The sequence below is a fragment of the Suricata suricatta genome, chromosome 12 (genome assembly GCF_006229205.1).
Source record: "Suricata suricatta isolate VVHF042 chromosome 12, meerkat_22Aug2017_6uvM2_HiC, whole genome shotgun sequence".
In the NCBI taxonomy this organism is placed as follows: Eukaryota; Metazoa; Chordata; class Mammalia; order Carnivora; family Herpestidae; genus Suricata; species Suricata suricatta.
In genome coordinates this window covers 49,455,350-49,516,297 of record NC_043711.1, presented here as the reverse complement: position 1 = coordinate 49,516,297, position 60,948 = coordinate 49,455,350, and the positions used below count along the sequence as shown (strand labels likewise).

Below are 60,948 nucleotides of genomic sequence, written 5' to 3'. Positions count from 1 at the left end.
CAAAGCCCCAGAAGCCAGGGCTCCACCAAAGTCAGGGCTCCATAAGGCAGGGACTGCTAGTCACCTGTACCAGGACTGTGCTGCCCGCAGACCATGTTAAAAGTGAAGGCTCCCCCACCCCTACCCATTCCTAGCTAACTGAAGATCTCAGCGACCCCATCTAAATCCCTCTAGTACTTGGGGAATCTGTGTGAATAGGCTTCCTACAGGACTAGGGTCCACTGATGCCTGAGAATCACTACTCCCACTTTAACCACCTGTGACTACATCTCATCTCACAGAGCTTATCATGGCTCGGAGTTAAGAGGCACAACCCTGCCTTCAGTTGTCATTCTGCTTTTTCTGCCACCCCCACCCCAACCCCCTTCTAGCACAAGAACACTAAGAACCTTCCAAAGAACTCCACAAAGACAGCAATCAAATGAGAATGCAAGAGCTGTTCAAAAAGATTTTATTTTGTGATCTGTGTCAAACTGCCTCATTCTCAGTGCAGGTGATCCCTCCTCTGCAGGAAAATAAGAATGCAGAGAGGGAAGTCTTTTGTGAGGTCCCAGCCTTCACAAGGCCCCAGGGAACCCCCCTACAGTTCTGAGAGTTGATGGGAATCCCAACAAAGACTAGGGTGGGTGAAAGGCAGTGACAAGAGGGACGGTGATCACCAGTCAGGAAGCTGGGGGTTGGAGAACCCTGTCCTTGGCCCTGCTTGGCTTTGGGGCTGCCATGTGCATGAAGGAGAAGGAGTGAGATTTCCCCATATCTTGAAGCACCCCTTCCTTGTCTGGGCATGGCTTTGATTCTGCTCAGGGCTCAGGTGAGAGCAGTAGGAGATTGTTGTGGGCTGGCTACTTCATAAGGTGCTGCTGCTGGTGCCCCGGAGTCCAACACCACGGACAAACTGCTCCAGCAGGCCTCCGATGGCACCAGAGGGACTGGGGGCTGCTGCTCGAAGCCCCACCGTGCTGCTGTATGCGGCCAAGAAAGCTGAGCGTACTTCCTGCAGCCGACTCTCCCGCTCACTCAGGGCTGCAAGCCTACGGGGAGGGAGGGAAGGAGGGAGAGTGAGTGACCCTGGGGAAGGGGCCAACATCCTCATGTTTATACCACACCACCTATCCTTCTGCATTTGAAAGTACAAGGCCAGCATCTGTCCTGTGGCCATACTACCTCTGTGGTTCAGGCCACAAATATTTGGCCCCGTTCCCCTCAGCTCTCAGGCTACTGTTCCTACCTAGAAGCAGCATGCTTTATTGGTGCCCTGGGGAGGAGGGAAAGATAGGCAAGAGGGAGTTAGCCCCAACTGTTGGCTTCTGTTCCTCAGTAAGAATAATGTGAGGCAGAAGCAGGATCAGGCATCAGGCCTTAACTGACCAAAGGCCTCAGACTTCTTGAGGCCAAGACTTGGAGCATCCTGAGAGAAAGCTCTTGGCAGTGTCCTGGAGAGGCCCTCAACTGAAAACCCCTGAGGCTCTTGTCCCCAGGCAAACTGCTAGAGGGTGCTGGCTTTTCTAGCAGGATTCCTGTTCTGCTTCTATCTGCTTTTCTTTCCTCTATAAACAATGATCACAGGTGGAATACAGGAAGCCCCTCTTCTCTCCTTGCCCTGTAACTGAAGGAGAACAAGTTTTAAAAAAAAAACATGAAGGGGGACAAGTGCATGAGAACTCAGGCTTATCAAAGAATGAGGCTACTTGACACTTTGAGAGGTCTTTAATAGAAGAGGAGAAGAGTACCAGCCACACCCAACCTATGGACTAAAAGGTATGCAGTCTAGGGGTGAGAGGGACATGGAATCAGAGGAAAGGTCAGGAACTCACATGGTGTTCACTCTGTGTCCTGGAGTCACCAGGAGTCACAGACTTAATATGACATGAGCCCTCTAGAAGCCACAACTACCCCTGACCACTCCCTTATACCAAAATTTCCCCAGAAGACCAATCCCTGCATAATCCGGCCCAGGAATTTGTCAGAAGTAGTAGACATTGAAAATGTCTCCAATTCTCAAGCCCAAATGACTTGCACCCCAGGGCCTGGGGGAAACAGATGGAGGTATGAAGATAAATGACAGTCCTGGGGTAGGTATGGGGAGAACAGGCCTACAGCAAGTACACTGGTGGGAGTGGTATATATGAGTGGGTCAGTGAGTGAGTGTGAGAGAGAGACCGACAAAGAAGCAGCAGGTTCTAGGGTGAAGGAAAGTCAAGTCGTTCTTGAGCAGCACTAAGAAAATGGAGCTGATACTGTATTCCTGCAATACCATGAACAACTCCCAAGTTTCTCTTGACATTTAGGGGAGTTGTATGGCCCTAGGTCTTCTTTACTTTTTAATTATGTGTCCTATAGGCTAGAGGCCATGTGTTCTTACATATAACCAGGAGAGATTCAAATTGGTAGTTTGCATTCAGATGAAATATCCAAAGGTCCGTATGTGTGCATTCTTACTTCCCCTTATTTCTGGGAGGCAGAAGGGGGAGAGATCAGCCTATTTAGAGACAAGAAAACTGAGACCCAGAGAGGATATGTGATCCACTTGAGGACACAAAGCAGGCAGCAGGTAGGCAGGTAGTGACACTCTAGTGCCATTCCCTCTCAAGAAATGAACTAGCAGGCTCAGACAAGTCAGGGCTGACACCCAAAGACATAGCCAGTAAGCAGAGCAGCTAGGAGTTGAACTAAATTTCTCTGATAACAAAGCCCAAGCACTAAATCCACATACTGTATGACCTCAGCAGGAATCAACCCTGACCCCACCCCTACACTACAATTCCGGAGGCCATGAGATAACACAGAACCTAGCCTTCCTCTGGGCCGCCTAGACCCTGAGGGTTGGCTAGGACCTCAGAGAGCTGCCCAGGGTATAAATTGTAGGATCTGGGGCTGGAACTCCCATCTGTTCCAAACCACTATTTCAGTGGTTAATGCCAGTTAAGTGATGGGTGCTAACAAGCAGGGGCAGAGATGTCTGCTTCCTCCAGAGATGGCTCTTGGGCCAGTTCCATCCTAGAATCCCAAGGTCCAATCTCTGCCCCCTTCAGCAGGGACTGATCCTTCTTAACTGCCCAGGGCAACTCGCCTCCAGCCTGTCAGCACCAGTGGGTATGAGCCAGATTCTTGTGATGATGGTGAATCCCAGCACCTGAAGTTCATTCAGCCCATCATGAGGAGGAGCAGACCCTGCTCCCCAGGCCACCAGGGGCTCTCCCCTGCCATCTGTGAAGCAGTAGGGCAGGCAGGGGGCAGCCACTCAAGCAGACACACTACATACAAGAGCTGGAAGCCCAGGACCGGAGCCTTAAAGGAAGAGGGTTTTATAGGCTTGGGATTTAGTATCCCCATCCACTTCTCTTTCCTGACCAGAGGCGAAAGGGAATGGCAAGAAACCCTTGGTTCTGCTTGGAGGAGCATAGCCCTCGGGCTAAGCTAGCTCCATTCTGGCTCTGGTCTCCACCATACACCTACTCTCACTACCCCACTGTTCTGATTTCAAAGGATTCTCATGTCAAGCAAAGCCTTGACAGAAATAGAACCTTCTATAGTTACAGTCCAGCCAGCTTTCCCTCAGAGTGTGCCCTGAGACACCCGGGATGAGTTTTGGAGGCTGGGAGAATGAGCACACTCTGTAGCACACTTCCTGCGCAGCCCCTAAGGCCTCGCTCCTACCTCAGGAGTCCAGGAGCAGTGAGGCGTACTTAGCCGAGACACTGGGGAGGGGCCGGGACCCCAGGCCAGCTCCCTGGGGCCAGCTGCTGCCTCACTCCTACCCAACACTCTTCACTGCTCATCAGCTTCTGATATGGGCAGAGGAGCATCCTGCCTTCTCAAGCAAGACACTTACAGACAACTGTTAGGGAGCTCATCCGGGAAGCTGAAAGGGAGAGAGGAGTCTGTGTGCAGGACAGCCCGTTCCTGAATACTGCCACAGCCTGTTACCATCTGCCAGCTGCCAAAGTCTGTGGAGAGAGAGGATCCGGGCAGGGAATGGTCCACTGATCTGGGGCAGAGAGGAGAGAGAGGGGAGATGATGCACAGTCAGTCAATATGCCTGACAGGGGAGGCCCTGGGGGGTGGGGGTGGGGCGGCTATGGTGGTCCCAGATCATAGCCACCAGGCTCTGACGGCAGAGTTTCTGTAACGTCAACCACGTTCTTCAAAAGTACAAAAACAGCTGGGTAGGTTGTGACTGAGAAAGAAGAGTATAAACCATAAGGCAGACTCAGCTGTGAGGACAATGCTTTGTGCAAAAGACAGAAGCAAAAGAACAAGAGCAAAGCAGAATGAGAAGAGGTAAGCTGGCAACCAAAGCCGCAGGTGAGGGCATGTCTGCCCTGGTGGCTGACCCAGCAAGTACAATTTCTACAGCACCAAGAGGAGGGGAGAGCGGGAGAGCAAGGCTGGATGCCTCAGGAACCAGGGGTGTAGAGTCACCTCTTACTCCCAGCATGCAGACTGGCAGTGGGGCAAGGCAGAACCCAGGAGCTGCTGAGGTCTTATCAGAGTGATGCAAGAAAAAGCCTCTTGGGGACAGTGGATGGTGGTGACCTAGACAGAAGAGTAAGGTGATGGAAGCCCTGAGGGCCACTCCCCCCCACCCCGCTTCTCTGCAGCACCTTCCGGGAGACATAGTTTGTATTCACAGGCATCATCCCAGCAAACTCTCTGGCTATGCCCAGAGGGAAGGGATGAATCAGGCAGGCAACTTGACAGCTTCATCAGGCCTTTTTCAGATGGAGGTTTGGGCACAGAGAGAGGAAAGTTGTATTGGGAATCTGCTGCCACCACCTTCTCGCAGACAGCTAACCTCTCTCTAGTGTCTCAGGGCAGTAACACAGCCAGTGTGGGGGGAGGGGGAGGGAGGAGATAAGAGGACATCAAACAAGGCTCTTTCATCTGCTACCCTAGGTCTCCATCCCCAGAGGTACATCAGTTTTGACGTTTGACCCTTTATTGAAGAATAGCAGAAGATGCTTCTGTAGGGACCCAGAAACAGAGCAGAAGCATGAATAGTGGTGTAGGGCATGTGGAATGGAGAAAGACCCCTATTGACCTTGGCCCACCCAATTAGCTGGCATCAAGGTCTCCTAGTTTGAAGCAACAGTCCTCAAGAGTGGCCAGCCCAGGCTCATCCTCAAGCAGCTGCCACCTGAGTGATGCTCTGGCCAGGTACTGGATCTCTGGTAATCCTAAACCACCCTCATCGAACAGACAGAGAAAAATGGCAGTCCACACAGGTGAAGACCCTGCTCAAGGTCCCATAGCTAGTGAGTGCAAGAAGAGCTTTTTAAAGCTAAGTTTGATTACAGATTTGTCCTACAACAGATCCACCTTGAGACCAGGGAAACAGATGGTTTTCTATGTTAAAGCTGCCATGAACAGGAACCCCCTGCAACATAGAGACTTCCACATTCATCATTCCTGCTAAACCCTGCAAGATGTGTGACAGTAGCCTTAGGGATGACAACAGGACGTGGTCTGCTAGCTGACGGAAGCCCCTCATGCCCTATGAAGAAGTGTTTCCTTGTTTCTAGTGGAGAAACTTGGTAGGATTCAAGCAGTCTATAAATCAATAAGACAGCTGCCCAGGAGGGGGTAGACCACATGCCACAGTCTGGTATTTTCCCTGTGCTTCCTCCAGGTTATGCTGGGCTTTCAGGCATCCTGGCTCTACAAATTTATCTCTACTATTCAAACTTCAGGGCAAAGTTTCTCTTCCACTTTTAGCAGTCGATTCAAAAGCTGCTAAACCCCGGAGTTTTGAGGGGACTGAAGGGATGCTGAGTAGGATGGGGCATTCCTGGTGCTGGGAACACGGTTTCTCTTGCTCGCTGCCCCTCTCCCTGGGCTGTCAGAGACTCGAACTACCAATGGGAAAATGACAGAAACATGGAATGTGAGGGTTCCTGCTCTCCAAGGCTAGTTCCTTCCCTTTACTCTGCCCGTGTCCTGCTGTTAGTACCACCCAGGCAAGAACCACGTTTGGAGTAGCCAGGGGATAGCCAGGGGATAGCCTCGGGATGAAGTAGGTAGCACAGACAGCAAAAGGGTGTGTGATCCCAAGGGACATAAAGCCGTCTCCACAAGCAACCATCTTTTGCATCTTTTCTAAGAGTGAGCACACAGGCTGCAGATGCATCTTCCCACTAGAGGCTGTTGACACAGGGAGGGCTACAAAGTAACTGTTCAGCTCCTGGGTTTGAGAGCACTGGGCTATCCTAAGCAGACAGGCGCTGTTAAGTGCCAGTCTGGATTAGCTGGCTGGAGGGGACACCTAGAGATGAAAGCAAATAGTCACTAGGACAAGTACCTGAAACTGCCTAGTGAAAAAAGGAAAACTTTCAAGACCGTCTCAGTACACAGGTAAGTTAACCAGCTTTATTAAGACCTTGCACTCTCCTACTCTGCTTCTTTACTCAAGCACGAAGCAGCAAAAAAAGGTCTGAGTTCTAGCTCTTCAAATCTTCTACCTACAGGACCAGAGGGAACATGGGGCCAAGCTATTCTCAAACTGGAGAACTGTGGAGCGGATCATGGTTCCAAGGTCATCTGTCCACATCCCCGGAGCTCAGAGGGCTCCTGTCTCTGCCCAGGAGACTGGATTTTGGCAACACTTCACTCCCTTATCTGGATACAGTGGGGCCCCTCTTTACAGCACCAAGAGAGCTACAACTCTCATCTTCCCCCACCTCCTGCCAGGCACCCAGTGTGGGCAGGACTCAGGCAGGGATCTTTTAGATAATCCTTTTTGGAAGGAAGTACAAGAATATCCATACAAGCAGAGCTGGCCCCAACCCACACAGCTGAAGCAAGAATAAACAGGTCTGGCCTGAGTGCCCAGCCTGGCCTTTTACCTAGCTGCCTAGTACTCTGACATGGCCTGTATGCATTCAGATACTTAAATGAGGACAGGTCCTTTACCATAACCACAGTTTACTGAGCATTTATAGAAAGGATGAGTATTTACTATGTGCTAGATACTTCACTCCATTATCTCATTTAAACCCAAATTTACAGAAGCCAGGATCACTGCTTGAACTTTAAAGGTGGAATGAAAACATGAGTTTAGGAGGGAAGTGACTTTTCCAAGTTACAAACAGCTAGGAGCAGCAAAGCTGGGACTGAAACTCAGCCTAAGCTAGCCTTATAATACACTGATCTTCCTTTCTGATAAAGGATGGGAGGGACTTCAGGGATTGGTTAAAGGATGGGCATAGAATTCCCAACTGGAAGAAAGCACAGAGCTTCTGATACATGGTTAGAAAAGAGGTCCTTTCATGATTCCTGGATGTGAGGAAGGAAGCAGGGTGTCCTAGAAGTGGTTGTTCACCATTAGGGAAGCTGACTAGGGGCACCTGGGTGGCTCAGTCGGCTAAGCCTCCGACTTCGGCTCAGGTCAGATCTCACGTTCGTGGGTTCGAGCCCTGCGTCAGGCTCTGTGCTGACAGCTAGCTCAGAGCCTGGAGCCTGCTTCCTGTTCTGTGTCTCCTTCTCTCTCTGCCCCTCCCCCTCTCATGCTCTGTCTCTCCCTGTATCAAAAATAAAATAAAACATTAAAAAAATAAAAAATAAAAAAAGGGAAGCTGACTAGAAGAAAGAGCTAGCACGTGGAAGGAGGGAAGGGTAAAGAACCACAAGAAAATGGAGCTGGAGCCTTGATCAGACTGTACCCGAAGGTCACATTTTCCGCTGGACTTTTCTCTGAGAACCAACAGTTTTCCTTTATTGGTTAAGCCTATTGAGATGGATTTTCTGTTAATAGCATCTGGAAGCACTTGAACTCATGGCTGATGCAGAAGGCTTGAAGGTACATAGCTAGGAAGAACCTAGATGTTGCTCATCTAAACCTCTCATTACAAAGATGAAAAAAAGCAGCTCAAAGTCCTCAAGTGATGTCTGAAGTCATTCAGGGAATGATTATATGAGCCAAGACCTAAAATCCCAAACTTTGAGGGGGCCTGGATATCACTTCTAATCTACACTTATGCCCTACCAACCCCCAAGCCTCCAGATGATGGTCCCATAGCCTCTGCCTAACTGAATGTTTCCAGAAATGGGGCTTTAGGGAAGATTCCTACAGTTCAACAAGGTCCTAAACTCCCAGAGCAACTGACTTCAGAGATGGCTAGTACACTTTCTTACCGCATTTGAAAAAAACACCAGTTTTCCCCAACCCACAATTTAAACACTGGTGTGGGGGGCGGGGGGAAGGGAGGAAGGTGGGGAAGAGAAAGAGAGCAAGAGCGAGAGAGAGAAGGATGCAAGGAATAAAACTATTCCTGCAGCAGCTGAAGAAATCTTTTATGGTTCTAAGTGTCCTTTTCTGGGTCTTAACCTGGCAATGCCCTCTCACCACTCATCCTTGATTTGAAGCTATCGTCCTATGCAAACAATGTCAAACATGAGACAGGAACCCTATGTATTGCAGAAAGCAATCTGGTTTCTCTGCCTCATTAAACACGGCCCAGGACAGAGCTCACTGCTTATAGCGAGCAGTTGGTATGTGGTGAAAGATGCGGAAAGAGCAGCTAGCTGGGCAGCAGAAGTTGGTTCCTATGTTTTTACTTAGCTATTCAACCAGGCTGCTGGGTGTCCCTTAGCCAAGTTAATCTGCTCTTTAGGCAGCTTGGCTTCAAGCTGGGCTCAGTGGTGGCACCATCCCTCCTCAGGTGTGGACAGTGCTGTGCTAGCAACCCCCCACCCCTAAAGATGTCTGACTCTGGAGCAGGGACCAAGGCTACATGGGGCTGTGCCATTTAGTAACCAGGACCTCGGGAGGCACGTGAGCTCAGAGCACTGGTCTTGCCTCCTCCCAGCCCCCAGCCCTGTAGCTGATTAGAGATTTAATAATGGTCCAGAAATGCAGCTTAATCAGAAGCTGCTGCGTGGCAGCTAATAATGCAAAAAAGCCACAAATCTTCTCAGAGAGGAGTACAGGGTTGGGACTAGGTAAGAAGTAGCACCCCACAGAACTTTCTTCCCAGCGCAACAGCTACTTAACTTCAAACAAAGCTTCGCTGACTCTTTTCATAGGGAAATCCTGCTATAAGAGAGATATGCTTTGTAGAATTTGGAGCATATGAAACCCAGAGAATTCACATTATGAGGGGAATTTCAGCTGTCACAGATATGGCTTCTTTCCATACAGTTCCCCCTGCTGCATTAAAAAGCTGATTGGCTATTGTTACCTATGAGAGACAGGGAAACTAATGACAGGGTCCCTCAGGCACTTTAAGATAAAAGAGACTAAATTAATTTTAATGTTAATGGAAATACATAATTAGAATGCTCCAAATCTGAATAATCTAGTCTTTCAAAACCTCTGGCAAACAGGCACCCAGTCCAGAGCCTTGTTGCCTGGCCAGACCAGCTGGGCTCCAAGCAGGCATTCCCAGAATAGACTGGCAGAGCCAAACACCTCAAAGCGGCCCAGCCCACGCCTCTCCAAGGCCTTGTGCCCCACTTCGGCCCAGCTATCCCAGCCTTGATTATGCCAAGCACACAGGGCTGTGAGGCCAGAGGGCTCCCCCAGCACTCCTGTCTCCTTAGGGAGGGGCCTTTGTAGCTCTCCTGAGCCAACCCTCAGAGTCTGAGCCATCCAGTGCAGGCAAAAACCCCTGTGAGACTGATGGAAACTATCACAAGACTGAGAAGTAGGATCTCTTGGCAGGAAAAGGGATAATAAAAAGCTGGGGTGTGGGAAGAGGTGATGGAGTGCTACCTCAGCAAGAGCCCCTAGCAGCTGGACAGTTAAGACTGGAGCAGGACCTGAGAGGACAGAAGGAATCTTCTGGTCTCTTTCCCAGTTGTCTAGCAATACTGCACAGGTGGGAAAGGAGGTAGGGACAGTGAGTAAGGGTTCCAGCCCAGAACTGCGAGGGTTATGTAGAGCCACCGTAGCCCTGAAACAGGCCTGAGGAATGCCAGGCATGCAGACAAGGGTGGCCGGGCAGCGGGCACACACAGAGAACAAGAATGAGCACAGGCCTGTGACCTGTCTGCCCAGCACCCGCTCTGCTCAGCCATCTTCACCAAACCTCCTGTGAGCTCAGAGGAGTTGTGGTCTTTTAGCAGATGCAGCTACAGCATTAGCAGATACAGGAGTGCTCCCGGTCCTCTGAAGGTGAGCACGGGGGATCCCTCAGGCCCGTGCACTCTGCGGGGCTCCTACTGGCCTACAGCTGACCTGCTCTGCCTGTGTGGGGAAGGGCGCTCTTCCTCCAGTCCCAGCCTTTGCCCATGGAGAAAAACCAGAGGATGGTGATGGAAGGAGGGTTCTGGAAGTTTCAGGTCTTTCCTTGTAACGTGCCTGTGACTTTGGGGCTCAGTTTCCTTACTCTTCACAGGCCTGCTACAAGGAAAAGACACGAAACTTTTGGAGCAGTTTATTTCAGAGCTAGCCTTGAATCTGGGCTAGACTCCAAGGCTCATGCTCTTTATGCTAAATGCCCCTTTCTCCTAGGAATTTCTTAAGAATCTCTTAAGCCACACACTGCTTTGCTGTCTCCAGAAAGGCCAGACATTTTCAAGACTTTGGAAAACAAAGCAACTCACAGGGTCCTTTCCCTGTGGGTATGACATGGAAAAAAAGTAGAAATGCTAAGAAATGCTTTTCCCAAGTGCCAGACCATCCCTCAATCCTAAGCCCCTACCCAGTGCTCAGCTTCAGTCTCTTCTAGGGAACATTATTACTGCAGCACCCTCCGGCCACACCCGTGCATCTGGCTGAGCACTTCTCAGGTGTAGTCTCCCAAGGTTCACCAGAGCCACACACATTTAGCCTAGCTTGCTACTGTCTGTTCTCCTCACTGCCCCTCCAACTCAGACATGGAATGTGAGGACCAAAAAGGACTTTGAAGATCTGGGTGCATCTCTTTAAAAAGAATGTGAGGGTCCAGGGGGCTGAGAGGCAGCCCTAATCCCCTGTCCGTCACACTGTAACCAGTACACCTCTGGATTCCCTACCTACCAGGGCTCTGGGAAGAAGGAGTCTCAAATCATGCTACAAACCAGCTCACACGCAAACACTACCCATCCTCCAAGCAGGGGTGGACCCACAAGCTCGTCCAACCCCTCTGGCCTCCTGGGCACACTGCCGACCAGGCCGCATGCCAAGTAGCCACCTAAGACACCAGCCCAGGAGTTAGAACCCCCTCTCCAGGCTTATTAACAGGGGAGGGCTAACTACCTCCACCATTAGGGGCTTTAGAGCTCCTCACCTGGGTTTGGGGACCTCCAGGGGACTGCTACCCATCCTGAAAAAGTCAGAATGGTTCGAGGATGAGGAGCTGGAAGACCTGGCCTCCCCCAGCCCCTGGTGGGAAGGCAGGCGGTCCTCTGAGGGCTGTGGCCGGTTCCAGAGCACACTCTGAGGAGAGGATGAGTGGCTCTTCCTCCTGCAGTAGAAAGAGTAGGGCTGTTGGCCAAGGGGCCACCCCAGGCAAGCCCTCTGCCCACTTGTTCCATACCTCAGGACCCGGTCCTTCCTTCTACTGGGAAAATGCCTCATAGGAACGGGTATATATTAGTACTCCCGCAGGCTCGGCCATGGGCAGCAAGAGCTGGGTCTTCAGAAGGACTGTGACATCCAAATAGTGCTGGCCTATTGGCCTCAGAGCACATGCTAGATTTGTAACTAATAGGTCAGAGACTGCCCATCCAAACATTATATAAAAGTTTGAGTCATTTGTCTAGAGAATCATCCAATTCTCAGAGGAGTTCACCCTCAAACAAGTCCCCAGTCCCCAATCCTCATTTTGTGTTCCCTTTTCATTTGCTTCTTTTCTCTATCTGGCCCCCCACCTCCCAGGCAAATGATACACGGAGCTTCCTCAGGGAGTCTCCTTCACACCAGCCTCCCCTCCCCCCACCGTCTGCTCAGCCCTGCAGCTTCTTTCTTCATCCCACACAGAGCCCCAGCCCTTTATGTTCCTGGGCCACCACGAACAGTGCCCCTCACCAACCAGATGGCTGGCCTCTGAGGTCTAGAAGAGACAGCAGGGCAGGGAACTGTGCTCTCAGCCCTACTGTCGGGGGTCCCTTTTGTTCTCAGGGCTTCCTGGAGCTGGTGGCCCTGGGCCACAGCTGTGAGCAAGCTTAGTTCCAGCCTGGTCCCTCACCAAGCTGCCTGAGTCTGTGCTCCTGCAGGGACCAGCTCCACGGTCTCATAGGTGAAACTCCCGGCGGCTCCTGGGGAGCTCTCCATGACCAGAGAGAAGTCACTGCTAAGGCTGGTGGTGCTGCCGCGGTCCTTTCGTCCTGAAAGAAGCGAGTGCCATCAGTCAGCACATTATCTTCTCACACTACTGGGCCCCCACTTCTTCCACACCATCCAGCTGGAAAGAGAAGTTTCTAGAACACACAGTTCCTGTGTGGTTTACACTCAGAAAGATGCACAGAGGAAGGGAAATCTGCTGGGGCCTGTAACTCACTCAGCATACAGATATCTTCCAGCGTGAAGCCTGTATCCCGGGCTGGTAAACTCTTCCTCCTGTAAATAGAAACCAGAATAGTGAAGTACACTCTGGGCTGGGGTCTCCGGCATGCTGCTTGCCTGGGAAAGAAGCTCCAACTCACCGACAACTCAATGGGACAGGTCCTACCTAGAGTGTTGCAAAATGTCAGGTCCCTTCTGAGAGGCCAGCAAAGCCCGACTCCTCCCTTTCACCTTGGCCCCCAGAGTTCAATCTGGCCCAACACACACAGGAGCTTGGATTTGGAAGGCAAGTGAATTCAGAAAAGATACCAACTCTCACACGGGTCCTAAGGCAACTGCCAGACAAGGCTCCTGTGTTTCCCAGGCTGGAGGCAGACTGCTCCGCAGCGGTGGGCTGTACTGTGATGCAGATGCACCTCGGCGGTAGCCCAGGGAACGGCAGGCGAAGAGTTTGCCTCAGCCAGAGAGAGGGGTGCTGGAAGTGCCCCTGTGCTTAGGCTGCCTTTTCCCTGCAGCAATGTGCGCTGCTCTCCTTGTCACCAGAGACCACTCCTTTGTCCGAAAGCCCTTCTGCTAATATGACTACAGGCGGACCCCAGCCCTGCCTCACAAGCAGAAGAGCCTCTTCCCCAATTGGCTGTCCCCAGGGGTCCCTGCTCTGGCCTCACAGGCCAGCTTGCTAAGCATGCAGGGAAGCCAGGCAAGGCTAAGACAGTGAGTGAGACCCTGCCTCAGTCCCAGATTGGTCCTTCCCAGAGCGCCCTGCCCAGAGTCAGAGAATAGCCCTCTCCTCACCTCTGTGTCTTCAGAGCAGAGAACTCCTCAGAGATGATATGCTTCAAAAAATTGAAGCAGAAGAAGAAAATCTGAAGAAACCAAAAAGCAACACACATGTGAAGACAGCTTTCTAAGGAAAGGAACCTAGCAGCCAGCCACCTGATCAGCCCACTGGTGGACAACAGCTTTGCCTCAGGGACCCTGCTGGAAACTCCACTCTACAAACCGTACGGGTAGGAGAGGACTTAGCAGGCTGGGCACAGGTGCCTGGGCGGGGCCAAGGAAGGTTCCGTACATGGGTAAGCCACTGAATTTTCCAACTGTCTTGAAACTCAACATGTATGTTCTCAAGCTACTGAAAAGGATAAGGAGAATGGAAGCTTTCCCTCTCAGCCTCCCTAAGAATCCCAAGGAGAGAGGCTAACCAGGAAGAATAGCTGGAAGAGAGATTATTTGGAGGTGAGGTTAATGGGTAATGCAGGAACATAATGGAAAAGAAAGGGATCAGATTTTGCAGGGGAACACCCAGAAAAAATAGTCCAGAAGAACCAGGGTTCAGGAGCAGGCATGATCTGGTTCAGAATCTGAGATGGGCACAGGCAGGAGGAGGCTCCTGACCTCTAGCTGCATTCCCACCACTCTGGGCAAATTCTCTCTTCCCTTTCAGCAAGTGCCCTAGTCAAATGGGCCTCCATGAAGTGCACAAAAGGCAGTCTCTAGGGGCGCCTGGGTGGCTCAGTCGGTTGATCGTCTGACTCTTGATTTCAGTTCAGGTCCTGATCTCACGGTTCATGAGTTTGAGACTCTTGTCAGGCTCTGCCCTGAGCTGACAATGCAGACCCTGCTTGGAATTCTCTCCTCTGGTTATGAGCGCATGTGCACTTTCTCTCTCTCTCCCTCAAAATAAAGAAACATTTAAAAAAAAGGCAGTCTCTGCAATTTTTAAATAAACTCCCCAGTGACTCTGGAAGGTGTGGTCCATCAAATCCCCCACTCACATAAACACCAACATGGTATCCCAGAGCCTCGTATGACTTCCTCAAATAAATGAACCCCCCAACCAAAAAGGGAGGGCGGGTACCCAGGGAAGGTCAGTATGAAAATGTTGTTACATAAAATTAAATAGGTGTCTTCACCACAGACTCTTTCAAGTCTTTAATATGCTAGTGTGCTGTGAACCTCGAGGGCTGGAGATGAGGACAGAGTGTGTTTAACAGGCCCCTGGTTATTTTCTGTTTGGTTTTTTTTGTTTTTGTTTTTTTAAAGCATCAGTGTCTGGAGTGTCTGGTGGGGGTAAGGGAAAAGCCCACACCCTGAAAACCAACCCTGCAGCTGAGGAGACCCTCTTGTTTATGCTGAGAGATGGCCAGGGTCTGAATACAGACCCTGCTGGGCTCAGCCTCATCCTCTGTCCAGCTTCTGAAGGCAGAATCTGCCTTCCTCTGGGAGTGAGGGAGATGGGGTGGCGTGCAGAATGCTCTGGAGCACCAGGGAGTCTCGAAATGTGTGGCCGCAAAAAGGCTTTATGTGCTGATTTCATTGCCAAAGTCACCACCTCTGATAGCGTTTGTGGAGGCCTCTGAGGAACAGGCTTATGAGCTCTGCAGCCCTGGCAGATGCGATAAGCACGCAGAAGAGATTTGGAAGCGGAGAGGAGCTGCTGAGAGGGAGGAACAAAAGGAGGAAGCACAAGATAAGATGCTGGGAAAGAAGGCAGCCTCAGGAGGGTGAAAAAGATGCTTTAAGAAAAGGGGAGTGGATGGACAGGGGACGGAACAGAAAGCGCTAATGCTGTGTGACAGCTCCCACACTGGGCACCTAGACTTATTCTCTTTGTCAGGCAGCACAATCAACACCAGGAGGCTCAAGGTTAATCACGTTCCTCAAGGTCACCAGGTAATAGGTGGGACAACTAGGGTTCAAACTCGGGTCAGACTCCAGGTCAGTGCGCAGGGAAAACAGGCTAAAAAACAAGCACACCAAAGAGGCAAAGACTGCAAAAAGCAGAAAAGAATGGGGTGTGGAGATGACAGAGAAGAAAGAAGGGATGGCACTCAGAGAGTAAGGGGACCCTGGAGCCCTGCTGGCTGTGCCTGGTCTGGGCCCGGGCTGGTGCAAGCAGCTGGGCAGGACCCTACTTGCTCGGCCGGCCCTGGGGCTTCAAAGCTGCTGAGTGGGTGTGATGAGGAAAGAGCCTCTGGTTGTAGCTGTAAGGCTGAGGGGCCAAGGAAAAGCTTGTCATTTGGTTCCATACCTGAGTGCAGAAAACAAGGTCACCGGTAAGAAAGATTGCAGCAAAAGCAGGGGGGAAGAAGACTGATAGACGAGGTGATGGCAGCCATGTGGGCAAGTGTTTCAGCACTACTACAAGGAGAGGAACAGAGGGTCGGGAGGGGGGCTATCGTGCTGGTGCTTTTTGGGCCGAGCTGCCTGATCCCTGCACGCACAGAGCAAGGAACTGCCGCCTGTGCGTGGACACCAAGCAGAAGTCATGCTGTGCGCTCAGGGCCCAGGTGTTTGTTCACAGTACCCACCTCCTCTCCTTTGCTGAGCCGATCTACCAACATGTGCCTGAAACAAGAAGGGGAGGAGGTCAAAGGGGGACTGGATTCACAGTGGGAAGGTCCTGGCTTTGGCACCACCACCTCAGGTGGGGCCTGACAAGCACCTTCAGTCTTCCTCAAGGAGAGAGTGTTTTCACCTCTAGGCCTGTCACGTGAGCCACCACACCCAAATACACATGGAAATGCAGTTCCCAAGGCACAGCCCCCACCTGACATTTCCCAAAGGCTTACCCGAAGAGGAACCAGTCATAGGCCACGGTTAGGTAGAGGATCTCAGCAGGCTTTAGGGATGTGTGGATAAGCCCATCCTGGAAGAAATCAGAGACTGCCAAGTTGAGAAAGGTGACCCCTCCCCCATGACAAAGCCCCTTCCTGTCCCAGGAGCTGAAATGCAACCACAGACCCAGTGACAACCAGGCTGCTTAACAGCCCCAAGAACGGTATTGAATCTGACACTTGGTCTGAACACTTGGGGTCCCTTACTCCAAATCTTTATTTTCTAGAGACAGTCCTAATGCCCCCAAAGGGTAGATCTTGGTAGCTGGCCTCTGAAAGCTCCTTGACCCCAGAGTCTAGCCCATCCATACTCACAGCCCACAAGGAAAGGCGCAGGAGAGAGATGAAGAGAGGCGTCCGGTCCCAGCCCGAGATACAGTGTACCAGCAGCCCGCTGTCATCTACTCAGGAACCACACAAAAGGGGGCCCGGAAGAAAAGCAGACATGAGTGGATGAGAAGCGGACATGCCACCACCCTGGCCCAGTGTCAGAGAGCCAGGCTACCCCTTGTCTCCCTCTTCCTGGTAGGCCTCCGCAAGATTCTTCTCTAACCTACTCCCAGAAAGGGATGGGTGACAGACACTTGTCTGTACACAGCATTTCTTCTTCTTTCTTCTGGCTGTCTTTCTAGGTACTTCTTAGAAAGCAGTACTGGCCAAGCAGGTTTTTTAGGCAAGGCTGGCCTGCAACCCCCACCTGGGCCCTACAGGTACTTAGGGGGAAGACAATTTTTCACTGTGTAGGGCTTTCCCAGGAACTATAGAACATGTAGGATCCTTGGCTAATACCCAAATGCTAGCAGCCTTTGTCCAATTCCTTCAACACCCCCCGCCCCCCCGTCCAGCAGCCCCCTTGAGGGGCAATTCTGCCCCAGGTAGAGAACCACTACATAATTCCAGAGACTGTATGACTCTTCTGTACACCTGGCCACAGTGACTACTTCAAGGATGGACAATTGACTCAAAGTGGGCCAATGGGCGTGAGCCCTGGGACAGAGGCTCTCTCTCTCTTTGGGGAGGTAAGATGGCAGGATACAAGAATAGGTGCCAGCCATGAAGCTAAGCAGAAACAAGGAGAGTGGATATGAGAAACAAGGAAATTCCTTAGGACATTTCTTAGGCACCTGGCTCTGCTGTGGGGCTTTCTTGGTTATATAAGCTAATACATTTTTACTTGTTTAAGCAAGTAAAAAAGTCTTGACTGGTATCAATGAGTTAGTCACCTCATCCTAGAGACACTGAGCATGACAGCCCCAACCAATCACAACAGCCAAGGCGCCTGAAGTACCATCTGGAGAACAGGCCCTCTAGGGACTTTTGTGTGTGCCCAGTAAGAAACCAGGACTGATTTTTCTCTCATCTTTCTGAATTAGAAGAGGCAATTCTGGCCCCACGCACAGTGCTGATGATCAAAGGTCGGCTGCCCTTAGTGTAGAAACACCATGTGTAGGTCAGATGGTAAGGAACTCACAGTGTTGTTTTCTAAGGCTTTGAGGGTGAGGAATAAAGCTGCTGATGGACAGGTGAATCCCCAAATCCTTTTACCATAAAGCAAAAGGTAGAGGTGTGTGACCCCAACAAACATGTACACAGTCTCATGACCTGGGAATACCCAGAAGGTCCAACGGCTTAGGAGTTCACACACAGGCAGACTCACCGTCGCTGTTAATTATGGAAAGCAGCAGTTTCAGGTAGTTTTGTGTCTGTTGCACCAGGTCCCAACTCTGTTGAAGAATGATAAAAGGTATCTTGGCATTGATATTTAACTCAGGAAATTCAATGGATTTAAAAAAATAAAATCCAAGAGTTATTCTTAGGCAACAAGACCCAGGATCTTGGTCACCTGTCCACAGGCCCTAAATCCCAGATACTCTGAAAATTCACTTCCCATTCCAAGAGCTCCTCCCACCTCTCCTTGAGCTCCAACACGATGTGATGCTGAGGAATGGGAAGCCATGCAGGGGCCTGGGCAACTCACAGCCCCACAACTGGCAGCAGCAGCTACACCGTTAGCCTCCTCTAAGCCCTGGGCTCCCGGCATGGCGGTCCATGGAGTTGGTGGCAGCAAACAAAGAGCCCTGAGACCGCGACCACTGCTGCCAAATGCAAAGAGCGATTCTTTCATCCACTATCACATCACAAAAAATAACCGTCTCATCGACCCGGTTCCTTTCATGTTTTACTGCTATTCACTGCATACTCTGTCTTTTGATGAATAATAAGTGTAGTCTGTTTAGCAGATAAGATCTTTTAAAACAGGAGGTCCATGAGGTGGGAGAGGAAATATAAGAAAAACTGCAATGAGATCAGAACTTCTGTTCTAGCTCAAGCAAAAGGTCTAGACCAGAAGCTCTGAGAGTCTGCTGGAATCTGGAATTCCATGGGAGGAAATGACTCAATGCTGAAGGCCTGTTCCCCTAGCTAGGGGAAGCCTCCTAACACAACCATGTATCAGGGTTCTGGGGCTGTGTGGAGAGGGCAGCAAGTGCCAGTGAGAGAGTACTTCCTGGGGGAGGGTGAATATGGCACCTGTAATTGGAATGGTTTTCCCAGGAATTTAAAACAGGCTCATTTACCTGACCCTCCCACAGCCCCTGGAGAGCTCTGACCCACTTTCAGCACCTCTAGAGACAGCTGCTGCAGCACTGCACTAATAGAGTCGCTACCCATAGTAGCAAGGGGGGCTCGTCACTCATCTGGCTCAACCTGTCATACATATCATTGCCAACAGACTTCCTCTGAGCTGTGACTCTTGTGGGTAAAGAAAAGTAGGAGGGGGAGGGGGAGGAGGCAGGAACTATGAGGTAGCACAAAGCCCAGGGAGGTCACATAGGCTGGGGAAAGACTGCAGCAGCCAGGAGAAGGGAGGAAGTGATCAAGGGCCGCAGCCTGCAGCGCGCAGCGTACCGGTAACCACAGTGGCTGCTGGAGGGGGACACCAACAACCAGGGAGAGGCAGCACACTGACTGTGCCCAGTGCTGGGGTAGGAACCACAGACTAGGGGGTTCTGGGTTGGTAGAGGCCCAAAGCCCTAGAGCTACTCTGAGCTGGGGCAGAACCCAGCCCTACTGAACCAGAGAGTCACCTTTGCAGTCACATGCTATACTGCAGGGACTTCTCTAACAGCAGAGTATGAAACTCACATTGGAGGGGACTGCAGAATGTAGGAGGTGTGCTCAAATCTAGGCTCAGTACTGACTCTTTTCCTAAGTGCTCCATGAAAACATCCCTGGGGACAGAGCTGAGCACCATGCCACTGCTTATGTGTCTATGTTTGCAGCACTCTTCCCCACGGCTGGCAAACTCGACTCATCTTTCAAAACCCCACCCCTGTTATGTTCTACTGAGTCTTCAGTAGCCGTAGATCAATACCTCTGCTACCAGTTGATGGTTATGTTTTACCTCTTTTCCTAGACTGAGCCTCATGAGGACGGAGGCCGTTTTTGGAATCTCTGCATCCTCAAGGCCTAGTGCTTTGGGACTAGGAAGTACCTGCAGAATGTTACCTCTCTGTTCATGGTCAAGGGCTAGCTTGAGGAGAAGCAGGTAATGGAGGGGCCTTACAGCCCATAAAGAATGAGCACACCTCTAAGGAATTCAATCTAGTTACGGGGAGGGCAGCAGCACCCATACGTGTATTGCCAGAAGTGTCCCCACACTCGAGAACATGAACTGAGGGCCCGGTCCTGGGGAACAGCAGTGTCCATGACGGCCTTGGCCCTAACAGGGCTGCGGGAGAGAAAAGACAATGTGAACTGCTGCAGCTGTGTGGGCTAAAAGCACCTGTAGGATCTTGCAGGACCACATAACCAGGGAGCTGAGGCTCTTATGATCCACGATGATCAGAAGAGAAGCTTCCTGACAGTGGTGACATCCATATACGAAGAAAGGGAAAGGAGACCAGTGTTTCTGGCAGAAGGAACAGCACATACAAACCAGGAGAGCACTTTTCTCTATGGGGCTGAAAGGAGGCCAGTGTGGCTGGAGAAGAGGGAGAGGACAACTAGTGACCAGAATGAGGCTGGACAGTGTGGAGCCGAGTAGCCCATGTATGGGTCACTGTACTGTACTGTGAAGACAATGGGAAGTTCAGTGGCACATTCTAAGGAAGGGGTGACAATGACAGCCTCGACCGTCATCTGAGTACTGCTGTCTGCCACGCCCTTTTCAAGTGCTTTATGTTCGTGATTTCCAGACCCCCTTGGGGTGGCCCCCACTCAGATTAGAGATGCACCGAGATGACGGGGTCTGGACTCAGCTCAGTGGTACAGGAGATGGAGGCAAGGTCTGGAGAGCTTCACCAGGGGCGGAGATTTAGAGAACTGATGGGGCCGGGCAATGAAGGTGGGAGGAAAAACCCCCAAGTTTCAACTTTGAGCATCTGGGTAAGCGATGGAAAGCCTGGGGGTGCTGTGGGTTGTAGCCAATTCCATTTTGGGAAACTTGAGTTTAGGGTGGCTGCATGAAGGGACACTTGTAAGAGGTGACGCAGGTGTGGATCCCCCAAGAAAGGCCTGGCCCAGAATCCCAGGTCAGGTGACTTAGCAGAAAGTAATGGAGTAGATGGCAAACTAGACGACCTGGAGCGGTAAGGAGGAGTAACACAGAGCCCTGGACACCCGTGCTGACAGGGCAGACAGGGCAGAGCCCACATGTGGCTGAGGAAGAGCATGGCAGGTGGCCCAGTGAGGCCCAGTGTCTGAGCAATACCGGAGAGGCAGGCATCGTGGGGAAACGCCCTGCCCTCCTACTTTTTGTGCCTAGAATTTTATTAGTGTTCACTCCCTCGAGTTAACAAGCTAGCAGCCTACTTCTTAATTATCATCATTAAAGTTGGTCTGCCATTGCAGGTAAAAGGCCACTTTCACACAGCGATCATATGTGAACCTCGCCACAATTCTGAAACAGGTGCTATCGGCTCCACATGTAGAGGACAGTGAGGCCACATGCTCACCTTGCCACGAGGTGGTGAGGGGAGGGCTGAGTGAGCTGGGGCCTGGATCTAGGGCTTCCATCTACTAAGCAGAATTCCTCCCCAGATGCACGGGACTTGTTCCTGAACAGACATACGCCCCTGGCAGTACCAGCACATCAAACCTGTACATTTGTACCTTATTTATTTAGTAGCTCATCAGACCCAGTTGGTGCCTAAGGAGAAAGAACAGTCCCAGAAAGGAGAGTAAGGGTGGCCCGGGGTAAAGCCTACCTAGCACCTCCGCAAAAAACAAATTAAGAAGGAAACCTACAGGTTCCTTTGGCCCCTGAGTCTATCTAGGTACCACCTAGGATTCAGAGATGAGGGGATAGGGTCCCCCAAACCACTCCTTCTTCAGGCTTCTGGGGTGCAACAAACAACTGGCCTGCTCTTCTTGCTAATGTTCTCCTTTGTAGAAACACGTGCGCAGAGAACGCCTCCCACTCTAACTCACTCATGGAGTTATGCGGGGTCTGCTTTGTGATCAGGCGCTGGGTGTAAGAGACACACACAGCCTCTGCCTCTACGGACCACTTACTACCATGATAACAGAGCCCATGGTGATACGGGAGTACACAGCTGCCTGAGAGGTGAGCCAGGCCTCTCGGACAGAAGGAGACCTGACGGCTGGATGCGAACTGTCCAGACCTGGGGGCACAGAAAACAAGGAGGGAAGCAGGATGTCTTCTGGTTATTCACTGGCTTGGCCTTTCTGGCTATAGGCTCCATGCTGGTTTCTGTGCTGGGGATGCACAAGCTACGGTTTCCCATCCTCCTGAAGCTCAGTCTAGAGGATTTGGAGAAGCAGATCTCTAAATCAGTGACTATAGCTCAGTGGAAAATTCCATAACAGACATGCCCAGGGTAAAGGGTACTGCAGATACAGCCATCCAACCCTCTGGGGACAGAGGAGAAGAGGTATATCAGGGAAGTCTTCCTGGAGTAGACACTGGAGCAGAATCCTAAGGGCACTGTCATTCAGACAAGAGGAGGTGAGGAAGTGGCAGCCAGGCAGAAGGAACAGACACAGGGATGGTGGTGGGAAGAGCAAGGATACTGGTCTCGGCTGAAGCTAGCAGCAAGGACACTGTGGATGGCCTTCCGGGTTTCTAGAGTGGGCTAAACATGGTAGACAAAGGGATTCATGAAGTCTGGGGCCCCATCCATGGTGAGAGGAGAGAGGAGCACAATGGAAATAATTTTAAAGTTTCTATAATCTAACGAGGTCAGATAGCTCTGCATTTCCTCTGGCAGAACATGCATTTAAAAGGAAAAATGAAAAACAGTCGCTAAAGCCCAGAGCTGGGAAAGCAGACTCCATGAGGTCCTCTGGAAACAGAACCTGCTGGTGAATGTAAATCTTTGAATGAGTCATGATCAGAAAGCTTTGATTTTCTGGGCCAAGAGCAAATCAGGGGAGAGTTAAATGGATAAGCAGTTGCTTCTTTCCTAGGCTTTGAGAAGTCAGAGGGCAGAAGCCAGACCTTCTGATACATGCATGAAGGACTTCTGGGGCTGGCACGAGGCCTCCCCTGCCCCCCCTCCCCTATCCCGTCCTGCTCGAGTTGGGCCTGCTTGAGGTGGGCCCCTCACCTGATACTGGCTCCAGTCAATGTTCAGAGAGCAAGTCAGGAAGTCGGGGATGCTCAGTGGGGCATCAACGTAGTCCTGGGGACAGAAAGATTCCTGTGAGATGCAGGTTGGCCACCAGGGGAAGCCAGGGTGACAGGACAGGCCATGGCCCTGAAGCTGGGGCTACCACAGGCTGGCAGGACATCCCTCCACAGCGCTGCCTTCTCCAGGCCAGATGCTATGCTACCCAGCAAGGGACGGTTTTAAAATCAAAGGGACCAGATTAGTGTTCCCAAGTGGAGCTTTTCAGTGGATCATTCTAGTGTTTGTTGCTGAGACAGACATGATGAATCTGTATGCAGCATCCAACAGGCTCTGGTGGCCTGCTCCTGCCGACTGGGAAAGGAACAGAATGCTGGTCCCACTTTTTACACAGATGGTGGAGCAGAGAGGAAAGAGATTTCCTATTCTGTCCCTGAAAAATCCTCTGAAGAAACAAATTAAAGGGGGACAGGACAGTATATATGAGAATTTTAACATGTACATATAAAGAGAAAAGGAAGGGAAAATAATGGTATTCATCCATGGAACAGAGGAAAAAGGAAAAGGGTTTTGTTTTCCCCAAAAAGATTGCAAGCTGTCCTCCAGGGTCCCCTGTTGTAAAGAGAGGTTAAGCCCAGGGCGCCTGAGTGGCTCAGTTGGTTGAGTGCCACACTCATGATTTTGGCTCCGGTCATGATCCCAAGGTTCATGAGATGGAGCCCTGCACCGGGCTCTGTGCTGAAGGCACTGGCCGGCTTTTGATTCTTTCTGCCCCTCCCCTGCACACACTCTCTCTCTCAAAATAAACAAACATTTTAAAAAATGTTAAGCTGATAAATGTTACTGCTCATACCTGCTTCCAGTTAAAAATGAGCCCTTCAGCCATGTAATCTCGATCCTTATACTCCTTGAAAAATTCACAGCCTGGAAAAGAAGGGCAGAGTTAAGATACCACCCATGCTAACCCAGTTTCCTGAGATGCCCCTGAGTGCAGAAGGACCAAAGCAGCCACCAGCTCACACTTCCCCATCCTGATGAGCCCCAGACGAGGCCACAGCTGATCCGTGTGGGGACCAGCACAGGCAGGTGAGAGCTAGGGAATGAGTCTCCGGTGCTCCTTTGGTTTCTAGCTACACGCCTTCCTGATGAGGTACTGCCTGCCTGCACACCTCTTTCTGTCTCCCTCCATCTCTGCTGGGTGGTTATCGGTCACTTCCCCCTGATTTCAGGTCCCTTTGTCCGACATGTCCCTGATGTGCCAGAAGCTGGCAAACGAAGCACAGCTTACAATCTGAGTGCTGGCAGCACTTTTTGCAGCCACTTGTCTAGTTACTGAGGGTCACTCTCCCTGTCTAACACCGACATCACAGGGCTCCAGTGACATACTAGAAAAGACCACGGATGGTGCCTGAAACATGACAGGTGCTCACGAGACATTTCCATCTCCAACAAACCTGGCCAAGAGGTACTTTTCTGTATTATTCTCTAGAAAAATTGTAAGAAACCCCTCAGGAATATAGAAAGCAACAGTGGAGAGAAAGGGCTTCAGCAACATTCTCCGGTTTCAAATCTCAGCCTTTCACTCAGCTCTGTGACTGCAAACAGCCTTGGCTTTCTCACGTATGCAGTGGTTCGAGATGAAACAAAACAATACAGATAAAGCATCTAGGAAGCACTGGTGAGAATGGCTTTTAGATGACAGTGCACTATCATCACGACGGTGCCAGCCCTGCGGACAGTCAACTGCATGGCCTGCAGAGAACGAGGCGAGCCCGTGTGCCTCGGCACCGCGAGCCTGCTGGGGCTGCAAGCCCCGAGACTGGGAGAAGGCCCTCTGAGGTAGCTTTCTGAGTAGTTCTCTCTTCCTCAACCAGAACCAACACAAACTCTGGAGCACACATGCCTCTGGCCACAGGTCCAAGTCTAGTGAGGTCCCCAAAGGCAATTGAACAGTTGTCTGAATTCTGTGGAGGTGGCCACAGGCCAAAAAAATTCACACGGAACTTCCCCAGCTGCTCTTGGGCCACGGTCCTGTGGGAGGGCCACCCCAGAGAAGACAGAAAGGGTTCCTCCAGAGAGGAAGGTCTGGAGACACAGGAGACACAGCCCATGCCCGCTGCACTCAAATCCTCCAGGCCTCACTGCTGATTGAGAAGTCAGGAAACAATCCTCAGCTCTAACACTCTAGCCTATTCCAGGGTGCCTCACTGGCAGAAAGGATAAATATAAATTATCAGACAGAGGCCCTGGGATTACGAGCCCAAGTTTAGAAAAGACACCAATTATCAACCTGAGCTCCTTCAAAGGATTATTTTCCCAAACTCGACCTGCTCAAATCAATATTGCAGTTTCTGGGCTGAGCTCTGGCCAGCCTGTGAGGCAGAGGCAATTTCATGGGAGAAATAGATGGAATTAAAATAGATTCAGTCCCCAGGGCAATGCCTGACATTCATTACCTGACCAGGCTTCCAACCCCTCTGAGAGTCAAGAAGGATGGGACCAAAAGCATGGGTGAGAAGAGCCACTCACTCAAGGAGAAAACCAATAGACTCATGCCATGGAGTTTTCAGTCTATTTTGGTGTCCTGAAGCAAGTGCTCCCAGAACACTTCTGTTCAAAGCCCAGTCTAAGCCCAAGTTCACTGGACAGAGCTAGAAATGATAGCATTGGACTTCCTGTCTGGCCTCACAGTCATCAGAGGACTCAGGCGAGATGCCATCAACAGCTACAAAGCGCAGTTTGTGACTGGGTTTCATTAGTGGTTAACTGTTTCTTTTACTTGAGATGAAGTAATGCAGCCTTATAAAGAAACTGAAGAACACAAGCAGAGCATGTAAAAAGTGCTTCTCCTGCCCCTCACCTTGGTGTGAGGTGACACCTCCCCACCCGCCTCTGGGTCTTTGGTTCCTATTGATCCTCTCTCTTTCCCTCCCACCAACACATACACCCAGATGGAGTACGTAAATACTTTGGGAAGAACAGGGGGGAAAAATCCACAGGTTGTATCGTCTTACCCTTTTGGCCTATTTCTTCCTCACCCTTTCGTGTAACCACATTTCCCCTTACACCGCTGACGTCATACGACACAATTCTGTGTCCTGCTGGGCATCTTAAGCATCTTTCCATATCAACAAGGGTAAGCATTTTTCTATGAGTATGCAATATTTCTAGGATTATGTCATCATCACTCTAAGGAGAACGCTTCTCACGTTCTGCTGGTATAAACAGACAGTTCAATGAGCCCCAAGTTAGCTGTCATTACGGTCTGCTAAGTGACTGCGTTGAAGGGAGTTAACATTTTGGAAGTCTGGTAGCAAGCTGCCTTACTACAGCAGGAAGGAAACTGCTCCAGTTCTAGAGTAGAAGTATGCAAACTTCTACCAGAACTATCTTTCTAAACCCAGCTCTACTTAGAACTGAAATATCAATAAAACGACGCCTGGCTCCTAATGCGCCTTTCCTATTGAGCAGAGTACTTCAGTCTGTGGACCCCCAAGACATCTGTTGGGAGTCAATGGCTGGGTCTGAAAATGAGCTTTAGGGCTAACTGCCCCAGTACAGACGCTCTAGATGGAACACTTCGGTCACAACGTGGCTCTGATACAGTCAAGCCCACAGCAGCATCATGACATTCACGTCTACCCAAAGGGGCTTTCAGGAAGAGCAACTTCCCTGAGCCTCTCCTTCATGTATCCATCATTCAGCCTGCTGTTTACTGAGCACCCATTGGGGAGGGGTCTGGCACTTTACCATGAAATAAGCACCATTCTCTTCATCTTATGGAGGATGAAGCCAATGCTAAGAAGGGACTTGTTCAAGGATGTATTAGGGCTGAGACTCACACCCCATTCTGCATGGCACTAATCACTGAGCTGGAAGAGAAGAGTGAAGTGAGACTCCAGGAGAGGCCATGGTAAGAGTGCTGAGCTATCGAGGGTCGTGGCTTGGACACCACCAGCTCACACTGCTGAGGACACCTTCTCCCGTCAAGTACTAGATTAACTTGTTCTAATGAGAAAACCCGCTGAACAGCAACCTGTGGTCATGGGCCCACCTTGCTACTGGCTCTGTGGCTCCACTATCAGGAGACAAGATCCAGCAGGGGACTGAAGGCAGATGCTGATGCTGAGAAGCAGGCGAGAGGTTTCAAGGAGAAAGGGTACGCTTCCTGCGGACTGTTGACAATCCTGTGCTGACATCAGGGCTCTGCGGCCTCCCTTGCTGAACAAGCAGGTGTTGTCAGGAAGCTTACATGTTGCCAGCTGGACCAGCACACCTTTAGCATCCAGGGCACACAGCACTGCCCTGGCCACAGGCTGCATGCAGATCTGTCCACCAGAGACAAACACAGCTAGCTCTGTGTACACCAAAGTGCCCTGTGACATAGTGAGGCCACCAACCGTGTAAAACTGGAGACTGAGCAATTACGTTCTTTCTCACCAGAAGGACTTCACCTGGGGCAATTCCTGTCAATAACTTGATCACTCCAAGACAGACCTTCCAAGGTCCACATCCACATGGGCAGTGCAGCATGACTCGCTGCTGACACAGAGTACTGGCAATGTTGTTTTATGCTGAAATAGTATTTTACCTGCACAGGGCACTTTGACAATCATGATCTCATCTAAGCTTTGCAACAAAACCATGAGTTAAGCCGATCCAAGTTCCAAATGATATCTGAGAAAACCTGAGGCTTAGAGAGGTGAAGTAACTCGCTCAAGGTTGTAGTAGTAGTACCTGAGCCAGGACTCAGTCCGTGGAGTGGAAAGTGCTTTCCGGGACAGCATCCCAACCTAAGTGTGAGAGCTGAAAACTGAGACTCACAGTGTCCTGTGCTGATCAACGTAAGATGCTCCAGGAAAGCTCCAGGGCACCTATGTACCTAAGTGTAGAAGGCCCACAAATGGCCTCTGAGAGCTCCCGGTCCTAGGAAGCCTGTCACTTGACTAGAGCCTGAAAAGAGCTCCCTACCTGGATACGGGATGGAGAGGAGAGTGAAGTCGGCATAGCGCTGGGCTTTGTCCACCTTCTCGGAGGAGGTTACACTACAAGACAGGACACAATGTGTTATGGCATCACAACACATACACACCATTCCCCAACGAGTATTACAGTGTCAAATGAACCTCTTGCTAAACTACTCTTCAGGGGCGCCTGGGGGGCTCAGTCAGTTGAGTGTCTGACTCTTGATTTCGGCTCAGGCCATGATCTCATGGTTCAGGAGTTTGAGCCTCGTGTAGGGCTCTATGCTGAGCCCAGTGTAGGGCTTGAGATTCTCTGTCTCCCTCTTTCTCTGCCCTTCCCCCGCTTGCATTCTCTCTCATTCTCAAAAATAAACATTTAAAGACAAAAACAAAAACACAACTACTCTTCAGAATCAGGAATGATTCCCTTCAGCGGTGCTTACTTTGAACAATTCAGAAATGTAACTTCTCTGCCCTCTACTCTAACTTCTCAAACAAGTGAGGTTTTACTCTCCAGTTCAGCAGCAACCACAAGCACAACAGCCTTCCTTCCCACTAAGCCCCACAAATGAGGACAGCACAACCGCCCTGACCCAGCAGGGGGAGCGAGCCAAGAGCAAGCAACTGAGGCACGGTCCAAAGGGGCCTTTTGGGAGCCTCTGGCCTCCAATATTCACCGAGGACACATTAAACAGGATGGACAAATGGCATCTGACAGGGAAAGACTTAGGGCATTCTGACGGATGAAGGGAAGAAGGGCGAAGGGAATGCTCAGGCACCTACACAGAGAGCTAAGCTGTAAGGCCTCAGTAGGCCTTATTTTCTAAGACAACTCAGCATAAATAAGAGTCAGTATTATGAAAAAAAATGCTGGGAAAAACTCCTACAATCTCATCACCTCATTATTTTCCAAATTTTTAGAAATCAGGTATCAAGATTTGGTCTTTATGTGAAATAAAAATTGGCAGATGCTGATTTTTGTTGTTGTTCTCCTTAGAAAGAGACTAATCCACCAGAGATGGTGAGCACTTGGAGCCACGGGGAAAACCTTCAACAGGATCTAAGAGGAGGCGGCAGCACAGCACAGGTTACAGACTCATGGTGCCTCAGTTATCTGCGAGACCTTGAGCAAGTTACTTAACCTCTCTGTGCTTCAGTTTCTCACCTGGAAGCGAGGGGCAGTAGAGCCTGCCTTGCAAGAATGTTTGAAGATACAGCAAAAAGATGTACAGAGAGCCCTCAGCACGAGGCCCAGCGTGTGGTGAGCCCTTGGTCACTGGCATATACCATCACTGACCTGAAAAGCTGTGAACACATCACCTCTGCCCATTTCCCAGCGGGTGCCCTGTACTTACTTCATACCAAATTTCACCTTCTTGTTCTCCACCATCAGGTCACAGATGTATTTGACTGACAGGTACCGAAGCAGCTTGATGTCATAGCCTCTGACCTTATCAAAAAGATGTGTGTCGGAACTTCTGAAACAAAGAGCCAGAGGGAGGAGAAGTTGTACTGTACATTAGTTGAGAGAAGTGTGGGGGGTGGGAGGTAGGAAGTGTGTTCAAGGAAGTATAGATGTCACTGGCAAGAACTTCTGTTTCCCTTCTCCAGAAGCTGGAGGGAGGGCCAAGATACGACAACAGGTTTCAGGGAAGGTGACTTTCTAAGAGATTACTCTGCTCTCTGGGACACATTTCAAAGAGGAGCAACTGGCAGCGGAAACTGGGAAAGGGATTTTGGGCACTGCTTGACATTAAGCCAGAGGACTCAAGATAATCTCGGAGTTCTAAAAATCAGCAAGCTTGTGGCTGATAGCGTACTTGAGCTTCCATTAGAGTTTATCTCCCTCCTCCCGCCCTTTTTCCCCTTTATAACCATTTTCAGCCATATGATTTGCTCATAATGTAAGAAAGTGAAATGCTTGTCGGGAGATGGACTTTTTAGAGCTATTTTATCAACTGATCATGGACTAGTAGCAAGTGAATTCCCTCTACTTAGCAGGTCTAAGAAGCAAGGAGATAAAATTTTTCCTAATCCCCCAGGCTCTCTTTTGATCATTCAGATAAAGGCAAAAGTGGAACAAGTAAACAGTCCCCATTAATTTTTTAATGCCCAGTGCTTTGCTGTCCACAGCAGTCTCCTTGCCAAGAACAGTGTATGCTATGGAAGGGCGGCCTGGCTGAGTCTGAGGTCGTCTGATCTCAGGGGAAGAGCCAAACATTCTTGAGCACAAGCCAGGGTTGCTGCTCTTGGAACTAACAGCCAGAACTGGGCATAGTGAGATGCTTTTTCATGCACCACACCATGATTTGGGGCAGCTGATCTAACTAGGGTGTTTGTGTGCATTCCAGAGATGTTTGACACCAGTTAAAGACTTTCCACGGGTACAGACCATGCAAAGGAGCTTTTCCAAAATATCCTAGAGTGTCATTTTCAAAAATCATTTGGAGAGGAGGCAGGGAGAAGGTGAACCAACCCATTTCCTCTCTTTAAGGAGGCCTAAAAATAGTTCTTTGTATCAAGCTTTATGGCATCAATCACAACCTGATCATTTGTGGGACGTCTAGTCTCTGAGTCTCCCACATGGGGACTGTAGCCCTTGCCCTGTGCCTTGGCACCAGGTGTGCTATGTGACATCTGGGAGGCTGGCTGTCAGCATCCTGGCCACCCCCTGGAAACCATGGGGCTTGAAGACACACACAGACGTCTGAACCTTGTCTCAGACCTGGGGACCCTGGGGCTGGGCTATTATCCAGGATGGAAAGAGGCTGTGCAGGCATTCGATTAAACCAGCTTTGGTAAAAGCTAAGGGACGAACCTTACTAACCCTATTTCAGGGGCATGGACTTAGTAGTGGAAGGAAAGGAGCCAATGCACTCACCTGGACCAGTGGTGATTATACACCATTGGTATGAAAATGGCCACTAATGGTCACTTACCCCATCCCCAATACAAGCCCAGACCCATAACAACCTGGCACTGACCGAAGAGCGCAGTCCTCCTCTGTGATGTCCTCTGCATCTGCCCAGGCATCATCTGCACCTCCTGCCAGAGAAATCCGTCAGCACCAAGGCTGCTGCAGGGGCTCCCCAGCCAGGGGCTTCTGGACCAGGCTCCTCCCACCCTGCTCAGGATCTACTCGCAATGACAGGCCTCATGTCTGTCAGCACCCAATGTCCCATATGCCTGGCAGTCTTCTTTACCCCATCTACCTGAGTGAAGGGAAGGTCCCTGGTCCCCCCATAGCTTGCTCGAACTCTCTACCGATGCCACTGTGGTGTGGGGGGCTATTCTCTACAGTGGGGCTCTTGTTCTTAGAGGATGTAGCTCAACATTTACCTGAGAAAATATAGTTGTAGCCAGTGCGTCCATATAGTTCCCCCCATCCTGCTAGGGTAGCTGACCTGCAAATGTGCTGGGAAAGAAACATTTTCAGATGCTTTTCTGTTTTTTTCCCCCCAGCTTTATCGAGCTATAACTTAGGCACAATATTTCTATCAGTTTAAAGTGTACAACGTGCCGATTTGACACACATGTATTATAAAACCGTTACCACCATAGCATTAGTTAACAACCCTATCACATCATACAATTATCATTTCTTTTTTGGTGGTGAGTACATAAGGTCATTTCTCTTTGTAACTTTCAAGCATATAACACAATATTAATAACTATAATCAATCTGCTGTACATTAGCTCTGCAAGTTTGTACTCTCTGGCCAATGGGTCAGGATGGTTTTCTCAAGTGTGCACAGTTGAAGAACTCCTGGGACTCCCAGATTCTTCTGGCCCCATCTTCTGAGTCCAGGAGCACTCCCCAGAGTCTTAACAGCTTCGAGGCCACGGTAGGCAGTCTAAAGTATGCCTGGAATTTTTAATCTGCATCCTCTGTGGAGAAGGTTATCTCTCACAAACAGGTGGCACCAGAGTGTTACTAAGAGTAAATGGCTAGATTTAGTGGCTGTCCTGTGTGCACGTAAGATTCAATGTTGTTGTATATGGATGTGTGCTGGGCGTGGCACTACACATTTACACTTCCTCACTGAGCCCATGAGGCTGATGGCATGCACTGTTGCTGCCTCACAGAAGAAAGGTGCAGAGAGCTGATGTCATATGGAAGGTTATATAATGGGGGGCAAGCTAGAATTTCATCCAGACCCATGTACCCCCAACGCCTGCATGCTGAGCATCATAGAGAACTGCTCAGCCCAGGGGTGAGCAACCTTGGAAGCAGGTGGGTCAATTAAGGGAAAAATGTTTCGGGCTTTTTTTTTTTTTTTTTTTTTAAGAAATTACATCTCTTTCCTCTTTAATCAAGGAAATGCAGTAGCTGTAACCATGCGTGGTTTTTTTTTTTTTTTAACTCCTTTCCTCATTACTTAAGGATCACTTTGAGAGCTAGAATCCTAGAAACCAGGCAACTGGCCTGAACCTCAATATCTAATTTCAAGGCTGCATCTTTAATTAAGCTGTATTTGATGAGATCCAGTAGGGTTGGGGGAATGGGAGAAGACATGTGATGGGGAAGCAAACTAGCCCCAAGTTTCAAGAAAGCCTGGGGGTGGCAGGGAGGGGGCTAGGAGATCACATGAGAGAGAGGGATGAGGTGCATTCCTGAATCGGTCACACAGACTGGCAAAGTAAAGTGGGTCCCTGGAAGACTGGGAGATACCTGAAGGCTTCTTCTGTGAGATAATGGGAAGGAAACAGTTCTGTTGCTATAGGAAAGGGGTGTGGGTGGGAACCACCAGGTAGTGGCAGGCTGAGAGAGAGGGCGGGTAACAGAACTGAAGAGGGTGTGGTGCTTCTTGAGGGCCGGGGACAAGAGATCTGTGAGAAGGCTGTCCTAGACACCTGCAACTAAGCACTTGGGCCTGAGCAAGATGTGCTCTCATGGGGTCTGCTTCATTTTTTCTGGGTCCAAAAGCATTGTGAAAATTTGATGAAAATGAGAAACTGTCTCCAGAAAATAAAGTACACACCACAGTTTACATTTTAGAGGTTTCTGGACTCTCCCAAGCCCATCCACAGACCCATTTCTAGTTGCTGTTAAGAGCCCCTGTTCTGCGGGGACTATCCCAGTTTGTAGGAGCAGGGAAGTGAACGGGTGCTGGGAAGAGCCAATCCCCAGCTTTAGCACCTGCTCATGGTAAGTAGGGAGGTCTGATTCCTAGGAGCATGACAATAGGGCACATTTGGCTTTAGAAGTTTTTGTTTTTGTTTTGAGGCATAAACAGTCATTTTTACTGGGCTCAGGCCAGGAGTCCGTGGGTTTTGAGGACCTCTGTGTATCTGTCAATTTTCTTCTCCAGGTTCTTTTCAGCCTGTTTCTGTAGCTTCATGAGCTACTTTTTCTTCTAGGAATGGATCTTGGCCTTCTTCCTCTTCGCGTCCAGGGTGGCGGTTACTGCCCAGTACTTCCAGCCAACCTCATGAGCCAGAAGCCCCAGGTAAGCAAACTTTCATGTAGGCTTCAGATGCACAACCTTGAAGACAGCAAGAACCGCCAGCTGCTTTTTCATGTCAAAGGAAAGTGGGACCCCTCCAACACTCTGAGGCAGTCCAGGATGGCCCGGCCTTGGCTGGTCTTATGGGGCGGCATGCATCGTGCTGTCCACCAGAAGATCCATTTGGGTGCTCCGAAGTGGTAGGAGCCACAGAATGGGTTGGTATTCATCTGTTTGTGGAGAAGGGCCAGGTACTTCAACTTGTTTTTGTAAAAATTGCAGAAATGCTGATGTCTTCAGAGGGCACAACAATGACCTTCAACCCAGCAGTACCTGTGTGGCCATGACAGCTGCCAGGCAGCCCAGGAGATAGTATCGGCCACAGAGCACCAGGACCTGCCCCTCTGCCACCTTGAGCAGCCGCCTGGGAAAGCTTGTTTGAGTTTGACCAGCAAGTGTTCTCATGCCCACCCTCTGCCATCAGCTAAGTTGCTCTCACCAAATCTCACTCCTCTTTGCATTTTTTCTGTTAAATCTTTTCAGAGCATGCACACACACCGTCTTCGGCTCCTGAGTTTTGAGACTGCTTCTTGAACTCTTTCCAAAGTTCAGATGCCTCTTTCTGTCCTTACCCTTACATCTGTCCTTGCCTTTTCAGTAAGTCAGGCAGTCAGACCTGGGTCCAGAGGACTCATCAGACTGAAGAGAGTGGGCGAGCTGACTAACTCCCCAAGTGAGGCACCAAACTCCTCAGAAGGAAGGTTCTGGAGTAGAACCTAGCAGAAGCCGTTCTGCACTGCAGATTCTAACCCCAGACCCTTAGCCTCATGGCTCCAATCCATGATCCCATAGTTTCTGCCCTTTAAGATTGACTGAAAAAGCAGGATGCTCTGTGAATGCTCTCCATCGATCTAATTATGAGTGGCCTCTAGTTCTGCACGAGGAACATCACTCTGTAGGATTTGTTCATCTCGTAACCAACTTTGGCACAGAGAAAAAAGTGGCAGACCTTTGCTCCCCATCTCTGAAGGGAAGAAACAAAGAGAAAAATGACTTGTCCCAATTTTAACTGTCTAAAAGCCAGATACAAGTGTTGGGGAAGAAAATGGCATGGGAAAACATCTTACCCTTAAATGCATGAACTGTCTTTTAAAAATGTTGATAATACATCTTATTCAACCCAATTATATCCAAATATTACATCAACATATAATCACTTTAAAAACCATCAATATTTTGCATTTTTTGTACTAAATCTTCAAAATCCGATCTAAACTAGAATGCTTTACTTTTAGCATTTTTTTTGACCAACTAAAAGGAAATTTGTTTAAGTAATTTCTGTGCTCATGACCCTGAGATCAAGAGTTGCATGGATGAGGCGCCTAGGTGGCTCAGTTGGGTAAGCGTCCATGTCATGATCTCGCAGTTCGTAAGTTCGAGCTCCGCATCGGGTTCTGTGCTGGGAACCTGGAGCCTGTCTCATATTCTGTGTCTCCCTCTCTCTCTGTTCCTCCTCCACTCGTGCTGTCTCTCTCTCTCTCTCAAAAATAAATATTAAAAAGAAAAAAAAGAGTTGCATGGTCTACCGACTGAGCTAGCCAGATGTCCCTTTACTTTCAGCATTTAAAAGAAAAAGCAGTCCTGCCCTCAAAGAGTGTTGTGTTTAACCAAAAAAATTCTGTACTGTTTCTGCTATAAATTGACTGAAATAAAATCAAACACTTAGCTCCTCAGTTGCACTAGCCTCGCCAAACTGAGTTTTGAAGCAAGCAATCATTTCTTAACATACCTGCCTTCCCGAACCTAGCAGACACACTGCCTCTGAGGTCTTAGTAATAAACTGCCACCAATGTACTAGTTACCAAGTGCCTGCTGTGGGCCACGAATCTGAGGGTGTGTTCCCGTTCTCCTACCTTTCATAACCCCACTCTCAGCTGCCGGTCCACTTGCTGGCCACTCGCTGAAGTAACAAGGACAAGGACCACCTTATTCATCTCTCACCAGAAACACTAGCACAGGGCCCACTACTGCTTTACCCGAGAGTCGTAGCTGAGCTTGCACCTACAAGCCAGGTGGGTACTTTGCTAGGTGCTAGGAGGACGAGTCAGGCAGGCCCCTGTCCTCAAAGGGATTAATGCAGAAGGAAATGACAGACATTCAAACACACAATCAGAATGAAGCACACTGTAGGGAGGTACAAAGGGAGTGAACACTGATTATGTCAGGGGAAGCCAAAGGGTATGAAACGGAATCGCACCGCCTGGACCAGAAGGTGTAACAGGAGAAGAAAGCAGGATTAACGGCAAAGCCCTCATAAACATTTACGAATGCCAAGGACTCCTTGGAATAATCTTTCTAACTCACGGCCCTTCCTCTGAAATCAGGTGGTTTGGGGCTCTTTTCTCATAGACTTATCCAGTCTATAAGTGCAAACAATCTACCTTTCAGCAACCCTACTTGTTCAGCTGCTGAGCATGGCATTTCCAAAACACATTTAGGAAAGTTCCTTATTCATGGTCTGCAGACAAATGAGAAACACCAGACTGGACAAAGCTATACAGGTCTCTCAGCTACAAGATGTCTCAGAGCCTTTGTGATATCAATGTACATGTGCCAACACACTTTTTGAATCTGGAGCCTGGGGTCTAGACCAAATCTACTATCACTGTTTGACAGGGAATGCTTTTCACAAGCACATCCTTCAACTACTGTTCTCTGGAACACACTTTGGAAACACTCATTTGAGTGTTACCTGTGTAATTTCTAGTGACAAGCACTATGCTCCACAGAGCAGTGGTCTTTAAACTGGAGTTCGGTTAACTTGCAGAAAGAGGACAACTTTCCAAAGGGGGAGTGGAGACCAAAAGCTGTAAGATGATCAAGTTTTGGAACTTCCATATAAGCTTTTCTTAAAATATACCTTCCCAAGGAAGCCTTCATTCAAGTCCTCTTTCCTAGCCCCTTTTCACACATGCCCTTCTCCCATTTTACGAAAGAAAGGCACAAACGGGCCTGAACGAGGCTCACATCTTTTCTCCTCACTGCCCTGGTGCTCGATCACCCACACTGCGTAACCACAGCTGGATTCCACCACCCACTGGGGCTGCAGCGTGTGCCCTCACGCATCTGTCCACCGAATAAAGAGACTGCGTTTGCTCCCCTCCTCTCCTCCAGGCTCTCCCTACTTTATCCAGCTCCTCGTAGACTAATCCTCCTGAAAAAGTTACTTTCATCCTGTATTTCCCTGCTCAAAAATTACACTGCTCTCCTGGCAAATACAAGCACCATGGTCAGCATCTGGCCTCCTGCAATCAATCCCTTCCATCTTCTGCCTGGCATGAACCTTCCACTTCAGTCGTGGAGGCGTCCTGGCCCCTCTAGTTCCTGTCTCCATGCCTTTCCCCATGTTGCATCACCTGCTCGGAACACCCTCCCACCCGTCTGCCAGCTAGCATTCTGTTTTTCCTCTGGTGCTCTCAAGCTACGTCCTACTCACTAAATGAGGCCATCAGTGGCTCAATCTACACTGCTGGCCCTGTGTTTCTCTTACAACACACCGTAGGACCCTAACTTGCAGTGTGGGAGCCTAAGGGAACTCAAGTTCAAACCCTCAGCTCTCTTGGTAAACTTGGAAAAACTATTTAATCCCTTTGTTTCATCTGCAAAATTAGACTGTCCATTACATCAAAGGATTGTAAAGAGACAGATAAAATGAGACCACACTGGAGAGTCTAATTAACAATGTTCACTAGAATTTAAGCTCCAAACGGGTAAAGACTGCACACTGATGTATCTTACGGCCCAAAACATAATACACATTCAATAAACACTTAGTAAATTATATGAGCAAAAAGAATGAACACACAACAATGTATTAACTTACTTGATCTAATCTACTCCATAAACCTTTGATGTAGGCATGATTATTATTCCTGTCCTATAGACGAAGCTGAGGCCTTGTATAGGAAGAAGTAACAGAGCCAGGATCCGAACCTAGGCAGTCTCCACAACACAGGGTGGGGTACTCTGGTGCGACTACTCCTTCCCTACATGGACTTCCCTGAAAGGTGGTTTAAGAATTGGTCTGTTTCTCCAGGCTGCTTTATGCAGGACCAGGCACCCAGTAATTACCCAACACCTGGCTGGCAAACGCCAAGAACATGACAACCCTATACTTTGCATTAAGCTGGTTACCTTTAAGAAGGTCTCAGAGAGTGTGAGGCTATGGTGTGTTCTTACCTTGCCCTTGAATAGAATCACTGGGCAGACAAACCGTCCTCTGCACCTGGCCGTCTTGCTTCGGTTGACAAGGTCTTGTAACTTGCTCACTTGCACGGTGCTCTGAAACCTAATGCACAGGCAAGAGACAGGTCAGGCTGGCTTCTAAGTAAGAACAGTGTGTGTGTGTGTTTGTTCACAAAGACCCCATGAAAGGTCTGCATGTGTGTGTGAATACTCATCTAGAATTTACTAAATGCTTTAAGCCCTAAATTCTAAATCATGGATATGTTGTGTTTTACAGGAAAAGAAAAAATATTGTACTGTAGGTACTAAAAACTAAGTCATCCTGATTTTAGAACCCTTAAGATGAAAAAAACAGTAAGCTACTTGGAAGACACACTATACAAAATACAGAAACATATGCAGCAAACTGGGTGTTGACCATGTCTTTGAGTGTATACTTTTTTGCTCCCAGAGTGCGCTGGGGAGCGTACAGAAATCACAGTGCCATTTTTGTGAACTTTCAGGGGGCAGGGTAAGCTGAAGGCTCACATCTCACATGGTGATAAGCTTCTGAAACTCCCCCAACATCCCAGCTGTCTTTAACAGTCCAAAGAGCAAACAGGGCAGGGAATGCTGGAGCAGCACAAGTAACACAGAAGCAATCTCTGGCATGGACAAATCTAGCAGTTATTCCCCTGGGTTTGGTAAGGGAGGTTCCAGAACATGAAAGAGTCAGGTTGAGAGATGAGCTCCAGCAAGGCACACCCATGCCAGTTCAGTAGACCCCTAAAAAAAGTCTCTTCTTAAAGACTCACCTACCAGCCCTGAGCAAAACCCTCCACATCAGCCAGGCAGAGCTTCTGGGTGCACATGGAATGAAAGGCAGGAAAGCCAGAGTGGGAAGCTGTGCAGATTAAGTGAGTGGAAGGGAGGAAAGACACTCCTGTTCCCTCCTCACAAGGGCTGTGCTCCCAGGTCAAGTCCTAGAGGGCATTTAATTCCTTCTATGTCCTAGTCCTTCTAGGCACCCAGGTGTTGCTGCACACGGCACACTCATACAAATAACCATTTCTGAATGAGTAAGCTGAGTGCCTCCTACACATCTGTGGTATCTTTTTACGCCTATCTGGATGCTGTCAGGATTAATAAAGTCTTTTAGAAATATTATTGATTCCTTACTAGTTGTCATCGATCTATTCATAAGCCGTAGTTACTAAAAGTATCACTACTATCCGGTGGGGGTCTGAAATTGAAGTTAAAAAGGGGTTTTCAAATAAAAACTTGAACCAACAGTTTGATGATCTTGGAAGAAAAGGGGGTAAAGGAACAGAACTTACACTTCCCGTGTTGTAACCTTCTGTAAGGTCTGACTTAAGATGTTACTTTTGTAATCACTTTTTTCTTTTTTGAAGAAAGGAAGAATGGCAAACTCGAAGAGGCTGGGGTGCCTCTGGCACGCTGTGTGTAGGATGGCATTGGCCACCCATCCAGGTCCTAGAAAATCCATGGTTCACTGAAAACCAAGTTCTGCCACTTCCTTTCACTCAGTTTCTCTATGAAATAAAAAGGCACCTCAGTATAAAATAATCTAATTAAACTTAGATGCCAGGAGAATACCAAACAGTAGTCTTCCTCTCACCTTCTGGTGGCCTCGCCATTTTCACAAATCTGGTCAGCATCATCTATTTATTGCAACATAATCTCACTTACTCACACCAGCAGCTTACTCTGAGTTCTAAATGCTTTGAAACTACACTGGATTCTCCCAGGTTGAGATCGTCCATTCAGCAAACTCCACAAAACCAAGGTGGAGAACGTGCCAGTATTTCCCTTGTAGGGGCTCTGAGCAGTTGTTCAATGTAGAAGCAGGCATACTTTTTCTCTGGTTAGGCAAGGTGGTTTATTTTGCTGGTTCCTCTACTCAAAGAACTGATTCAGTTTCTGTCCTCAGTATTTTCTGTTTTTATTTTTATTATCTCTTGGCCTTAAGATCTTTCTCTTACAGTGCTAAGCACTGCATATCTGTCACATGACACTCAGATCTGAATGAATAAATGTTGGCTTGTATATTTATGTTGGTCTTGTGGGACTGAGCTATTAACCTGTGGAATCTGATGCTATCTCTGGGTAGGCAGTGTCAGAACTGAGCTGAATTATAGGACACCCAGCTGGTGTCCAAGAATTGGTGGTGTGGGGGAGCCCCCAACTCCTCCTACATTGGAATTAGGTGCAAACTTAGCCACTATCCCCCCAAGGCCTCATCTGTACATCCCCTAATTCTGTCTCTTATTACACTGTCATTGCTTAGTTATTGGTCTCTGTTACCCACAAGACCTACGAGGTGGGACTTCATCTGTCTGGCAGGGTTTCCACTGCACCCCTGGGGACCACCACAGGGCAGCTGCTCAGCGAGTTCTTGTTAACAAACACATGTCTTAGCTGTTCAGAGACCCCTGTCCAGGCTTCCATTCCCAGATGATGGGCTAAACCGATGGGGTGGATTAACAGAACTAAACCGCTTCCCAAATCCAGTTCTATCCTGTGTAATGGACTCTAATTAGTGCCATATTAACACCAAAGCCAGGTATGTAAAGAAGCAAAAAATCCTGCTTCTTCTCACATAACTGTGCATATACTGCCTTCTCTTAACTCACCGGCACTGCCCACTCAGAATTACTTCAAAGCCTTAGAAGGAGTAAAAAGTAAAAACGAACTCCAGTAACTCCCTGAGGGTTATGAATATACCACCATGGCCCTGGCCGTGAAAGAAGTGTGGTGGTAACAGGAAAAAAAAAAGGCAGACAGATGGACAGAGTGGAGTGAGGAAGACACAGATTTTAAACCACTGCTTACCACTTCTGTGATCTCAGGGAAAGACAAGTTACTTCTCTGAGTTTTAACTTTCTCTTCCATACAATGAATGGGAAGTGATACCACCCCCTTCGCTGTGTAGGTGCAGGACTTGAGCGAACTACTGTTTGGAACCCTAACAACTGCCAAACAGTAGGCACTCAACAAGCATTATTAGTTTCCTCTTCTTTAAGGGCTAGACTGAGTCAGCACTGAACTGGTTTCCTTCCAGGAAAAGCTTCCGAGAGGTCACCAAAACTGAGCTCCTTATTGCACTGCTACTACAAGGTGGTCTGTCATCACCTGGGAGCTTGTGAGAAACTGCAGGAGCTGAGGCCCCACTCAGACCTACTGAGTCAGATTTTGCAGTGTAACCAGAGCCCCAGGTGATTCACTCAGTCTACCTGGAGAAGCACCATCTTGACCACAACTGAGCTTAATATCAGAATGCCTTCAGGGCACCAAGGTAAAACCACCACAAAACTGAAGAGGGTGGAAGGGAGGACAAGGGCATGGAAAAAGAGGTCTGGTTCAGAAACTTTAGCATAAGGGTAAGTCTACCTAATTTTGGAAGAAGTTAGGAAGAGACAGAAACCATGTATGACGGAGCTATAACAAAGCCCAAATCTTTAGGCTCAGAGATCTCTGGGGTTCTTAAGCTACACGACTAGGGATATGATACAATTTCTATAATCTACATACAACTTGTTTTTCTAATACATTCATTTCTTTCAGTGAACCCCACCACAACCTCATGAGAATGAACACTTTGTAGACATTACATTTTAGAGATAAAAAAAACTAAGGCTTAGTCTTTAAGCTCCTCTGACCTAGTTATTCCTCTGCTCAAAAGCCTTCTCTGGCTCCCTGTGGCTTTAAGAGTAGTTGTCAGGCTACAGCATATGTAAGACTCATCTAGGGAGCTAAGAATGTAGATTCTGGAAATTCTGATTCAGGGGCCCTAAAATCTGTGATTTTAGGGGATACTAGCATAATAAGAACCACTAACACTCACAACTCCACACTCCTTGGCCTGATGATCAAGACCATCTACAGGGGTGCCTGGGTGATTCAGTTGGTTAGGCCTCTGACTTCGGCTCAGGTCACGATCTCACGTTCGTGGGCTTGAGCCCCACGTCAGGCTCTGTGCTGACAGCTCAGAGCCTGGAGCCTGCTTCTGATTCTGTCTCCTTCTATCTCTGCCCCTCCTCCTCTCATGCTCTGTCTCTCTCTGTATCAAAAATAAATAAAACATTAAAAAAAAAGACCATATATAAACTGGTCCTTTAGGACATGTCAGGACTGGGACTCATCCTTCTAATTCCAGCTGAAGAGGATCTCTACCATGGGGTCTTCCCAAACACGTGCACTCCAGGCAGAACTAACCATTCTCCCTGGATTGTCTGCAGCAGCACTTCTCCAATGTTAATGTGCATACGAGTTGCTAGGGCACCTCGTGAGGCTGTGATTTTGATTCAGTAGCTCGGGAGCCAAGGATTCAGAGTCTCCAGCCAGTTCTTGGGCGCACTGAAGGGCACACTTTGAATAGTGAGGGCCTGCTGCACTGCGCAGCCTGACTCTACTATAGCACTCATCCTGACATCGCACTGACAGGGCCGTGCTCTCACAGATCCTGTGGGCAGCAGCTCCTGGATGCCCTTACAATCAGCAGCAAGCACAGAAATAAGGGGAACAAACTCTGAGATCAACATAAAGCATTTCCTGGAGCCCCCACACTAGGATTATTTACTAGTGTGAAATAGCTGCTACCATTTACTGACTAACTATAGATTGTACCCTGCACCAAGTGCCTTATATCTGCTCCTGTTTGACCCGTTGTTACCCCCACAGAAAGCATTCAGGCCATGGCAGGCCCTCAATAAACGGTAGCTCTTCTTTCTAATTGTTACAATAAATAGGCCAGGCTTTTAACAGTCCCACTTAGCATCAGGGATTGCACTAGCCACTTTCTAGACACAGGCAGAGACTTATCGATGAGAAAACTGAGAGAGGAAATAACTTGCTCAAGTTAGTTATACAGCCGCATGTAACTCGAGCATTCTGACTTCAGACTTTTAAGCTCTACATATGGTTAAGTGCTCTTAAGAATGGTGACACAGCATATCTCCCAACCACACTCTCTTAAGGAAAGGTCACTAAGGTTCAGAAAGGTGAGGTATGAAGTAAGCTGTCTTAAGTCAGTGAGCCCTAGGGTAGGGGAGAAATAGTCCAGGAATGTGACTTCCAACCGCTCACTCTATGCCATGCTACTTTGTCAGTCTAACTTATCAAACTCTGAATGAAGCAATGACACCAAACCAGAGGGAAGGGAGCCTACCCCGCCCAGCTCCCCACCCGCTGCAGACTTCCTGACTCTGTGGATGAGCTGTCAGAGCCTCCCCAGACAGGCACACTCTAGTTACATGATGCTCACGTGTCTTTCTCCTTCTCAGAACTTTCATACTCCAGGAACACGATGTGCTGGGGGTAGTGGCCACAGATATCCCCATTCACATTTTGGATCACACTGTAACAGTAGTCTCGGCCAAACAGCTCCAGGCATCTCTTCTCAATGCGCTCAACCTGCACAGAGGAGGACACCTGAGCATAAAGAAGTTCTGGGATTCTAAGTATGAGAATTAGACAGTTCGTGACCTGGAAAGGTCACTGAAAATGACATGTGCCTCCGTGTTTATTATTCAATGACTGGAGGAGACACTTTGCTTGGACACTGGGCCTAGATGTGTATTTCATGAATATATACGCACTATGCTTTGGGAGGTCTCTGAACCCCTCAATGTTGCAGTGAAATTTTTAAGCATTCGAAGAATTACAATTTTCATTAGATTTTCAAGGGGGTCCACAATCCATAAAACATTAAGAACTCTTGCTCTAAGTTACTTTAGCACGAATCCCTTCTCTTCCCTTAGTTTATTAATCCCCATTCTCTGCCCACAAACAAGTACCTAGACATTCTAGTTGTTATTGTAATGAGTAAAAGCTACACACGAGGCCATCTCCCTACACTCTATTTTATTTGCCAAATAGTAGGAAGAGTTTCCCTTAAAACTGTTCCTGTTTAGTTCACAGTTCAGGGAAAGGCCCACTAGAAAAAAGGCCTAAGACGTATAATATCTTGAGAAGTCAAGAAGAGATCAAGAATCTTAAAAAGGCTTTAAGGCCAGCTGTAGTGAAAGTCAGGTCTAATTCATAATCACCCTAATCTTCAAGGGTGTATTATGGAAGAGGAAAAAACTCATAGCCGGTTAGAAAAGGAATTCTCAAATTTTTAGATGCATGAGGATCACTAAGAGCCCTATTTAAAATGCAGATTCCAGGTTCCCACCCTCAGAAATTCTGACTCAGTAGAAATGGATGGGAGCAAGGAAACTTTTAACAATGCTAAAACAGGGGCACGTGGGTGGCTCATTCAGTTAAGTGTCCAACTCCTGATTTTGGCTCAGATTATGACTCTGTCCCACGACAGCTGTGCTGACAGGATGGTACCTGCTTGGGGTCCTCTCTCCCCCTCCTTCTCTGCTCCTCTCCCACGTGTGCTCGCACTCAACTCTCTCTCAAAAATAAAAGTAAACTTAAAAAAAAAAAACCAGGGGGGCACTTGGGTGGTTCAGTCAGTTAAGTGTCGGACATCAGTTCAGGTCATGATCCCGCGGTTCACGGGTTTGAGCCCCGCACGAGGCTCTGTGCTGACAGTGTAGAGCCTGCTTGGGATTATCTTTTTCTCTCTGTCCCTACCCCCCTGCAGGCTCTCTCTCTCAAAATAAATAAACTTAAAAACAAACAAACAATGCTGAAACAGGTGGTCCTCTGGCTAAGCTCTGAAAAACACCTGGTTGTCTGGAAAGACATCATTACTGAAGTCTCCCCTATGTTACTCCAGAGAGTAGCAGGATGCCAAGTGCCATATGCTCCAGCGGTTCCAAGTTCCACCGCCCAGAATGGAACAGAACCCATCAAAAGCCTGACACTACACCTACCAACAGCACGTGGGGAGTAAGACAGGAGGTTCACTAGATTCACCTTTGACTGTCAAACAGTACCTAGGATGGGAATAGCCTTACTAGGCTGGGTGCCTTCCAGATCTGGTAATAAGGAGGCTCAAGGGAAACCCAAGGGGAGAAAAAAGGAAGTGAAATTGGCTTTTGATAAAGGAATAGAGAGAGTGTGAGATGTTTTCCTGCTAGGGTAAGGAAATGAATGAGCTTTAGTCTCAAGTCACGCTAAGCCTATATAAGGAAGCAATACACCGGTTCTTGTCTTGGTTCCATTCTGACCTCTGACATGGAGAAACCCTCTAGACTTTTTTTTTTTTTCCCCATCACTTAAACCTGGGAGCTTTTGTACCCACGTCTGATGCACGGGAACAACCCTCATCACCTTCTCCTCCCTCATCTCTGAACATGGTCCCTCAGCTCTGATCCTTGACCTCCAAACCCCTGGTCTCAAACCATAGGACGTCCTGCCTTGGCTCATTCTGTGACCAGTTCCTCCTTTTCCGGTTTTTAAACCAAACCTTTACTCTCCAGGTCCAGACCCTAGGAACTTCCCGCTCTCCTTCCTCTGACCCCTGACCTCAGCCTTTCCTTCTGTAATTCTTCAAGCCTAGAAGCTTCTCTTTGGGCTCATCACACCTTCGAACTCACCCTTGAGCCGCCCGTCCCGCCACAGTCCTTGGCCCGGTACTGAGTCCGGGAGAACTCCTCCAGCAGCTCCCCGAGCCCCGGCTCCTGCGGCGGCGGGTTGCCCGAAGAAGCCGAGGGCCTCGCTGAGGCGGCTGCGGCTGCCCTAGCGCCCGCCATAGGCCAGCCCCGCGTCCCCTTCAGCACCCCCACGTTCCCCTCACCGCGACTCAGCCCTGCCCATGGCACCTGGAGGCACCAACTCCGAAACCTCCCGAACTGCCTCAGCCACCGCCTTCCCTCTCCACTTCCGGCCCCGCCCCACCCTCCCGGATGTTTACTTCAACCCAGGCCAATCGGAGCCCGGGACTCGCGCCCGGCCCCGTGATTACCGGCCAACCTCCAAATGCGGAGCGATCCAAGTGGTCTAGGGAGAGGTGGCCGGGGCAAACTCGCAGACACCTCTTGCTCCGCCCCTTGGGGGTTTCCCCTGGGGAAGCCGGGCTAAACCACTGGGGCGGCGGGAGGGGTGTTAGTACGGGAACCTGGAGGACCGAACTATGGGAAAGAAAGAGAGGAAGACTGGAAGAAACCATTCCAGGGAGAGGAAGAGCGAACGCTTGAAGGCAACTAGTATTGGCAATCATAGTAATAATACTAAGTAATAATAAAATATCGTTGGGGCGCCTGGGTGGCTCAGTCGGTTAAGCATCCAACTTCGGTTCAGGTCATGATCTCACGGTTTGTGGGTTTGAGCCCCGCGTAAGGCTTTGTACTGACAGCTAGCTCAGAGCCTGGAGTCTGTTTTCGGATTCTATGTCTACGTCTCTCTATGACCCTCCCCTGCTCACGCTGTCTCTTTCTCAAAAATAAAATTTTTAAAAAGCAGATCACATTATTTAAAATAATAATAATAAAACAGCATTTCATAAGGCACTTCTTTTTGCACTGTTCCTCAAAAAGTCCCTGAGATTATAATGCTCCTATAGTTAACCCATTTTATCAAAGAAGGAACTGGAGTCATAACTGTGTTAAAATTCTATAACTAAAAAATTTTTTAATTAAAAAAAATTCTGTAACTGAAAAGCACCATATTCTTTGTTCTTTTTTTTTGTAGTTGTTGTTAATGGAATATTTCAAACATTCAAAGAAGTGGCGAGAATAGTATAATGACCCCCTCATGTATCCATTCTCAGTTTCAACAATAATCAACATAGGCCAATCTATCTTTTTTAAATCAATCTTTCCTCATTCAGGAGAATAATTTTGTAGCAAATCTCATTACTTCATGGGTGAATATCTTAGTATTTATCTCTAACAGATTAGTACTGTTGCAGAATGACTTTAAGGAGGGTAATGCCTGGGGTTGCTCAGTAGGTTAAGTGTCCAACTTCAGCTCAGATGGTTCACAGGTTCAAGCCCTACCTAGTAGGGCTCTGTGCCGACAGCTTAGAGCCTGGAGACTGCTTCAGACTGTGTCTCCCCTCTCCCCCACTCATACTCTCTCCCTCTCTCTTTCTCTCTCTCTCTCAAAAATAAACAATAAAAACCAAAAACAAAATGATTTTTTTTAAAAGACAACTTAGGTGTAAAAAAACAAAATTCCACAAAGCAAATTTGGCTTTATTCAAGCATTCATGAACCTGGCAGCATCCCAGGTAGCAAGTAGAAAGGAGCTCTGGGGGACTGTACAAAATGGAAGGATTTTATACTCATAAGGAAGATGGAACAAGAAAGTTAAAAGAGTGGAACATTTCAGGCAAGTTTTATCTTTCTTTAGGGGAAGACAAGGGATCTTATCGTGCTGATTACCTCACTAGTGCTGACCAGGAAATTCCAGAATATTGGTTCAAAATTCAACCCCTGGGAGAGGCTGAAACTCCAACTACATTAGGCTTTAAATCTGGATAGTGCTAATCAAAAGTGACTCCATTTAGGGGCGTATTGTTCCTTTCTAACAGGTGATACAAACCAACTTTACTTAATACTTAATGAAGCAGTAGTCTCTGTTCCCAAGAGTCCAAAGAGCTGCTAAATGGGACAGGAGTCAGGGAGACTTTATAGGATATAGAATAAGGAATAAGGAAGAGAAAAAATAGAAAATAAATAAGAAAGAAGTATAGAGCCCAGAGTTGGCTTGTAGCTGGGGCACAGGGATGCAGGAGCACCTGATTCTGGGGGTCCCAAACAGGCCAGGTTTGTCCACTTGCCCCTGACAAAATCTAAAGGCAGAAGAACTGGTGGTGGTGAAACAAGACAGCAATTTATTTCACTGAGGCCAGCGTGGGGAAGACTGTGGACTAGCTTCTCAAAGAATCTCAAAGACTCTCCAAAGTGCTGAAAGTATCCAGGTTTATAGAAGGAAAATGTGGGACAAAGTTGGTGGGGACCTAAGGCAGTAAAGATGTAGTCAAGAATTGTCATGGGTGGGGCCCGGCTGGCTCAGGGCAGTCCTATTGCTTGTGGAGGTGGTTTTGGTTCCCATAAGTGATACTTTGTCTGCAGGATCTTTCGCTGGAGTTATGAAATAAGCTGGAAAGAAGAATTTAAGCAGTTAGAAAGTTTGAGGTCAAAATGGAGAGAGTTGAAGTCCTCTTTTAGGCTTGGCATTTGGGGATTGGCTAAATCTAATGTTTCTGCTCAAGTAAAGCATTTACAGGGACATAAAAGTCACCTGAGTTTCAGTTTGTTAACCTGGTACCCCAGGCAGGAATGGCTGTACCTTGGGCCTAAAAATTGATGTCTCCCTCTCCCCTTTTTGCTCATCCTCTTGAATGGTTTGATTAAAAAAAAATCAGTATCAGTATTAGTGTGACTCTCAGTTACCATTGTCTCTACAGGTCTAAGTATAATATTCACAAGAGATGATGTCAGGATTGAATTCTTGGAACTAGTTTCATCTGTTCTCTGTTGTCATTCCAGTTGAAAAGATATTATTTGGTGGATGATCAGTGGCTGCACACTTGTATTTCAAACTTTTGAGAGAATGTAGCATATAGGGAGACAATAGTAATTATTATCAACAAAACAATATCCATGATCCAAAGCAGCTAGAATACTGAAGATACTTGTTTTTTTAAGTTCATTTTTTTTTTTTTTTTGAGAGAGAGACAAGGGTAGGGGCAGAGAGGGGGGAAGAGAGAATCCCAAGCAGGCCCTAGCCACACCATCAGCACAGAGCCCGAAGTGGAGCCCAATGCAGGGCCCAAACCCATAAACCGAGAGATCATGACCTGAGCCAATATCAAGAGTCAGACACTTAACCCACTGAGCCACCATGGCATGCCTGAGGATACTTCTTTAAGCCAGTTGACTTGTTTCCGTATTTTGTGTATTTCACATCTCCACTTCCCCAGAAGTGTTCATCTAGCAAGTTTGTTCCAGAGAAACTGAGGCATTGGAAATCAGGAAGAAGATGGTTACAAGCAGAAAGAACTATAGTCACATAGCAAATCCAACAATTGATTTACCCTCCTTTGTAATGGCCTGAGATATGTGCACAATGCCATTATCTTTACGGGCCAGGGGAAGGTAAAAGGTAAAGAAAAGAATCATAAATGTAAAGGCTGCATTTAGGCAAACAGGCTTGAAAAATGGAATGGAGAACTGGCCCACAACGACCTCCTGGCTGAATACAGACAGACTGGCCCATCAGGGCACTTCACATGATCCATAGGCCCTAACTACCCAATGGGTTACTTACTACTGGACACAGTTAACAAAAAGGGGGAAATTCCACAGATCCAGTTCCATATATTCCAAACCTCCTCATCTTCCTCCTTTAAAAACAATCCCCAACCACTGTCTCATTGTTGACAGTTTCTCCTCTGCAGTCCTGCCTGCTGCTCCCTGGTGGTGTATTCAATAATCTTCTATGCCCTTTGTTTTGCCTTGAGTGAATCCTTCCATGGGTGGGGGAAACCAACTTCCACCTGATTGTTGCCTTACATTTGGGGGCCCCATCTGATCAAGAGAGACATCACAATAAAGACATTTTTTTTATTTAAAAAATTGTTTTAACGTTTATTTATTTTTGAGAGACAGGGAGACAGAGCTTAAGGAGGGGACGGTCAGGTCAGAGAGAGAGGGAGACACAGAATCCAAAGACCGGCTCCAGGCTCTGAGCTGTCAGCACAGAGCCTGATGCAGGGCTCTAACCCACAAACCGCAAGATCATGACATGAGCCGAAGTTGGCCACTTAACTGACGGAGCCACCCAGGCGCCCCATAAAGACCTTTAGAGTATAAGAATTAAGAAGAGAATGGTCAGAAAGGGAAGGAGGAATGAAAATAAATGTTTTTGATCCTGATGCGGTTTTGGAGTGGTGGGGAGCTGGAACTGAGGGCCAAGAAAGAATTCTTGAGATGTTTTTGGTGCAAAAATGTAATTTTATTACACCACAGGGACAGGATCCATGGGCAGAAAGAGCTGCCCTGGGGTTGTGAGGAGTGACTGATTATATATACTATGGAGTTGGAGTTCCTGGAGAAATGTCATTCTCTGCCTGTCTCAAGTACTGGTCCATGGGCTATGGGTTATAAAGTAAGTTAATTTTACCTCCCATTTCCTTCTTGCCCTTGTTCCCCACATCACTATGGAGGGGAGGGTAATGTTGGGGCTCCAGCAAACTGAGTCTATGGATTTCTGGAGGTTAGGCTATTGGTAAGATTGCCTTTTTCTCTTGATTTACTAAGACTTTTGTAAACTGATGGAGACTCAGGTCCTGCAGGACTGTGATCTTGTAAGGACACAGGTCTGAATCAAACTGACTCCATGACAGGCTTCAAGTTTCCCTCTGACCTTGGAGGCCTAAGTGTTGGTTTCTCAGAATCATTAGACAATAGAAGGGCACACTGTTGCCCAAGGCAGGAGGGACCACCCTGGTAACACCCAATCAGGAAAGGCCAGCTAACACCCTTAACATTTCTATGGGCAGGCCTAGAGATAGAAGCTATAGGTCATCACTTATTGCTTAAGGCTAGTTACACCCTACTTGAGGGTCCTGGGTCCACTCTGTAAATAGTTAATACTCTAAATGTCGTGATTGGGTCCCGCCAAAAGTAACGAACACTCTAAGCAATGTGTATGGTTAAAGTTACTACCAATGATGTTATGCGATAATGATTGGACCCCTGTACCTGTGTCACAATTTCCTGTAACTCCCCCTTCCCAAAACCCATAAAGGCCCTACCTGCCCCCCTTTGTTTGGGGCTCTCAGCACGGATCCACTGCGTTGGTGAAGTCAGTGAGCCCGAGCCTATAAGCCCATAATAATAAATGCCCTTTGCTTTGCTCCCTGGCGGTCTCTGGTTTTGGGGGATGATATTGAAATCTGGGCATAACAATCTCTTATCAGTTAACCATTTGTTTACTCTTTCTCTTAGCTTTAGGGCAGCCAGGAGTGCCTGAAGAGTGCCACACTATTCCCACCTGGGGTGGGGGGAAGAGGTCAGTTTACCTTAAGCTCCCTCACCAATCTAACTTCTTGAGAGAAAACAGTCTACCTTGATTTCAGCTACTTCTCCTAGTCAATTTGCTTTTGAGGTCTTTAGCATTCACACAGGACCAAATGTCAGGTGTTGCCTTCTGCAGCTGTGAAATACACACCCAAGTTTTGATACCTGTGAAAAGTAAGAGAGATGATTCATTTTCAGAAATACCAAATAAAAGCTGTGTTGTCTAGTTACCAGTAAGTTTACAACCTATTGGAAATATGTACACTCTCCACCCCCCGCCCCCCGTCCCCCCCAATGAAGTCCCAAACCCTTAGACACTAACCCTCTCTGTTTCATGGGCTTATTTTTGTTGGTTTTGCAATGAGCATGTACCAAAGAACACATTAACATATGTTAATGAAGGAATCTCTGCATCACCTCTGGGAATGCGCATTTGTTCCAATCAGACAGCTTTTTGTCTTCCATGGCATAGGTGACATCTGGGTAAGGCTGTAACCTCTATAGTACTCAGCCTTTGAGGAATCAGGAAAGGGACTTGCATACAAAGAAATAAACTGCCTGCTGTAACTGCCCCAAGTGTGCCTGTCCATCAGACACCCGCTCTTGCAAGAATTTTGATTTAAGCCTCACTCCACTGTGCTCTGAGTCTCTGCATCCCTCCTTTGACTGGGTCCTGTGCTTATTTCTAACAATAATTTGGCAGTTGTGTCAATGGTCAAGAATACTTGGTAGAGTCCTTTCCATGAATCTCACTTTTGCAAAAGCATTAGACTAAAATAACTACATGCAAATGACAAATGACTTAAAAAACATCCATGATCAAAGATCTGATGATTCTCTATTGTAATGGAATCAATAAGGAAATTTGGTCATTTCTGGTGCGGGAGCCAATGGCAAGTAGAGGGCAAAGCACAAGCTGGTAACCATCCCCTGCCACAGGATATGTGTGACATTCCTCAGGGTCTCCTGGCTGCCCAAGAACAGAGGAAAGGGAAAACCAGATGATTAACTCCTAGAGATCACAGTCATACAGGATCTCAGTCTCCATCAGTTTACAAATGTCTTGGTAAATTACAAGAAAAAGGCAATCTTATCAATAGCCTAACCTCCAGAAACCCATAGATTCAGCTTCCTAACATCACCCTAGCATCACCCTCCCTTCCATAGTGATGTGGGAACCAAAGGCATGAAGAAAATGTAATGAAAATTAAATTTCTTTATATCCTGCAGCCCACTGACAAATACTTGAAGCATCCTGAGTATAAGAGGTCTCCAGGAACTCCCTACTGTCTTAATGCTTTGCTAGAGGAAAAAACAACCTTAGCTTGACAATAGCTAGGCCTCCAGTATCTTCTGAGTCCTCGTTAGCATATGGAAGTCCTTCTAGAAACTTCCTTTTTGCCTTGACCTCCCCCAAATCTATAGTATATAATCAGTCACTCCTCACAACCCCGAGCATCTCTTTCTGCCATGGGTCCTGTCCCCCTGCTTTAATAAAATCACTTTTTTGCACCAAAGACATCTCAAAAATTCTTTCATGGCCATCAGCCTCAGACCCCCACCCCCACTCCAAAGCCACATCAATTTCTGTGACACAAAACATTTTAAGATGAAACCTGAAATTATAACTGATAACATTAAACCAGGGCCTATCATATTTTTAGGAATTTTATACAAGTTCTGGAACACTTATGTTAATAACATGCCCATACACATATAAATTAAGAAGATTAAACATCACTTCCTATTTGGTACGCTTACTTTATTATCTTATAAACCAAATAAGCCTAGTTTAACATTTCTCTTTTTATGGGGAGAGAGAATAGATCTATTTTGAGATGTTCCAGGGACCCTCTGAAAGTCCCAAAGTTAGATCAAGGTAAACAACAATAACAACAACAACAACTACAACTTCACTTAGAATTTGATTTGGGGGAAGGCTGTCAAAAATAATCTGTTTAGGGGTATCTGAAGGGCTCAGTCAGAGGCCTGTAACTCTTGATCTTGGGATCATGAGTTTGGGCACCATATTTGGTGTAGAGATGACTTAAGTAAGACTTTATTTAAAAAAATTCATTTGAGGTGCCTGGGTGGCTCATTTGTCTGATTCTTGATTTCACTTCAGGTCATGATCCCAGGGTTATAGGATCCAGCCCTGTGTTGGACCATGCACTGAAGGGGGAAACCTGCATAAGACTCTCTCTCTCCTTCTGTCCCTCTCTCCTGCTCATGCTCTCTCTCACTCTTAAAAAAAATACATTAATAAATGTGACAATTAGAGACTTTGAAGCCAAATACAGAAAGTTACCTAGTTGTTTAAAAATAAAACACCCTGAACTCTTTTAATATTATTATATATAATGATATATTATTTTGGTAAGACATAAAATCTTTGCTTTTCAGGTAGATGTATTTAAAACATAAAGAGGGGTACCTGGGTGGCTCAGTTGGTTAAGTGTCTAACTCCAGCTCAGGTCATAATCTCACTACTTGTACGTTCTAGACCCAAATTGGGCTCTGGGCTGACAGCTCACAGACTGGAACCTGCTTCAGATTCCGTGTCTCCTTCTCTCTCTGCCCCAGCCCCACTTGTGTGCTCTCTCTCTCTCTCTCTCAAAACTAAATAAACATTAAAAAAAGAAAAACCTTGATTTATGAATTTCTACTCTAATAATCTAACAAAACTTTATCCTTTTAACAGATAGGACACCGAATATTTATTTTGTACCAGGATACTTTTGATATTAAAACTTATTTAAGTTTTTAATTTTGACTCCAGTACAGTTAACTTACAGTGGTAAATTAGTTTCAGGAGTATAATATATTGATTCAACAACTCCATATATTATTGCTCACTGCTCATCCATGGTAAGTGTAGTGTACTCTTTTTTTTTTTAACATTTATTTATTTTTAAGAGACTGCAAGACAGAGCATGAGTAGAAGGGCAAAGAGGGGGGAGGGACACAGAATCCGATGCAAGCTCCAGGCTATGAGCTGTCAGCACAGAGCCTGATGCTGGGCTCGAATCCACGGACCAGACGGTAAGATTATGACCTGAACTGAAGTCAGATGCTTAACTGACTGAGATACCCAGGCACCTCAAAACTTTTTTCTTTAAGTTTATTTATTTATTTTGAGATAAAGAGAGAGAGAGTGTGTGGAGGGGCAGAGAAAGGGAGGGAGAGAGAATCCCACACAGGTTCTGCACTACCAGCACAGAGCCCAATGTGGGCTCAAACTCACGGTCGTGCTGACAGTTCAGAGCCTGGAACCTGCTTCAGATTCTGTGTCTCCCTCTCTCTGCCCCTCCCCCATTTGTGTTCTGTCTGTCTGTCTCTCTCAAAAATAAATAAGCATTAAAAAAAATTAAATTGCAGATTTCTGGATCACACCCCTAGCCAACTAATCAGAGTCCTGTGAATGGGGCCCAAGAGCCCACACTTTCCCAGGCTCCCAAGGGCTACTCTGATGTATACTGACATTAACCTGTGCCCATAACACCCGCATTGAAGATGGTCTGCCTCATTCAGAATTTCGTGGGCTGAAAATAGTGCTATTGTAGTAAAAAGAACGAGTCAGGGTTGTTGGATTTTCTAGGCACAGGACTATGACAAACATACCCATAATCATCTGAATCTCTATTATTTTAGCTCAAATGGGGATGCGCTTTCTCTGACAGGTGCTAGGAGTTCCATTCAATTTTCTAGGCCATTGTCTCTTCTGATTACTTTTCACTCACTCCATCCATATAAATTCATTCTGTGTTCTTGCCTTAAAACTCATCTTCCCAGTTATTTTTCTCATCAAAATAATAATAATAATAATAATAAAATAAAACAAAACAAAACAAAACAACCACCTCAGAAAGTTAATGAGGCCACCAGCTGCTCTGAACAAGGTATATGGGGCAATGGTGGCCTAGTTTTATTTATACAGACAACTATTGATGGAAAACAAAGTTCATTACAGTGATCAACAAAACAAGTACCAAATGTATCTGTTTGCTATGTCAGGAAGGAACAACCAGTGAAGACTGAGTACTCCCGGAAGTGGGGAACTCAGGAAGCTTATGTGCTAGAAAAGGAGGGAGGTCATTGTAGTTATGCTCATTAAGGACCAATGGTGGATCCCATGGAATGAGTGGGATGGGCTTTAAGATGTTGAATGACTACCTAAAATCTCTTACCGGGGTAAGTGGGTGGCTCAGTCAGTTTGCATATCTGACTCTTGATTTTGGCTCAGGTCATGATCCCAGGATTGTGGGATTGAGCCCCGCATGGGGCTCTGCAATGAGTATGAAGCCTGCTTAAGATTTCATCTCTCTCTCTCCTTCTGCCTCTCTTTCCTGCTCACTCTTTGTCTAAAATAGAATAGAATACAATAGAATAGAATTTAAGAAATAGAGGGGCAACTGGGTAGCTCAGTTGGCTAAGCGGCTGACTTCCACTCAGGTCATGATCTCGCAGTTCATGAGTTTGAGCCCCACATCAGGCTCTCTGCTGACAGCTAAGAGCCTGGAGCCTGCTTTGGATTCTGTATCTCCCTCTCTCTCTGACCCTGCCCTGCTCATGCTCTGTTTCTCTGTGTCTCAATAATAAATAAAACATAGAAAAAAAAAGAAATACAATAAAATCTCTTTCCTATATTAATAGTCATCGTTTCCCAGGTTAGAAATCTCAAGATCCATTCTCAGACATGTTCTCCCAGTTCCTGCTGGCATACATTAACCAGAACCCATAGCTCTTTTTTTTTTTCCCAAAGCACAGGCAGTAGTTTCCTATTCAGTCCAGGCTGAGACTTGACCCCTGTAGTTACCAGTTGAGAAGCAGTGAGCAAACAAAGTGGAAGGAGGACAAAGATCATCTTATGAGGGTTTGCCTCAGGTGAAGCCTTTTCATGGCACTCAGGCAATGGAAGCTGCTGTCCAAGGTGAGCAGGGGTTGGGGAGAGCACTGCTGGCTTAGAAGTTTCCAGAGAGTTTGAAATTCAAGATTCTCTACTGCATTGTCTTTGTATATCTGGGATGATACAGCAAAAATATCATAGACTAGGTAGCTTATAAACAAAAGAAATTTATTTCTCACCTTTCTGAAGGCTGAGAAGTCCAGGATCAAGGCACCATAATATTCAGTTATCTGGTGAGAACCTGCTCCCTGGTTCAGAGAGGGTTTTTACTGTGCCCTCTCATGGCAAAAGGGGCAAAGGAGCTCTCTAGGGTGTCTTTTTATAAGGACACTAATCCCATTAATGAGGGTTCTGCTTTCATGACCTAATTTCTTCCCAAAGGCCCCACCTCCTAATACCAGCACACGAGGGGTTAAGATTCCAATACATAAATTTTGGAGAGACACCGTGAGACAATAGCGTGAATCTACCTAAATTTCTACATCTTGAGTGTCAAGGACCTACCTATTTTCTATAAGGTTCTTGACTTTGGTGAAGGAGATTTTTCAGAGATAGGAATTTAACTTTCTTTTAAGTCTTCCACCCTAACACCCAAATTTTGGGTCTGTTTTTCAGCAGTCTGGCTTCTGTAGAAAATGAGGGTCTTTTTAGGTAGTATCACAAAGGCATGCCAGCTTTTTTTTTTTTTTAACATATATCAAAAGTTATCTGGCTTGAGCTTATTATTTTCTTTCTTCAGAGCTTCTACAGAAATGAATAATAGCCAAACAATATCCCGGTCCTTATTATTACAATTGTTCTTGCATCTTTCAAATACTAGGGCTGTGGCCCAGGCTAGTGCATTACCGCCATTAGCATTCCATCTTCATTACAGGCGAGTGTAATCGTGATGATACAGCATGACAAAACATCCTCACATCAACAATGGGTTGTTTGTTGCCTTACAATGTGCTAACACCATCCTGAAGATCTTTTTCCTGGGCCTATTTCCAGGACCAATTGCCATAGTTTTGGTTCTCTCAGAAGCAGTCCATGAGGCAAAGGTTTGAGTGCTTGTAGTTAAATGAGGAAGTGATCCCTAAAAGTACCTATAGAGGAGTGAAGAAGTGAAATAAAGAACAAATGCCATTTCAGAATGCATTAAGGAACAAGGAATTGCTATGGGAAACGAGCTCAATTCTGAAGACCTGTGGAAGACCATGACAGAATTGGATGAAGGATGCTCCCAGGGGCACCAACTCCCCGGCACATCAGCCTTCTGAACAGACAGGCATGCTTTTGTGTCCAGAGAAAGGCCCTGTGCTTTCAAGAGGCAGCTGATGGCATGGATAGGAATAATGGATACTCCTGGGGTACGAGCATGCACAGACATGATAGTAGCTGCTACATCAACATTTCAAAACACTTATTTTGAAGTTCTGGTTCATCTGTGATGGAGTAGCTGATATCAGTCTTACCATCTCACATCCGTAACTGTAAAGACTAGGCAATATATAAGCAACTACAGCACTGACTGGGAGCTACTTCGGGCAATGTTATTTTTAAGAGAAGCCTACAAGGTGAGCCCTGCACTCACAATGGTTCTTTCTGAGGATATTTTTCAAACTGTGAGGCATGGTATAGAACCCAAACACAGAATGAGCAGAGGAAATAAAGACGGGTTCGAGGTGATCAAGTGGCTGGGATTTGGGGGGCAGAGTACCAGAGAGAAGAAAGACTGAGAGAAAGAGTCCCAAGAAAATCTGTCTACACTGGAAACGACAAACATCTTATCCAAATTAAGGGAGAGAGATTCTTTTTTTTTTAATGTTTATTTATTTTTGAGACAGTGTGAGTGGGGGAGGGGCAGAGAGAGAAGGAGGCAGAGAATCCAAAGCAGGCTCTGTGCTGTTAGCACAAAGCCTAACACGGGGCTTGAGCCCATGAACTATGAGATCAGGACCTGAGCTGAGTCGGACACAACTGGTTGAGCCAGGCATCCCAGGAAGAGAGTCTATGTTTATGGATTGGACGATCTTTCTCCCTCCATACTGTTTTCCACAGTGGTTGCACCAGTTTACATTCCCACCAACAGGGCATGAGGGCTCCCTTTTCTCTACATTTTTGCCAACACTTATTATTTCCCACTTTTTTGATACTAGCTGCTCTGACTGGTGTGAGAAGATATTCCATTATGGTTTTGATTTGCATTTGTTGGCCATTTGTATGTCTTCTTTGAAAAAGGAAGTCTGTTCAGATTTTCTGCCCATTTTTTAATTGGTCTACTTGGTTTTTTTGCTATCAAGTTGTGTGAATGATTTATATATTTTGCATGTTAACCCCTTATCAGATTTAGGGTTTGAAAATATTTTATCCCATTGCCTAAACTGCATTTTCACTTTGTTAATGGTTTCCTTTGCTTCACAGAAGTTTTTTTGTTAGATGTAGTCCCATTTGTTTATTTTTGCTTTTGTTGCCTTTACTTTTGGTGTCAAATCCAAAAAAATTATTGACAAGACAGATGCTAAGGAGCTTACTGCCTATGTTTCCTTCTAGGAGTTTTAATGTTTTTAGTCACCTTATTCATTTTAACTTCATTACTTCTGTAAAAATCTTATTTCCCAATAAGTTCACATTATTTGAGGTAGTAAGCAGTAAGGACTTCAACATACATATATTTGAGTTTATTTATTTACTTTGAGAGAAATAGAGAGAGTACAGGGGAAAGTCAGAGAGCAAGGGAGAGAGAGAATCCCAAGCAGGCTTTGAGCTGTCAGTGTAGAGCCCCACATGGGGCTCAAACCCATGAATTGTGAGCTTATGACCTGAGCTGAGATCAAGAGTCAGTCACTTAACTGACTGGGTCACCTAGGTGCCCCTCAACATATCTTTTAGTGGGGAGACAATTCAACACTCTATAGGATGCTTAGACAAAAAGAATTCTTCCTCATTATAATCTGTGAACTATACCAACTTCCTGTTTCTTCACTTTGAAGTGGCTGCTTCCTTCTTTATCCCAAGATGAGTGACAGAGGTGACATCCAGTTAACACTTTCCTTTGTCCTTTGGGGCACTAGAGGGCAAGCTTCCTTTATTCTCTAACCAGGTATATTATGAAGAAGCAATCAAACAACAAGTTTAGTAACATAGAGAAGAGGGTAAATAGAAAAGGGTATTTCATGCCTTTGTTCCTATCCCTTGTAGGTTAGAGAAACTATCTTAGGCAGAGAATGCCCAGCCAGCAGTATTTTGGTCTTCCAGTGACAGCTCATCCAATCTGTCTGCTACATGATGAAGGAAGCAAATGACCAAGAAGTCCCCTCTCCTGCTTTACAGATTGTCCAAGAGACTCCTGAAACCATGGTCCCTTGTCACCTGTATCTGTCAGGGTCCCAGCAGAGAGTGGATAGAACATCAAATTTGGGTACATTGAGAATGGTCTATTAAAGGGACTAGTTACAAAGGTGTGGGCATGGTATGAGGAAAGCGTGAGGGAGTAAGTAGTGCCTGAGACTAGTGACAGGAAAATGTTACCATCTCCCTGGCCAAGAGGATAAGCATAATAGAGAGTTAGTCAGAGATGCCTTGATAGGACTTCTGTCAAGGGACCCAACCAGCCCTAGGTGATCTCATGAAAATGAACTGGAGAAGTAAATACTCCAACCTCATTCATTTTCATTCACCCCTCTGCCATTGATTGACCACTACCAAAAGGCAGAAGACACAGGACGCTTTAGTGTGGTCTGTATAAGTCTATCTCTGAGGGCTGCCGAGAGCAGAGGAAGAAAGGTGGAGAATGGACCTAGAGAGGCACATAGAAGACATTTATTCCATCATCTCTCTTCTGGAAGACTGCAATCTCCTCTGATCTTTGTGATTTCATGCCTGACTCCCATTCCTCAAGCAGCTCTCTATTCAGGCACCAGAACAATCAATTCAAAACAATAAAATCATTTCCTCTTTGGGGCTCCTGGATGGCTCAGTTGGTTAAGCATTCGACCAGCCCAGGTCATGATCTCATGGTTTATGAGTTCGAGCTCCTCATCGGGCTCTGTGCTGACAGCTCAGAGCCTGGAGCCTGCTTCTGATTCTGTGGCTCCCTCTCTCTGTTCCTCCCCTGTTCATGCTCTGTCTTTCTCACTTAAAATTAAACAAACATTAAAAAAAACAATTACTCTTTATTTCTTAAAATTATTTTTAATTTTATATTTTAATTCCAGTTAGTTAACATGCAGTGGAACTTAGCTTCAGGTGTATAATACAGTAATTCAGTACTTCCATACATCACCCAGTGCTCATCAAGACAAGTACGCTCCTTAATCTCCATCCTCTATTTAACCCATCCCCCACCCTCTCCCTTCTGGTAACCATCAGTTTATTCTCTACAATTAAGAGTCCATTTTTGGGGTGCCTGGCTGGCACAGTTTGTAGAGCATTCAACTCTTGATCTTGGGATCATGAGTTCAAGCACCATGTTGGGTGCAGAGGTACTTAAATATAAAAACTTTAAATAAAAATAAAAGTAAAATTTAAAAGGTCTATTTCTTGATTTGTCTCTTTCTTATTTTTTCTCTTTGTCGTTTGTTTTGTTCCTAAATTCCACATGTGAGTGAAATCATATGGTATTTGTGTTTCTCTGACTTATTTCACTTAGTATTATACTCTGTAGCTCCACCCATGTCATTGCAAATGGCAAGATTTCATTCTTCTTTATGAGAAAAAAATATATATACTCAAATGTATATATGTGTGTATATATGCATATACAAATATATATGTGTGTGTATATATATGCATATGTGCACGTGCGTATATATCCATCCAATCGATGGACACTTGGATATTCCATATCTTGGCTACCTTAAGTCATAAAATCAATTTTTCTTTAAAATCTTCACTAGAGGGGAATCTGGGTGGCTCAGCCAGTTAAGCGTCCAGCTGTTGATTTCTGCTCAGGTCATGATCTCATGATTAGTCAGACTGAGCCCCAATTCAGTCTCTGTACTGACAGTGTGGAGCCTACTTGGGATTCTCTCTCTCCCTTTCTCTCTGCTCACACTCTTTCTCTCTTGAAATAAAAAACAAAAACAAAACACACACACACACACACACACACACACACACACACAAACTGCACTTGATCCCCACTGTTTTGGAGAGACTAGACTCCTTTGCTTGCCATCAAGGCTCTTCTCAGTGTAGCCCCTGCCTTTTGAGAGACTCTGTGCTACAAGGGAGGCAATCTTTATATAGTCTAGCATCAAACATTCCAAGTTAGTTATGATGGTCCTGTTCTCTCACTTAAGGTTCAGAAATGGGCAGATGACACATTCCTAGAGGAAGTCTGCTGGGAACTTCTAAAGAGGTTTCCTTGTTGGTAGAGACACCATTCCAGGGCGCCTGGGTGGTTCAGTTGGTTAAATATCTGACTTGATTTCTGCTCAGGTCATGATCTTATGGTTTGTGAGTTTGAGTCCCACATCAGATTCTGCACTGATAGTGGATTTTCTTTCTCTCTCTGTCCTGCCCCTGCTTGCATGCTGTCTCTCAAAATAAATAAATAAATGAATAAATAAATAAACAAACAAACATTAATAAAATATTTTTAAAAAAGAGATGCCATTTCTTCTTCATGTGTAAATTGTCATGCCTGGAACTTCAGCTGCTATTTTACAACCATGAGGGCAGCGGGCCAGAGGGCAGCGCTGTCAGACATGGTGCAAGGACGTGGGGAGAACCCGGGTCCTTGATGATATCATACAGTCACTGATTTATGTTTGAGAGCCATGTATTTCTCAGCATCTTGTAATGACAGCTAATACATTTTCCTTAATGTTTAACCCAGTTCAG

At 47.2% G+C, this 60,948-nt stretch overlaps 1 protein-coding gene and 1 pseudogene across 6 annotated transcripts; both read right to left on the bottom strand.

Annotated features, from left to right (window-relative positions):
* Positions 1 to 434: 434 nt before the first annotated feature.
* MTMR14 (myotubularin related protein 14) lies at positions 435 to 45,030 on the bottom strand. 6 transcript variants are annotated; one of them, XM_029919178.1, is made up of 19 exons: positions 44,781 to 45,028; positions 42,551 to 42,699; positions 37,282 to 37,390; positions 30,935 to 31,010; positions 30,580 to 30,640; positions 28,951 to 29,070; positions 27,603 to 27,676; positions 23,485 to 23,555; positions 22,611 to 22,685; positions 17,699 to 17,765; positions 16,357 to 16,442; positions 15,997 to 16,073; positions 15,736 to 15,772; positions 13,220 to 13,290; positions 12,420 to 12,478; positions 12,108 to 12,246; positions 11,208 to 11,384; positions 3,833 to 3,988; positions 435 to 1,031 (listed from the first exon to the last, which is right to left on the bottom strand). In XM_029919178.1, exons 1-19 carry the CDS (start codon positions 44,934 to 44,936, stop codon positions 848 to 850), a joined length of 1,944 nt encoding a protein of 647 aa, XP_029775038.1. In that variant the 5' UTR covers positions 44,937 to 45,028; the 3' UTR covers positions 435 to 847. The 6 variants fall into 6 exon arrangements, with proteins under 6 accessions (XP_029775038.1, XP_029775037.1, XP_029775039.1 ...); XM_029919177.1 differs by having other exon boundaries at positions 28,951 to 29,073; positions 44,781 to 45,027; XM_029919180.1 differs by having other exon boundaries at positions 942 to 1,031; positions 3,833 to 3,947; positions 28,951 to 29,073; positions 44,781 to 45,030.
* On the bottom strand, positions 31,853 to 37,371 carry LOC115275429 (annotated as a pseudogene).
* Positions 45,031 to 60,948: the final 15,918 nt, after the last annotated feature.

Excerpts from the sequence above, each read along its gene's own strand:
- MTMR14 (XM_029919177.1), bottom strand. The coding sequence starts at position 44,936 with ATGGCGGGCGCTAGGGCAGCCGCAGCCGCCTCAGCGAGGCCCTCGGCT. Across the intron at positions 3,989-11,207 it reads CTGGAGGTCCCCAAACCCAG|ATCAGTGGACCATTCCCTGC; the intron begins GTGAGGAGCTCT and ends TCTCTGCCCCAG. Across the intron at positions 1,032-3,832 it reads GAGCTCCCTAACAGTTGTCT|GCTTGCAGCCCTGAGTGAGC; the intron begins GTAAGTGTCTTG and ends CCCTCCCCGTAG.